We start from the raw sequence: 72,089 nt of genomic DNA, 5'->3' as shown, positions 1-72,089 counted from the left end.
TGAAGAGTATCAGTGAAGTGGCAAAGAGTATCAGATTGGCAATATCAAAGCAGGTGAACATTAAAGGCCCCCAAGCAAAGTCAAAGAAAGCGGTGAAGCCATTTAAGGCTCTCAGATCACAGTTAATGCACATCAAAGCCACTCAAGAGCAGGGGATCAATGCCCAAAGCACAGTTATTGCTAAATGAACAGCATAGAGCCAGAAGGATAGATATTAAGTCATTTTTATACAGCTGCCTCCAGCGCAACTCAAGAAGATATTTTCTTGCATTAATTTCAGGACAAGATTAGGTTAAAGAACTCATTTCCCTCAGACCTGTTTAAGGTATGTTGTAGTAGATATTTTTGGATATTTTCTCTATATAAACCACCCTAATTCATGGTTTAAAGGGTTGGTTGGTTGATAATCCTCATTCGAGACTTGCGCTGTATATTTTGAGAGCTCTATAATCAAGGACTGTTGGAATGCTTTGGATGAAGAACTGACTGTTGTGTTATTTAATGGCCAAAGAGTGACTGTGGAATTCTTATGATATTACATGGCTCAATAAGTGTTTTCCTAACTCTGTTTACTGTTTACATATGTTTATACACCATTGTGTTACCATCTAAATAGAAAGAAAAAAAATAGCTTAGGTTTTGCTTGAATACACCCTATGCTCAGTTCTTGCTATTTCCATATGTTTTCTTCAGAAATGGTTATGAATATGCATACTTAAATGATCATGTTTACCCTATTTCTTTCACACATGACTGTTTTTTTTTTAGGAATTATTGACTTCTCCTAGACAAAACTTTCATCCACCTTCCCTCTCTGTTAGCTAATGAAAGATTATTAGTTGCCTTTCGTCTCTGACCTTCATTCCATCTTTATTCCAGCCTGATATTGTTCTATGTGTAGCTATCCTGCTCTATATTCCTCTTGTGACCAAGAAAACGCAACAACATGCCCTAATCCATGACTCCATGCCCAATGGTTTGAAATTCTCACACTATGCATCCCAACTCTGCTTGAAAAACATCATCCTTCCCACCAAAATAAAAAAAAAACCCATGTACACCATAACTAGCCTAAAATCAACCCAAAACAAAGTTAAATTTTAAAGAGAGAGCCCTCTCTGACTGCAGGTAGGCTAGGACCTACAACCCAAAGATTGCTTTGCGGTTATCTCGGTTGTATCCCTTAAGGAGCCAAGGGACAACCTGAGTGATAACATCATTAGTGACTCCACTGGGGAACTTATTCAAAAAATTCCAAAAACAAAGTTAGAAGCTAGCTCCAAAGAGGAAAACTCGTTATACCAGGTCGAACCCAGACCCAAATCCACCAGCTGTTTTTGAAAATCCCAATTTAATCTCTAGAAACCTTAGCAAACAAAAACAAGAAGAGGTTGTTGATTCTAGTCCTGAAACAGTTCAGCCAAGCTGTTTTCCAACCCTGTTAAAGTTTTGTTTTGTTCAACCCCTTCTTCCCCTTGTTCATCATCCATTTCACCAAGCTCCTCTTCCACACCTCCATTCATTGTGCATAATACCACTACCACCATTGTTATTACAACTCTTCCAGCTGTTCCAGTCGTTCCACTTATCCCTGTAAATATGGCTAACAGATATGCACCCTTATAGTTACCTGCAAATCCAGGGGCTATGCCTCAGGACTATCAAACCAAAATCACATACTTTGATGCTACTGGTTCTGGCACATCCCTACAACATACCAAGAAAATGCAGGACTTTTTTGAGAGTTATGAAATAGATGATGATAGTGTAAGAATGAAGATTTTTGTCCAAAGTTTAACAGTAGATGTAAGGCCTTGGTTTAGAGCACTTGCTGCAAATTCGATAGCTGACTTAAAGGCCCTTTACCAAACATTTCTTAACGGATGGGAGAAGAAGAAGGACCGTCTGCATATATTATCCGAGTATGAGACTATCAAAAGAGGCCCTCAAGAAGTTGTCTTAGACTATTGTGCCAGGTTTAACAATGTTTATAACACTATTCCACAAAACCTTAGACCTCCACCTGATCTTGCTTTATACAAATTCCTTGATGGATTTGATTCAGACATGGCTTATCAGTTAAGGGAAAGAGCCCCTCAAACCTTAGCAGACATGCAGAATGTAGATGTTAGTGTGGAGGCAAATCTGATTGCCAAGCGAAATAGAGAAAGAGCTGAGAGGAGAACCACTTTCAAAGATGAACCTTCAGCCTTTGAGCAAAAATTGGACACAATCGTCAAAGGTATGGACACCTTTGAAAATAGAATGGGAACTATTGAAAGAAAAGCCTCATGGGAAGGACAGCAAAACAATCCTATCAGAAATCCAAACTTTAGAAAAAATCAGAACCCAAACGTTGGAAGGGAAAGTCCTGACCATGATATAAGACCTCCTTTTCATGAAAACTATGCTGAAGCATCCACATCTAGTGAGGAGATAGAGGACACTCACATTAACTTGATGGGTTTGAAAAGTGAACAACAAGTATTTCTAACCCAAGAAGACCAAGATCACCATGATATAAATCAATTTTAGACCAAATCTGGAGAGTCCTTTGACTTCAAACAAGGCTATGATTCAGCTGTCTATGAAGTCCATAAACAATACAAATTGAAAACAAGAACCATTGATGTGTCTGATCCCATCAAGACAAAGGATGCTAAGCAGCCTAAGAAATTAAAAGACAAGGCCGCTATCATAGAACCTACTGATAAAACAAACCCAAAATTAAAAGAAGTGACCATAGAGGATGTATCTGACATGAAGACCTCTAATAAATAGCCTTTTGTATCCTTTCCCTCAAAAGACAATGTAAATAGCACTCCTCAAAGCCTTCCCAAAATAGAGCAATCTCAAGAAATCACTGATAACCAAGAGAAGATCACTGAAGATACAATTGAAAAGGGAAAATCTACCAGTCACAATACTAAAACACAGTCACAAAAACCGTTCGATTTAGAAGTAGAAATTGGTAAATTAAAGATATCTATTCCTCTGTCTGAGCTTGCCAAACATGATGTGTACAGACAGCAAATGAAACGATCACTGCAAATGCCAGAGAACAGGGATGATGTTAATGTCTTAGATAATCAACCTGAATTACTTTTTGCTCCTGAAGTCAATGGTAAATCAGGACATGGAGCTGTTCTACCCTTTTATGTCAGTTTGCACATTCATGATAAAGTTTTGCACAATGCTATGTTTGATTCATGTGCTTCACACAATCTAATGCCCAAAGCTGTAATGGAGAAGCTAAAACTTGATATCACTAGACCCTACAAAGACTTATTCTCATTTGATTCTAGCCAGGTCAAGTGTTTGGGCTTAATCAAAGACCTTTGTGTGTCTTTAGTCCAATTTCCCAACAAAACGATCCTAATGGATGTGGTGGTTGCTGACATTCCACCAAAATATGGCATTCTTTTATCAAGATCTTGGGGAGAAAAACTCCAAGGATCTCTCCAGCTAGACCTCTCCTATGCCACTATTTCGGTCTTTGGGCAACCAAAGAGACTGTACAGAGAAACACTGATGAAGTATGTGGTAAGTAGTGAGGAAAAACCCCAAAATTTTCCCATTTACTCAATCCATTCTGATATGGATTCCTTTATATTGTTCAATAATGATAGCTACCCTCCCACTGATGAGAAGCCTTTGCCTTTAGAACAAGAAACATGCATAAATCAAGAGTCGGTTGCCCATACCCATGAAACTGTTAAAACAATTAGTGCAACCAGCATACAAGAAGTAACACATGAAGCACAAAACCAAGGTCCACCCAATCCTAAAATGACTGGAACTCTTAATACTAACCACAAGCAAGAAATCACATGGTATTTAGAGTTTGATGGTTCTATTAATAAGCTAGAAGTAGGGGCATGAATATGGATTCACAATACACATAAAAGCCATGCAGAGGGTGATGCTTACAGACTAAACTTCAAATGCACCAACAACATGGCAGAGTATGAGGCTCTCTTTTTAGGCCTTAAACTGCTCAAAGCTCTAAGAGCTGCAAAAGTGTCCATTCTAGGTGACTCCGATTTGATCATTCAACAGATGAAAGGTAACTTTGTTACTAATGACAATAGGCTAAGAGCTTATAGGTCTGCTACCACAAAAATACTCAATTCCTTAACCGAATCCAAGCTTGCTAAAATTTCTAGAGGCCATAACATGCGTGCTCATAGTCTAGCTACTTTTTCCAGCACTTGCAAGCTGCCCTTTGAACCCAATTACCACTTCACTGCTGAGATAATGCATAGGCTTGTTGTCCTTAACAATATCAAAGATTGGCAAGTGTTTGAGGATGATGCTCAAATCAACAATTTTCTTACCTTACAGCAAGAATTATCAAGCTTAAACATTGATGAAGATGCCATGAATGACCCACAACAAAAAATGAGCCAAAATGAGCAAACTATAACAGCTGAAGCAGCAAAGCAAATGCTGCACCCAACCATTTTTTATGAGAAAAACATGCAAGAGCTGAAGAAAATGCATTTAGAAGAACTAGCTGAAGCAGAGGCCGAAGTGATTGATTTAAAAGACAATTTTCTACCTGCTGGCCTCACTCCATTAGAAGACATATTTGATTCAAACTATGTCCCCAAAAATCCAAAGATGCAGCCCTTAAACGCTGTTGTGGAAGACTGTAATATTGGGACAGCAGAGAAGCCCAAAATGATTAAACTGTCCAAGTCTTTGCCTTCCGATCAAACACCAAAATATGTTGATTTATTTAAAGAGTTTCAAGATGTATTTGCCTGGAGTTACGAGGACCTTAAGTCCTATCACACCTCTGTTATTCAACATACCATTCGCTTAAAGCCAAATCAAAAGCCCTTCAAACAGAAACTAAGGAGAATCAATCCTGTGCTTCTCCCTTTGATTGAGAGAGAAGTGAAAAGAATGTTTCAGGCCGGTATTATAGCACCCATTAGATTTTCAAAATGGGTATCCAATCTTGTTCCCACAAGGAAGAAAACTGGGGAGATTAGACTATGTGTGGACTTAAGAAATCTGAACCAAGTCTCCTTTAAAGATCACTACCCACTGCCAAAAATGGACCACATTCAACAAAGAGTAGTGGGGTCTTCAAGAATTTCTTTGCTAGATGGCTTTTCAGGTTTTAATCAAATACTTGTTCACCCGGATGACCAATACAAGACAACCTTTACAACACCGTGGGGAACATTTAAGTATGTGAAGATGCCTTTCAGACTAAAGAATGCAGGTGATACCTTTCAAAGGGCCATGGACATTGCATTTGCCAAAGAAATCCATGATTTCCTAGTGGTTTACCTTGATGACCTTACTCCTTTCTCAAAATCTGATCAAGAGCACCTAAAACATTTGAGGCAAGAATTCCTAACCTGTAGGAAATATGGCATTTCCTTAAAGCCTAAGAAATCTCTCTTTGGCCTAGAAGAAGGCAAATTGCTAGGCCACATCATTTCAAAAGATGGGATTAGAATTGATCCGGAAAGAATTCAAGCCATCCTTCAAATCCCTTATCCAAGAAACATCAAAGAGTTGCAAGCATTCCTAGGAAAGATCAATTTCCTAAGGAGATTTATCCCAAATTTGGCCGAGCTGATAAGAATGCTAAATAAAATGTTAAATAAGGATTCCAAGGTAAAATGGACTTTAGAGGCCAAGCAAGAATTTGAGGGCATAAAATCTGCCTTAACACAAGCCCCAGTCCTCACAAGTCCTCAATTTGATAAGGATTTCATCACTTTTTCATTTGCATCTGAACACACCATTGCTGTTGTCCTTTTGCAGAAAGATGATCAGGGAAATGAAAAGCCAATTGCATTTTTCAGCCGAGCCCTTAGAGATGCACCCTTGAAGTACCAAATCATGGAGAAGCAAGCATATGCCCTTGTTAAAGCAATCAAAGATTTTAGAATTTACATTTTATATTCACATGTGATTTCTTATGTACCAAATGTTGTTGTAAAAGACATATTAACTCAAGAGGGCATAGAAGGAAAAAGAGGCAAATGGATTGCCAATATCCTTGAGTATGACATTGAGATAAAACCCACCAAGCTGATAAAGGGACAAGTTTTAGCCAAACTGATGTCCGAAACCAATTTTCAAGCCTTAGACATTAATCAACTGGACAATGAACAGGAGCTGGCGACTCCACAGATCAGTCAAGATTTTTTGCAATCCCCATGGTATGATGATATATGTTTTATATTGTTAAACCTTTGTGCTCCTCTAGGGTTGTCCAGAACCAAAAAGAGATTTTTAAAGATGAAAGAATCAAAATTCTGTGTCTTAGATAGCGCCCTGTTTTGGAAAAATCATGAAGGAATATTGCTGAATTGTCTAATTATGAATGAAACTGACAGTGTCATGAAAGAATTCCATGCAAGGGACTATGGAGGGCACTTATATTGGAATTTCATTGCTGATAAGATACTAAGGGCTGGTTTCTATTGGCCCTCTTTGTTTGCTGATGTGAGAAAGTTTGTTGTTTCATGCCACAAACGCAAAATATTTGAAGGCAAAAGAAAGCTTCTGCCCTTGCCCCTTAAACCCATTTCAACCAAGAAGCCTTTTCAACAATGGGGTTTGGACTTCATTGGAGAAATTCATCCATCCTCTTCTGGCCAACATAATTGGATTCTAACAGCCACAGATTACTTTACCAAGTGGATTGAAGCCATCCCATGTAGGCAAGCCAATGACTCCACCATCATCCAATTCCTTGAAACCAACATTTTGTCCAGATTTGGTTGTCCCGAGAAGATCATTACAGATAACGTTGTTGCCTTCAAATCCAAGAAAATGATCAGTTTTTTCCACAAATTCCACATTACCTTAGGTCACTCCACAACCTATTACCCTCAAGGTAATGGCTTGGTCGAATCATCCAACAAGAGTCTGATTAACATAATTAAGAAGGTCTTGGAGGAGAACAAGAAGAACTGGCACAAAAAGCTTGTAAATGCCCTATGGGCAGACAGATTGTCAACCAAGAGGTACATTGGGATGAGCCCATATGAGTTAGTCTACGGCATTGAGGCCAAGTTCCCCTCTTCTTTGGTAATCCCTGTTATCAAATTGCTGCAAGAGATCCAGGTAGAGCCAAATGATATCCAAAGAAGAATAAACCAAACCATCCATTTGCAGCAAACAAGAGAGCAAGTGTACGACCGAGCTCAGATTTTACAAAAGAAGCTCAACAAAATGTTTGACAAAATAACCAAGGCTAAAGATTTCTACCTAGGCAAAAAAGTCTTAAGATGGGATTCAAGAAGAGAGGACAAAGGAAAGCATGGCAAGTTTGATTTCCTGTGGAAAGTCCCCTTTATTATTTCTATTGTTCAAGGCAATAACACATATTTTCTAAAGAGTTTGGATGGTAGCACAGCTGAAGAAGGCCCTGTCAATGGCTGAATGCTAAAGCACTATCATGATCCCTTTTGTTGAATGCAACATAGCTCTGCATACTATCTGTACATTAATATTAGTATTTTTATCACTTTTTCTTATAGCAGGCCAATAAGAGGGAACAACGCAACGAATTTTGAAGGAAAGATCAAAGAAAGCTCTATTTCAAATATATGTTTTTGAAATAATTCCAAAGAAGTGCTCAGGCAGATTTCAATATGTTTACAAGCACCCAAAAGGCAAGAAGAAGAGTCATAATTTTTGTGCAATTCAGCTCAAAAGGATACTGCATATCAGCTTACAAGTATTCATTCAAAGGCATTAAGAAGAAGGAGAATTTCAGTTTACAACAACAATTGAAGATCAAGGCATTCTAACCTGTTGTTCTTGGCTTTTCATCTTGAAAAACCATCCCCAAGTGGAGCCACTGTTAGCCTCCTATTGCAATAGGTTTCATATTTCATGATTGACTGTTTTACATGCCAAATATGTCATCTTTTCATGCTGCAAGGTTCCATATTTCCAAGAAGTTCCATTTTGAAGAATCATACCATTTTTGAAGAGTTTTAGAGTTAAGGGAAAGCCAAACAGCTTAATCTTGGCTCCCCTAGGTTTAAATTACTTGTTTTAGAAGATAGAGAATGAATATCTGCCCAAACAGCTTAAGCTTGCCAGATGAGTAGCTACGTAGAGAAATGAAGGAGCCCAACTGCTTAATCTGGACCCTTGGAAGGGATAAGGGTACATTTAGATAGGAGGGTAGTCAAAAGAAAAGAAGATAATTAGGGTCTGCAAGTCTAAGTGCACCCAAACCAAAAAGAAGAAAAAATGTTAGGTAAGTAGGCTGGGTAAGTAGTTTTGAGGTTGCAGAATGAATAAGTGTGATCAATTTTATATTTCAAAGTGTTATTTTACTTCAGATCACAAGCGCAAGTCAATTTTCCCTTGGAGCAGCTCAAGCGAGGCATGATTAACTTCCCTTTCTTCCTTTCCCCCAAATCATTCACTAACTTCCCCTAAAGATGTTAAGATCTGCTTAATATCTTTAAAAATTCATCATATTCCATAGCATTTGCCTAAGTAAAGATCTGCTTTGCTTAAAGGATGCTTATATTCCTTATACAGGTCATGTTTCCCCTTTAAAGCCTAGGATTTCTATCCTTAGCGCTTTCTTAAAAAAAATCATATTAACTCCTAACTCTATTATGTAAATCCCTCCTTATTTCCCCTTCCCATAACTAAAAATATAGTAAAAATCCCCATTACTTACATATCCCCTCCTCTGGTTGAAATATAACCATAAATATTACTTGGGAATTACTAAGTTTACTTGAAACTTAGTAAGAACCCTCATTTTGCTCAAAAACCATCTTCCTAAGGTGTTTGGACTCCTTCCAAACACAAAACACCCTTTCCGATGCATTAAGTACCCTTCCTAAAGCTTAAAAAATCTTCATCCGATGCACTAAAACCCATTTCCATTGCATTAAGCCTTCTTCCGATCACATTAGGCCTTCACCGATTAACAAAACATTTCTCTGATCCATATTCCCCTCCCTCCGACGCGATATCGCTGTCGGAGATGGCAATGACTTTGTTGGCCCATATATATTCACGCTCTGATGGAAAACCGCCGATCGCGACTTCGCGATCGGCAGTCACAAGGTTTCTGTACCTATATATATATGCCCCCCTCTCATCCACCGATGCGATATTGCTATCGCACCCGAAAGCATATCGCATCGCGATCCACTCATTATCGCAATCGCATTATTTATCCATATATACCTCCGCTTCCCCGTAAAACTTGGTTATATTGCAAAAATTAAGTTTTACCACTAAACTCATTTTACCCCAATATATGACATTTCCGCATTATTTCCATTTTCACGCAGCCGCATGCCTTATCACTTTTTCGATATCGGCGATCGCTCCCATCACATCGCATATATAAAAGCCATCGGCCCCTCTCCCCACCGATTGTCGATCGCCGACTTAATCGCTGCCATCCGATCAAGCCCCCGAGTCGCAATGAGCCCGCCACTGCTACGTGTCATTGCCACCACATCTGCCTCTGCCCCTACCGTACTGCCACGTCACCCTGCCGTACCCGGGACCCCCTGATGACATCATGCTGACTTCATCACAAAAAAGGCACGAAGGGAAAAAATCGCAGCAAAGGATGCCCGGAATGAAAAACTGAGGCAGTTCACTAAGAAAAATTGACCAAAATGGAAGGCTTCATATTGCTCGGCTACCAGCCGGCCCAAAATTCACCATTTAACAGGATTTCTTCATATATGTTCATATTCAATCGGCCAGTGCCAATAGCATTCTAGAGGCCACGAAAAGCATTTGCAGTAGTTATTTCTGCCTTGAAAGGGAAGAAAAGGGGCGATTGGATAGTTTCAAGAGTATCAGAGGAAAGATGAAGCCCAGATTAAATTGAAGAGTATCAGTGAAGTGGCAAAGAGTATCAGATCGGCAATATCAAAGCAGGTGAACATTAAAGGCCCCTAAGCAAAGTCAAAGAAAGCGGTGAAGCCAAATCAAAGTTATCGCTAAATGAATAGCACAGGGCCATAAGGAAAGATATTAACTCATTTTGATACAGCTGCCTCCAGCGCAGCTCAAAAAGATATTTTCTTGCATTAATTTCAAGATAGGCTTAGGTTAAAGAACTCATTTCCCTCAGACCTGTTTAAGGTCTGCTGTAATAGATATTTTTGGATATTTTCTCCATATAAACCACCCTAATTCATGGTTTAAAGGGTTGGTTGGTTGATAATCCTCATTCGAGACTTGCGCTGTATATTTTGAGAGCTCTATAATCAAAGACTGGAGGAATGCTTTGGATGAAAAACTGACTGTTGTGTTATTTAATGGCCAAAGAGTGACTGTGGAATTCCTGTGCTACTACATGGCTCAATAAGTGTTTTCTAACTCTGTTTACTATTTACATATGTTTTTGCACCATTGTGTTACCATCTAAATAGCAAGAAAAAAGAATAGCTTAGGTTTTGCTTGAATACACCCTATGCTCAGTTCTTGTTATTTCTATATGTTTTCTTCAGAAATGGTTATGAATATGCATACTTAAATGATCATGTTTACTCTGTTTCTTTCACATATGACTATTTGTTTTAGGAATTCTTGACTGCTCCTAGACAAAACTTTCATCCACCTTCCCTCTCTGTTAGCTAATGAAAGATTCTTAGCTGCCTTTCATCTCTGACCTTCATTCCATCTTTATTCCAGCCTGATATTGTTCTATGTGTAGCTATCCTGCTCTATATTCCTCTTGTGACCAAGAAAACACAATAGAAAGCCCTAATCCATGACTCCATGCCCAATGGTGTGAACTTCTCACACTATGCATCCCTACTCTGCTTGAAAAACATCATTCTTCCCACCAAAATCAAAACAAAACCCATTTACACCATAACTAGCCTAAAATAAACCCAAAACAAAGTTAAATTTTAAATAGAGAGCCCTCTCTGACTACAGGTAGGCTAGGACCTGCAGCCCAAATATTGGTTTGTGGTTACCTCGGCCGTATCCCTTAAGGAGCCAAGGGACAACCTGAGTGATAACAGGTTCCACATGGGAGGATGAGAATTTTATGCAAAAGCATCTAGAGCTACTCAAGAATTGAGGACAACACTTTTTGAAGGAAAGGGGCATGTTACATCCCTATACTACTAGTGTAACCCCTTATTGGTATTAGTGAAACCCCCTTGTTGTATTATTGTTCCCATATATTCTCCATGTTCTTATTATTATGCCCCATAGAAGCCCACTATTGTTATTGTTACATGGCCCTACAATATTATTGTTGTGTAGGATTTGATTATATTGGGACCCCTTAGACTCCTATATATAAAAAGGAGGTCTTGTCATTTGTATCACCCAAGAATTGTTCATTTGTGTAATGTAAATGAGCTTTCCCACTCGAAGAGGCTGATTTTGAAGTCATTAATCTATCTTTCCTATCTTTTTGTGAGTTGGTTTCATAACATCATCACTAATAAAATTGAAACAATCCTTATATAACTCAATGAAGAAGTCATCTAGACCCGATATGTTATCCTTTCAGAAGCTATGTAATATATCTTTGAGATTTTTTCTCGTGATTTCTTTTACAATCCTTTCATTGTCATCCTCATTTATAGAGTGAGTGAAAATGGTATCCATTTAAAGGATCATTTTCTTGTTTTCTCTTTTTGGCTTTTTGTAAATGTCCTTAAAGTAAAATGTATCTTCCTCTACAATTTAATTAAAAGAAGAGGCTTTTGAGCCATTAAAATTATTTATTTCCCAAATGGTGTTTATGTCTTTTTGATGGTTTGCTATGTTGTAAAAATATTTCATTTTCTCATCCCCTTCTTGAAACCAAAGAGCTCTTCCCCCTAAATGTCATTCCTTCTCCTTCTCTAAATGAAGAGCCTTTTTTTTCCTCCTAGGGATTTTTGGATAGCTATTTTTTCACCATAGAGAGAGGAGTGGTCACCATTTTCTAGGAGACACCATAATTTATCCTTTATTTCAAAAATAAGTGTTAGAAAATTATGTATTACAGAGCAATGGAACGCATAAAATATTGCAGAAATATAAACATAGAAATTGCATAAAACAAGTGAGACACATATATACACAGTTCATCCGATTTGGGCTACATCCATAGAGAAATAGATATCAATTCCTTTTATATTATCCAACAGAATGAAGAGATACAACTTACAATAGATCCTCTATAATTCCCTCTTCGCTCTCACACAATCTCCTCTCTCTTTCTCGATCAGAATACACACATACATAGCCATAATACAATTCCCTCATATATAGCAAGTGGTTTCCTTCTAGGGAAAAAACCCTAAATTAAGCAGAAATTTTACCATCATATTTCCACCTAATGAATGGCCTAGATTGACTATGAAATTACAACATTTTACAAGGCAATTTTACATCTATTTTAGCTTTTGGAGTGTTGCCCCTAAACTCCCGCCAAAGGAGGGGATCTAAAGAATCACCGTCAACCCCCCTGGACCACCCTAGCAGCAAAAAAAGGGAAATGTTTCCACCCCATTACCAATTGTGGTACAATGTGGCGATACCTTTGAATAAAAAGAATAATCATGGTGTACAACCAACAACCTCCCACTTGGAGATTGATTATAAAAACTTCACCTCTGCTTCATTTACTGGACAATGACTCCACTTTGGACCTAGTTGTTTCTCATCTTTATCATCATACTTGAAGACCAATTGAAACTGAAAAGAATATTAGCTTCTCCCTTGTTGCAAAATTTGTTAACATATCTGTAGGATTCTAGCTGGTGTGTATCTTTTCCAGCTTCAACTATCAATCTTCCAACACTAACCATATGAAATGGTACTTGAGATGTATATGTTTATTCTTGGAATGAAATGCAGAGTTATTTGCAAGATGAATGGAACTCTATATATCACTGTATAACCTTCCTAACTCCTGCTTCTTACCCAATTTCTCCAGAAACCTTTGTAAGCAAATCGTTTCTTTATTAGCCTCAGTAGCAACAACAGACTCTGCTTCCACTGTTGAGAGTGCAACAACACTTTGCAATTCCGAAACCCAACTGACAGTTGTTCCACCTATAGTAAACACATACCTTGTGGTGCTTCTCCTGTTATCTTTATCACCTACCATATCTACATCAACATATCCCTGTAGAGCAATGTTTAAACTACCAAAGCATAATGCTTGATTTTTGGTGGCTCTCAAATACCCAAGAATCCACTTCACTACCATCCAATGTTCTTTTCTTCGATTTTTCATGTACCTTCTTACAACTCCCATTGCATGTGCAATATCAGGCCTTGTGTAGACCATTGCATACATTAAACTTCCAACTATTGATGCATGGAAATTTAGACATATAAGCCATATCTTCTAGAGTCTTGGGACACATCTCCTTAGTTTGAAATGGCTAGCCAAAGGTATACTAACTAGTTTTTCATTCTGCTTATTAAATATTTTCAACAACTTTTGTATGTACTCTGGAGACAATGTTAATTTATGACTCTTCCTGTCTCTAATTATTCTCATACCAAGGATCTGTTTTGCAGCACTCAAATTCTTCATTGCAAATGAGTTTTCTAATTTTCTTTTCAACACACTTATTTCCTACATGTTAGAACCTGCAACAAGCATGTCATGTACATACAATAACAATATACTATAGACCTTATTCAGACATAAAGCTCTCAAATTTTAGATACTGCTACCTTGGAGCCTATTTTAATCCATACAAAATCTTCTTCAACTTGCACACTAGTTTCTCCTTCCCTTTGACCTCATATCCTTATGGCTGCTACATATATATCTCTTCCTCCAAATCCTCATGGAGAAAGGATCCCTTTACATCTAAATTCTCAATATGAAATTCTTCAACTGCTACTAGACTTGAAGTAGTTCTGATTGAAGTCATTTTAACAACATGAGAAAATATGTCATCAAAGTCTATACCTTTTTACTGTGCAAACCCCTTCACCACAAGTCTAGCTTTATACCATTTTCTACTTCCATATTCTTCCTTCAACCTGTAAACCCATTTGTTCTGCCATTTTGTTTTACCTGTAGGAAACCTAACTAAGTCCCAAGTCTGGTTATGTACAAAAGAGTCCATATTTTCTTTCATGGATAACTCCCACTTCTTCCAAGTTTCTACTTGCACTGCTTCTTCATAACATTCTGGTTCACCAGAATCACTCAACAATACATAATATCAAGAAGAAGAGTATCGTTTAGGGGGTCTACTTATGCTGGCAGATCTTCTAAAACCACTTTCAGGTGTTTGAGGTGCTTGTTGCTATTGTGGTTGTTGTTCTGGATGTTGATCGTTATGATTTTCAGGCACCATCACTTTTTCTAGTTGTTTATCATTATGATTTTTAGGCACATTTACTTTTTCTGTGATCTCATCAAATACTGTGTATTCTCTATTTTCTTTTTCCTGTTTCTTTTCCTACATTTGATCCTTATACAAAACCTTTTCATTGAATATGACATCTCTACTCCTATTTATTTTGTTTTTTTCATAATCATAAAAGCGATAACGAAAATCATTAACACCATATCTAATAAAGGTACATTTCTTTTATTTTTCCTCAATATTTGTTCTATTTTCTTTATTAATGTGGAGAAAGGCTTCACAACCAATTTTTTTTTAAAATGAGTAGTTTAGGTTTTTACCTGTCCATGCCTCCTCTGGAATACCACCATCCAATGAACTTGAAGTCATTGTGTTTATTAGATAAACAATAGTATCTACAACATCTACCCAAAATTGTAAAGGGAATCCTGCATGCAATCTCATGCACCTTGCACACTCCATGATTATCTTGTTCATCCTTTCTGACGCATCATTTTCTTGTGGTGTTCCTTGAATTGTCTTCTCTTTGTGAATTCCATTCTCTAAAAAATACCTATCAAAGTCTTTTTTGCAATATTCACCTCCATTTCCTGATCTGAGACACTTCAACCTTTTTCCTGTCTCATTTTCAACCAAATCATTCCATTTCTTGAAAGTATCAAATACATTAGATTTATTTCGAATACAAAAAATCCAAGTTTTACTAGGTTCATCATCAACAAAAGTAACAGAATAATGAAAGCCACCGAGAGAGAAGCTTCCCATACATTTCTATGCACAAGATCTAAATTTTCGCTCTTCTTTTATTTCCTAACTATGAGGAATCTGACTCTCTTTTGTTTTCCATGAACATAATTCTCACAGAATTCCTAATCAGCATGCTTCAAACCTAGTAACAAATTTCTTGAGTGAAGAATTTTCATCCCCTTATCATTCATGTGTCCAAGCCTATGATTCCACAACGTTGTATCTTCTCCTATAGAAGTTAATTCATTAACATAATTATAAAGACCATTGCATAAATACAATGTACTAACATTTTCTCCTTTTTCTATTACTAGGGCTCCTTTAGTGACCTTCCAGATTTTATCTATAAAAGTAGTTACACAACCTTCACCTCCCAACTTCCATGTTGAAATTAGAATTTTTTTTTTTTTTTATATCTGGAACATGCCTTACCTCCTTCAATAGCCATTGGTTTCCATTCTGTTGTTTTATGAAAACTTTACCCATTCCAATGATTTTACAGGGTGTATCATCACCCAAATGAACCTATCCAAAATCTCCTTGAACATAATCATGAAAATGTTTCCTATCAGGTGTGGCATGGAATGAAGCCCCCAAATCTACCACCCAGACATCAATAATATTTTCTAATGAAAGAATCAAAGCATATTGCAACACATCACCTTTCACATTCACTTCATGGTTGTTTTCTTGTTATGCACCTCCTTCTTTTCCCTTTCGAGACTTGCAGTCTTTCTTTAGGTGTCCTTTCCTCCCTCATTTCCACGACAATATCCCCGATATGGACTTGGATCTGTCTTTCCTTGACTTAATACGATATCCTGGGCTCTTTCCTCTTGCCTTTTTTTTCCCCTAGTCTATGGATTCAAAGCATTACCTGATTTCTCACTAGAGCTTTTCTGTCGCATTTCCTCGCTAAGAATTGCACCAAAAACATCATCAAACTTTAAAGTACTAGATCTAGAGACATCGTTACTAATGGCCATAACTAAACCATTGCAACTTTCTAGCAATGAGCACAGAAATAACAAACCCCTAACTTCATCATCAAAAGTTACCCTTACAGAACTTAACTGACTGGTAACTGTATTAAATTCATTTAAATGATCAACAATAGATCCACCTTTTGACATCTTCATATTAAATAAACACTTCATAAGAAATTCCTTATTTGAGGTCGAGGGTTTCTCATATGGGTTTCCCAATGCCGAAAGTAAACCCTATGTTGTCGTTTCCTTTGAAATATTAAAGGCTACCGATGTCGCTAGGCACAACCGTATTGTTCCAAGTGTCTTTCTATAAAAAATATCCCATTCTATGTTTGTCATACTCGTCGAATTCTTTGTCTTTCTGCCTAATGTTAGGTACAAATATTTCTGATAATGATAATCTTCCATCTACATCTTCCATGGATGGTAGTTTTGGTTGTTAATTTTTTTGGCCCTAAACCTACCATCTTCCACTATTGCTCCCACTCGAGCTAGGAACCCTTCTCTCCTGTGAGTTTATCAGTCAAATATACCTTTAGCTCTGATACCAGTTGTTAGAAAATTATATATTACAGAGCAATGGAACACACAAAATATTGCAGAAATATAAACACAGAAAATGGATAAAATAAGAGAGACACAGATATGTATGGTTCACCCAATTTGGGCTACTTCCATGGAGAAACAATCAGACCTTCCTTTTATATTATCAAGCAAAATGAAGAGATACAACCTACAATAAATCTGTTGTAGTTCTCTCTTCGCTCTCACACAATCTCCTCTCTCTCTCTCACTCAGAATACACACATACATAGCTGCAATACAATTCTCTTAAATATAGCAAGGGGTTACTCCCCCATGGAAAAAAAAAAAAACCAAAATTAAACATAACTTCTACCGTCAAATTTTCACCTAATTAACAATGCAGATTGACTATGAAATTACAACATTTTTACAAGGCAATTTTACATCTATTTGTAGCTTTGGGGTATCATCATGGCCCCCCTGGACCCCCATAGTGGTGCAAAAATGGGCGGTGTTGCAGCCCCATTACCAACTAGGGTCCAATGAGGAAATACCTTTGAATAAAGAAGATAATCAGGCTCCACACCCAACAACAAGTTTCTCAACATGGTGCTTTTTCTCTTTGTCCATTGAGATTTATTTTTTTATCCTTTTTAAATTCTCCTAGAATTTTATTAGAGGATATGATCCAAGAGAAGGATTATAAATAGACTGATTCACCTTGATATTTTCAATGAAGGATAGGCAATCATGTAATCTAGGATTAAATTTGAAAGGCCTGATAGGATTTTGAGATCCAAGATTCATGGCCAAAATGATTGGATTGTGATCGAATAAACCCCTGATGCTATCATTGGTGACTTTAAATATTTTGATCCAATAAATTTTCCAAAATGATGAAGTGGTCATAATTCATAGCTATGTATGCAGGTCCTATCATGTTATTTTTCCAAGTAGAGATCATGTTTATAGGGAGAACATCCACTAAAATATCACTCTCATTATTGTCCACAAAATAATTTGCAAGGGGGTAAAATTTGGTCGAGGATCCTCAAACTTCAAACTATTCCATTGTGAAATTCAAGTCCTGAGACAAATAAACTCATATTGAAAATAGGGAAATCTAATTACGTTTTCCTATAATAGCTTCCTCACCAAGAATGGACTGCAAATATTTAGGTCAGTAAAGGAGAACACATCATCCTGACAAATAAAATTTGTTGATTAAAAACGCCTAGAGGCCCATGATAGTGAACAATGAAGAAGAGTGGTATTCTATTCAGTAATGGTATCTCTTGATCTCCTTGCAACATCAATATAGTGAAAAGACTAAGTAGGTAGCATACGAGATAGAATGGAATCCACCCTAGGTAATGTTAGCACCTAAATCTACCTTAGGCTGAAGGAAGGCAAAATTCAGGGTAACCACAAACCACGCTCAGTCTGGTAGGTAGCCCTACCAGAACAGGACAGGGCTCTCTCTGAGTCATGCTCAGTGAATAGATAAACGAAATGGTCTGAGATGACTTATAGTGAAATATTGATCTTAGGCTAGTAAGTGAATATGGATACAAGAAACAATTTTTTATGAATGACTGAGTTTTTGGGATGGTATGGGACCAACAAACAACAATGAATAGAGAATTTAATACAAAGGCACAGATTACATCATGAGGCAAGATAGGCGGAAAGTATAGCAATTTAGTTTGAAATAATGTGGAATGGAGGAATTGCTTAGGAGGGTGAAAAGGGCATAAGTACATGAATCCTTTTCAACAGAAGAAGAACACTGAACATGAAATTTTCCCACAGGCAGAGCAATAAAAATGAATTCTACCTTATCTAACTTAGAAAATTTCACTGGAAATGAATATGAAATGAACTGTGAAACATTATGAAATACATATGAAACATAAGAGAAACATTTGCTACACTCACAACCACATGAATCTCATGAAACAAAGCCGCTTCCTTTCATTAATCCTCTGTCAAAATATACAATGAAGAGCTGGGTTTCTCTGCCACAGTCTCCCAAAAATTACAAGCCAACCAACCATTTGCAAATAGTTTGCATACAATATATAGAATATGCCATGAAGAGATAGAACGCCCAAGGGTTGGGGAGTTACTCGAATCATTACAAAATGGAGGTGGAAAGCCAACCATTAGCTACAGGTGCAGCGTTACAAACATGGCAAATGGCTTGGGTGACTATTTGCCTTCCTTTGCCACTTGGATAGAAGCCAATCTGGAGTGAAAATACTTTAATGCCGCCTTAGGTGCCAATAAAGTGAAATGTAGATGAGCGGGCCCACTTGGAGAAGTTGCGAATCGAAATTTCGTGAAACGGGCGCGATTTTGGCCTTTTTCTCTATATGCGCTGCGCCCAAATCTATACGCACCACACCAATTTTGAGGCGATTTTGAGGTTCCTTCCGGAGTCCAAATTGTGGCCAAGTGTGCTTGTTGGAAAGCTTGGCCTGTCTAATTTCCAACCCAAGTGGAATTTTTAAATTTGGTGCTCATTTGTGCCTCCAAATATTCATTCTCCCAAGACTGCTTCTTGTGTGTCAAAATAGGGGCAGAGAGGTCATTTTTTGAGTGTTTTTGACCTCCGGGGGACTCAAATCATGCCCAAACTTCTTATCCATGCACCAGCAGGCATGATTTTTCATGCTAAATCCTAAAATGCAAACCATTTATGATTTGGAGCTCCCAATCCTAAGCGCCGCGCTAGTGGCGCGACGCACAGGGAGAAAAAACCTGTGTTGTGACCAAAAATTTGCCATGTGACCAAAATTGCCTCAAATTTCTTGAAATTTGCGCTGGAGATCCTCTATGAGGTGCTATGCTGGGCCAAAGAGGCTTTGGCCAATATTTGAAGTCGATCGAGCTCCCTTTGCCTCTTGATTGCCTTCCTCAATTTCACCTTCAAATTCCTGATTCGGGCCTTGCATACTTTGTTTCGCGCCATGTAGTGGAAAGCCATGTGTCTCAGCAATGCATGGTCCTTGTCGGCCTTGTCCAACAACCTCTCCAAGTGAACGTTCACTTTCTCTAAAACATACTCCCGGTCCTCATCTCTTTGCTCCATAGGTCTACCTTCTACTGCCATGATGTGTTGCCGGTTTTCTTTGATTAGTTGCAACTCTATCTCAGCTTTCCGGTCCTGAAGTTGTTTGTTCCTCTGCTCCAGGTATGTCATATTCCATTTGGCTCTCCAATATTAGGCATGCCGGTAACTAATGAAATAGCGTCCGGTGTAAGTGTGAAAGTAACACCAGCCAAAGTAACTTGAGCACCATACAAATGTAGAACAAATAGGCGAGCCAACTCATGGTGAAATTGAACATTTGCAAGCTTTTCAGAAAACGCATAGCATGACTGAAACTGAAAACAGGACATAGCAAGAGGGAAAGCCTGCAATTCTGTAAGGGTGGTCGGTTCTTGTCTAACATGTTTGCCACTCTTATAAGGCCTCCGGGGCGCCTATTCTTCCAAGGGAGAGTCACTTTGGGTTTCTACCTCATAGTACGATAAATGCTCAGATGCCATGACTGCTATGCCAAAATACCTTGAAGACAAGATGATTGTTGTGTATGAACTATGCTTGAACTGCCCTTTTTGATGTGTTGAAATATGCCACCAAAGGCAAAATGCAACAAGGGACTGTTAGGAAGGGGAATAATATGAAGGGATTAGGGACTATGAGGAGGGATTTTATTTAGGGAGTAGGGAGTTTAGGAGTTTTCATATAGGGTAGGGTTTGGGGTGTTAGGAAAATTTATATGGGGTAGGGTTTGGGGTTTTACCTTTGACAAATGTGAGGAGGGGATAGGGAATAGGATTTTAGTAGCATTTTAGGATATGGAGAAATGGAAAAAGTAGAATAGGGAAGAAGGGAATGAGGGAAAGAAGGAAAAATGAAAATGGAGGAAGAACCTTGGCACCAACACAATGAGTTTGTAACCCTGACAGCATTTGCTTTGATGATTTTAGGTGGTACGGTCTAAGAGTTTTTGTGCAACCATAAGCCACCATGAACTATCATCATACTAACATAAAAATGGATGAAACACTGAGAGATTGACCCCACCTGAAAAATTCAAGTGATTGAAGGCAATTGGTTGCAAGTTCTGAGCAAAATCAACCTTGGCAGCTCTATGCGCCGCACTCTCTCTGTGCGTCTCGCCCTTTTCCAGGTGACATTTGGAGGTCTTCCCCATCTCCAAATTTGGCATAGGATAGTGCGTTGGAAAGGTATTTGAGTATACTTTCTAATCCAACTAGAATTTTTCAATTTGGAGTTCATTTGCCCTATTAAAAATCAAATCTCCCAAGACTGGTCAAAATGTGCCAAATGAGGCTTCCTAAAGGCAGAGTGCTGTTACAGTCAAATTTGGAATGCCTTCCTCAACTCCAAATTGAGCTCATGATAGCTCATTGGAAAGAGATTTGTGTCTAGTTATCATTTGATGCATCAAGCAAGTCATTTGGGGAAACAAGCTAGGAGACAATTTGATTTTCCCAAGGTCACTTCAGAGGTGCATCAATTCTCTTGAGGCGATTGTATTTTTGACATTTCTCTAGAGCCATGACAACTGTGTAAAAAGTGACGGATTTTTTTCTTCCTTCACTTGGTTTGGACAAAAACCTCTCTCAGGTTTCCTAAATTCATCTTTTATTGCTCAAAAACATCATTCGAGTAAAACCTATCCCGATGTGTGGCACAAGAGATTTGTCGAAATGAAGCGAAATGCAGGGGATAAGTGGCTTCTAAATTCTTGGGAAAATTGTTGGAAGTAGGGAGGGATGTTAAGAAGTAGGGGAAAGTGGAATTTCAAATATTGAGTGAGTGGAAGGGGTGCAAAAAGGAAAAACACAGGTCCAACCTAGAAAATTGCTAGGTTGTAGCAAGAAACTAGGGTTTGTGCGAAAATGAGGAATTTGGGGATCTCAATGATGGGAAGTGTTTGATAAGGTACTTTAAGTATAGGGGAAGGTGTATGAACATCAGGATACAATTTTTTCCAATGATTTGACCGTCCAAGAGAAATTGCCTTCAAAACCCTAGGAGAGGGAAATGACCTTACTTAGGCGCAACTAAAGCATGAACAAGGTGTAAAATGACCCAGTGGAACTTGACATGATAATGAAAACCCTCTCAATGATGGTACACTCAGCTAAACGGTGACATGGACGGACATTTGGACAACTTTGACAGGAATAGAAGCAAACCCTAGATCTAATGCCTAGTGACCAAATTTTGCTTGAAGACTTTCTGAAATGACAAAATTTGACCTTGACACCTTAAAATCACTTTGTAAGAGCAAGTTTGATCACTGGCGAAAGGCTGCAAAGACTGACACTAACATTGGCTCCAATGGGGAATGGTAGCTGCTTGGAGGTGCCAAGAACGGCAGATCTCTGGAAGAGCTAGACAGTGCCTTCGTCCATTGGGCTATGGAGTCATTATTTCGACAAAAAACACAAGACTTCGACTCATTTATTAACTAAAACTTGACTTAAACCGACTTAATTATGTAACCAACATGACTGAAAAAACCAACTGAATGCAAAAGTAAATGACTCGTGACTGACTTAACTAAAACAAGAACTGACAAAACTTATTCAATGGCAGTAGTCCATCAAGATTCGAGGGTTTCAAATCATGATGAAAACCACCTGTGTACTAATGCAATATGTACAATCATGTGTAATGTGTCTTCCAATGTAACCAATCAAGTAGATGCCTCCTTGATTGATTCTCCTGATCAGATCTTCTGGTCAACAACAGATACTGGGCACGAGGCATCCAAAAACATAATTGACCATGATCTCCTTCATCATTGAATACTGCAATAATCACCTTCACTGCTGACTGCAACAAATCTGCCATTGGATCCTGAAAAACATGAAGATTGCCCTCCTGCTGGAAAAACAAGGTATCATTCTCTCTTGCTTCTGATCTTTCTTCATAATGTACTTCAGTAAAAGTATGTTCCTGGTCTTCAAAAACTTCTAAAAAAGTAGATGAGCATATTTCCTCTTCAAAGAACACTTCAAAACATGAGACATATGAGGAAGAATCTAAAAGAGAATCCCGAATGATCTGATCTTCTGAAGTCTAAATATATGGTAGGTCATCTTCATACGATATGACAGCCAGATTCTCATTACATTCATCAATCATGAGAAAAGAAACTTCATATATTTCGTGAAACTCAAGCATGAAATTTCTATCATCTATCAATGATTCATCCAGAGAAACTTTTTCAATTACTTGAAGAAATCTCTCACCTTGTTGTTCATGAGCTGACTAGATTACCTCTTCATGAAGACAGTGTTCTGTTGACATGAGAACGTTTGGATTCATAACTCTGTCTTCTTTAATCCAGATGTTTTCAGAAGCAGGGTTCTCCTTCATGGGATTCAGTACAAGGTATTCTTGGTCTTCACAATCTGAATCTAGGTCTGAAATGGCCGTCTTAACATTATCACATTCTAAATTTGAAACTTGACTTCTCTGCATGCTGTCTTCTTCTGTGGACAGATCTGAACCGACACTTTTTCTTTCATCACTTTCAGCCATATGGAACTCTTCAACATGTTGATCTATGAATCTTCTTACAGGACTGTCATCCTTTCTAGAAGAGGAATAATTTCCACCATCACCTTCTTGAGCATGTACACACTGCAGATCTGCATTGACTTGAGCTGGAACATGATCGTGCAAGAGTTGATCAATCTCATCTTTAGTTAGAGGAGATAATACTTTTTGTTTTCTCTTGCTCAAACAGTGATTTTCTTCATTGATTTCAAGTGAAGGTGTATACAAAGTTTCCTCATACATCTAATCCATTTCATGTAATTCCTGTTGACTGTCCAGATGGAAAATTCCTTCATCTTCCACCGTACTAAAATCTTGATCATGCTACAAATTTTCATGATCGTCTTTATGCTGCTGAAATGGATTTTCATACAGGGCTTCCATGATCTCATCATCCATGAAATTATCATCTTCATAATATTTCTTAAGGCTTTCAATAAAAGTAGAAGCAAGTTTGCAACAGTCATGAACTAAATTTAGTGATGGATAAGAGTCTTTATATCTTTCAATGAACAGGGCATGAAAATCCTTTAAACAGTAAATACAGGCAGGTGGAAAACTTTCATACCAAGATTGGGCTTCACCTTATAGAGTGGCCAGGAATATCTTCATCAAACTATCTTCAAGAAAATCCATCTTCAACTTGCAGATATGCATGTGAAATCTAACCAGATGTAAAGCCGCATCTTTCCTACCATCATCTTTAAACGTAGGAAAATTCCCTGACCAATCTACCTTCGAAATTTTATTTGGAAAGCCTGGAATGTGATCTCGGTTCATAGGAGAATACCTTCTTAAAACGCGTTCCATCTTGAAAATCTCGAAGCTACTGATCTCTTTGCAGTGGAGTCACCATGAAGCATTGACTGTTGGATTCTTGAGTGAATGGAGTCGCCAGGTGAATGATTTCAGCCTTCTTATGTCTAATCACTAGTTCACCATCAACAATCAGCTTTGAACTTTAGATATGTACTGGGGCAAAACAATCTTCAAGCAAAACATTTTCTTCCCTAGTATGGTCGCCACTATGTTAGCACCTAAATCTGCCTTAGGCTGAAGGAAGGAAAAATTCAGGGTAACCACAAACCACGCTCAGTTTGGTAGCTAGCCCTACTAGAATAGGAGAGGGCTCTCTCCGAGTCACTCTCAGTGAATATATAAACGAAACGGTATGAGATGACTTACAGTGAAATATTGATCTTAGGCTAGTAAGTGGATATGGATACAAGAAACAATTTTTTATGAATGACTGAGTTTCTGGGAGGGTATGGGACCAATGAACATCAATGAACAGAGAATTTAATACAAAGGCACAGATTACTTCGTGAGGCAAGACAGGTGGAAAGTCTAGCAATTTAGCTTGAAATAACGCGAAATGGAGGAATTGCTTAGGAGGGTGAAAAGGGCATAAGTACATGAATCCTTTTCAACAGAAGAAGAACACTGAACATGAAAGTTTCCCACAGGCAGAGAAATAAAAATGAATTCTACCTTATCTAACTTAGAAAATTTCACTGGAAATGAATATGAAATGAACTGTGAAAAATTACGAAATACATATGAAACATAAGAGACACATTTGCTACACTCACATCCACATGAATCTCATGAAACAGAGCTGCTTCCTTTCACTAATCCTCTGTCAAAATATACAATGAAGAACTGAGTTTCTCTCCCACAGTCTCCCAGAAATTACAATCCAACCAACCATTTGCAAATAGTTTGCACACAATATATAGAATGTTCCATGAAGAGATAGAATGCCCAAGGGTTGGGGAGTTACTCGAATCATTACAAAATGGAGGTGGAAATCCAACCATTAGCTACAGGTGCAGCGTTACAAACATGACAAATGGCATGGGTGACTATTTGCCTTCCTTTGCCACTTCAATAGAAGCCAATCTGGAGTGAAAATACTTTAAATTCCACCTTAGGTGCTGAAAAAGTGAAATGTAGATGAGTGGGCCCACTTGGAGAAGTCGCGAATCGAAATTTCGCGAAATGGGCACGATTTTGGCCTTTTTCTCAATATGCGCCGCGCCCAAATCTATATGCACCGCGCCACTTTGGAGGCAATTTTTAGGTACCTGCAGGAGTCCAAATTGTGCCCAAGTGTGCTTGTTGGAAATCCTAGCCTGTCGACTTTCCAACCAAAGTCGAATTTCTGAATTTGGTGCTCATTTTCCCCTCCAAATCATCACTCTCCCAAGACGGCTTCCTGTGTGTCAAAATAGGGGCAGAGAGGTCATTTTTTGAGTGTTTTTGACTTCCTGGGGACTCAAATCATGCCCAAATTTATTGTCCATGCACCAACAGGCATTATTTTTCATGCTGAATCCAAAATTCAAACCATTTGTGATTTGGAGCTCCCAATCCTAAGCATCGTGCCACTGGGGAGGAAAAACCTATGTTGTGACCAAAAATTTCCCATGTGACCAAAATTGCCCCAAATTTCTTGAAATTTGGGCTGGAGATCCTCTATGAGGTGCTATGCTAGGCCAAAGAGGCTTCGGCCAATATCTAAAGTCAATCAAGCTCCCTTTGCCTCTTTTGCTTCTTGATTGCCTTCCTCAATTTCACCTTCAAATTCCTGATTCGGGCCTTGCATCCTTTGTTTCGCGCCATGTAGTGGACAGCCATGTGTCTCAGCAATGCATGGTCCTTGTTGGCCTTTTCCAGCAGCCTCTCCAAGTGAACGTTCACTTTCTCTAAAACATTCTCCCGGTCCTCATCTCTTTGCTCCATAGGTCTACCTTGTGCTGCCATGATGTGTTGTCGGTTTTCCTTGATCAGTTGCAACTCTATCTCAGCTTGCTGGTCCTCAAGTTGTTTGTTCCTCTACTCTAGGTATGTCATATTCCATTTGTCTCTCCAATATTAGGCATGTTGGTAGCTAATGAAATAGTGTCCGGTGTAAGTGTGAAAGTAACACCAGCCAAAGTAACTTGAGCACCATACAAATGTAGAACAAATAGGCAAGCCAACTCATGGTGAAATTGAACATTTGCAACCTTTTCACAAAAATCATAGCATGACTAAAATTGAAAATAGGATATAGCAAGAGGGCAAACCTGCAATTTTGTAAGGGTGGTCGGTTCTTCTCTAACATGTCTGCCACTCTTATGAGGCCTCTGGGGTGCCTATTCTTCCAAGGGAGAGTCACTTTGGGTTTCTACCTCTTAGTACAATGAATGCTCAGATTCCATGACTGCTATGCCAAAATACCCTAAAGACAAGATCACTGTTGTGTATGAACTGTGCTTGAATTACCCTTTTTGATGTGTCGAAATTTGCCACCAAGGGGAAAATGCAACAAGGGACTGTTAGGAAGGGGAATAATATGAAGGGATTAGTGACTATGAGGAGGGATTTTATTTAGGGAGTAGGGAGTTTAGGAGTTCTTATATAGGGTAGGGTTTGGGGTTTTACCTTTGACAAATGTGACGAGGGGATAGGGAATAGGATTTTAGTAGCATTTTAGGATATGGAGAAATGGAAAAAGTAGAATAGGGAAGAAGGGAATGAGGGCAAGAAGGAAAAATGAAAATTGAGGAAGAACCTTGGCACCAACACAATGAGTTTGTAACCCTAACAACATTTTCTTTGATGATTTTAGGTGGTATGGTCTAAGAGTTTTTGTGCAACCATAAGCCGCCATGAACTATCATCATACTAACATAAAAATGGATGAAACACTGAGAGATTGACCCCACCTATCAAATTCAAAGGATTGAAGGAAATTGGTTGCAAATTCTGAGCAAAATCAGCCTTGGCATCTCTATGCGATGCACCTCCCATGTGCACCGCGCCAGTGTAAATTTACACTGGAAATTTTCTCCTAGTGCGCCGCACTCTCTATGTGCGTCATGCCATTTTCCAGGTGACTTTTGGAGGCCTTCCTAGTGTCAAAATTTTGCGTAGGATAGCTCGTTGGAAAGGTCTTTGAGTCTACCTTCCAACCCAACTGGATTTTTTCAATTTGGAGTTTAGTTTCCCTGCCAAAAATCTAATCTGCCAAGACCGGTCAAAATGTGCCAAATGAGGCTGCCTAAAGCAGAGTGCTGTTATAGTCAACTTTTGAATGCCTTCCTCAACTCCGAATTGAGCTCATGATAGCTCATTGGAAAGAGATTTCTGCCTAGTTATCATATGATGTGTCCAGTAAGTCATTTGTCCAACCAAACTAGGCAAAAGGTTGATTTTCCCAAGGTCACTTCAGAGGTGTATCAATTCTCCAGAGGCGATTGTATTTTTGACATTTCTCTGGAGCCATTACACCTGTGTAAAAAGTGAAGGAGGTTTTTCTTCCTTGGCATGTTCTAGAAAAAAACTTCTTTCATTTTTCCCAAATTCATCTTTTATGTCTCAGAAAATCATTGGAGTAAAACCTATCTCGATGTGTGGCACAAGAGATTTGTCGAAATGAAGCGAAATAAAGGGGATAAGTGGATTCTAAATTCTTGGGGAAATTCTTGCAAGTAGGTAGGGATGTTAAGAAGTAGGGGAAAGTGGAATTTCAAAGATTGAGTGAGGGGAAGGGGTGCAAAAAGTCAAAACACAGGTCCAACCTAGAAAATTGCTAGGTTGTAGCAAGAAACTAGGGTTTGTGCGAAAATGAGGAATTTGGGGGATCGCAGTGATGGGAAGTGTTTGATAAGGTACTTTAAGGATAGGGGAAGGTGTATGAACATCAGGATACAATTTTTTCTGATGATTTGACCGTCCAAGAGAAATTGCCTTCAAAACCCTAGGAGAGGGAAATGACCTTACCTAGGCACAACTGAAGCATGAACAAGGTGTAAAATGACCCAGTGGAACTTGACATGATAATGACAACCCTTTGAATGATGGTACACGCAGTTGAATGGTGACATGGACCGACATTTGTACAACTTTGACAGGAATAGAAGCAAACCCTAGATCTAATGCCTAGTGACCAAATTTTTCTTGAATATTTTCTCAAATGACAAAATTTGACCTTGACACCTTAAAATCACTTTGTAAGAGCAAGTTTGGTCACTGGAGGAAGGCTGCAAAGACTGACACTAACATTGGCTCGAATGGGGGATGGTAGCTCCTTGGAGGTGCCAAGAACGACAGATCTCTAGAAGAGCTAGGCAGTGCCTTCGTCCATTGGGCTATGGAGTCATTATTTCGACAAACAACACAAGACTTTGACTCATTTATTAACTGAAACTTGACTTAAACCGACTTAATTATGGAAGCAACATGACAGAAAAAACCGACTCAATGCAAAAGGAAATGACTCATGACTGACTTAACTAAAACAAGAACTAACAAAACTTATTCAATGGCAGCAATCCATCAAGATTTGAGGATTTCAAGTCATGATGAAAACCACCTGTGTACTAATGCAATATGTACAATCATGTGTAATGTGTCTTCCAATGTAACCAATCAAGTAGATGCCTCCTTGATCGGTTCTCCTTATCGGATCTTCTAGTCAACAACAAATATTGGTCACCGGGCATCCAAAAACATAATTGACCATGATCTCCTTCATCAATTTATACTGCAATAATCACCTTCACTGCTAACTGAAACAAATCTACCATTGGATACTGAAAAACATAAAGATTGACCTCCTGCTGGAAAAACAAGGTATCATTCTCTCTTGCTTCTGATCTTTCCTCATAATGTACTTCAGTAAAAGTATGTTCCTGGTCTTCAAAAACTTTTGAACAAGTAGATGAGCAGATTTTCTCTTCGAAGAACCCTTCAAAACATGAGACATATGAGGAAGAATCTGAAAGAGAATCCTGAATGATCTGATCTTCTAAAGTTTGAATATATGGTAGGTCATCTTCATACGATATGACAGCCAGATTCTCATTACATTCATCAAACATGAGAAAAGAAACTTCAGATGTTTCGTGAAACTCAAACATGACATTTCTATCATCTACCAACGATTCATCCAGAGAAACTTTTTCAATTACCTGAACAAAGCTCTCACCTTGTTGTTCATACACTGACTGGATTAGCTCTTCATGAAGACAGTGTTATGTTGACATGAGAATGTTTGGATTCATAACTTTGTCTTCTTTATTCTAGATGTTTTCAGCCGCAGGGGTCTCCTTCATGGGATTCAGTACAAGGTATTCTTGGTCTTCATAATCTGAATCTAGGTCTGAAATGGCTGTGTTAACATTATCACATTTTGAATTTGAAACTTAACTTCTCTACATGTTGTCTTCTTCTGTGAACAGATCTGAACTGAGACTTTTTCTTTCATCACTTTTAGCCATATGGAACTCTTCAACATGTTGATCTATGAAGCTGCTTACAGGACTGTCATCCTTTTCAGAAGAGGAAGAAGTTCCACCATCACCTTCTTGAGCATGTACACATTGCAGATCTGCGTTGACTTGAGCTGGAACATGACCGAGCAAGAGTTGATCAATCTCATCTTCAGACAGAGGAGATAATACTTTTTGTTTTCTCTTACTCAAACAATGATTTTCTTCATTGATTTCAAGTGAAGGTGTATACAAAGTTTCCTCATACAGCTGATCCATTTCATGTAATTCCTGATGATTGTCCAGATGCAAAATTCCTTCATCTTCCACCGTACTAAAATCTTGATCATGCTGCAAATTTTCATGATCGTCTTTATGCTGTTGAAATGGATTTTCATACAGGGCTTCCATGATCTCATCATCCATGAAATTATCATCTTCATAATATTTGTCAAGGCTTTCAATAAAAGTAGAAACAAGTTTGCAGCAGTCATGAACTAAATTTAATGATGGATACGAGTCTTTATATCTTTCAATGAACAGGGCATGAAAATCCTTTAAACAGTAAATACAGGCAGGCAGCAAACTTTCATACCAAGATTGGGCTTCACCTTCTAGAGTGGCCAGGAATATCTTCATCAATCAATCTTCAGGAAAATCCATCTTCAACTTGCAGATATGCATGTGAAATCTAACCAGATGTAAAGTTGCATCGTTCCTACCATCATCTTTAAACGTAGGCAAATTCCTTGACAAATCTACCTTCGTAATTTTATTTGGAAAGCCTAGAATGTGATCTTTGCTCATAGGAGCATACCTTCTTGCAACACGTTCCATCTTGAAAATCTCGAAGCTACTGATCTCTCTGTAGTGGAGTCACCATGAAGCATTGATTGTTGGATTCTTCAGTGAATGGAGTCGCCATGTGAATGATTTCAGCCTTCTCATGTCTGATCGTTGTTCACCATCAACAATCGGCTCTGAACTTGAGATATGTACTGGGGAAAAACAATCTTCAAGTAAACCATTTTCTTCCCCAGTATGATCGCCACTATGTTAGCACCTAAATCTGCCTTAGGCTAAAGGAAGGAAAAATTCAGGGTAACCACAAACCACGCTCAGTCTGGTAGCTAGCCCTACCAGAACAGGAGAGGGCTCTCTCCAAGTCACACTCAGTGAATAGATAAACGAAACAGTCTGAGATGACTTACAGTGAAATATTGATCTTAGGCTAGTAAGTGAATATGGATACAAGAAACATTTTTTTATGAATGACTGAGTTTCTGGGATGGTATGGGACCAACGGACAACAATGAACAGAGAATTTAATACAAAGGCACAAATTACTTCGTGTGGCAAGACAGGTGGAAAGTCTAGAAATTTAGTTTGAAATAACACGGAATGGTGGAATTTATTAGGAGGGTGAAAAGGGCATAAGCACATGAATCCTATTCAACAGAAGAAGAACACTGAACATGAAATTTTCTCACAGGCAGAGAAGTAAAAATGAATTCTACCTTATCTAACTTAGAAAATTTCACTGGAAATGAATATGAAATGAACTGTGAAAAATTACGAAATACATATGAAACATAAGAGACACATTTGCTACACTCACAACCACATGAATCTCATGAAACAGAGCCACTGCCTTTCACTAATCCTCTGTCAAAATATACAATGAAGAACTGAGTTTCTCTCCCACAGTCTCCCAGAAATTACAAGCCAACCAACCATTTGCAAATCGTTTGCATACAATATATAGAATGTGCCATGAAGAGATAGAATGCCCAAGGGTTGGGGAGTTACACGAATCATTACCAAATGGAGGTGGAAAGCCAACCATTAGCTACAGGTGCAACGTTACAAACATGACAAATGGCTTGGGTGACTATTTGCCTTCCTTTGCCACTTGGATAGAAGCCAATCTGGAGTGAAGATACTTTAAATGCCACCTTAGGTGTCTAAAAAGTGAAATGTAGATGAGCGGACCCACTTGGAGAAATTGCGAATCGAAATTTCGTGAAACGGGCGCGATTTTGGCCTTTTTCTCAATATGCGCCGCACCCAAATCTATACGCACCGCGCCACTTTGGAGGTGATTTTGAGGTACCTACAGGAGTCCAAATTGTGGCCAAGTGTGCTTGTTGGAAATCTTGGCCTGTCTAATCTCCAACCCAAGTGGAATTTCTGAATTTGGTGCTCATTTTCCACTCCAAATCTTCATTCTCCCAAGACTACTTCCTCTGTGTCAAAATAGGGGCAGAGACGTCATTTTTTGAGTGTTTTTGACCTCCTGGGGACTCAAATCATGCCCAAATTTCTTGTCCAGGCATCAGCAGGCATGATTTTTCATATTGAATTCAAAAATTCAAACCATTTGTGATTTGGAGCTCCCAATCCTAAGTGTTGTGCCAGTGGCGCAACGCACAGGGAGAAAAAACCTTTGTTGTGACCAAAATTTTTCCATGTGACCAAAATTTCCCCAAATTTCTTGAAATTTGGGCTGGAGATCCTCTATGAGGTGCGATGCTCGGCCAAAGAGGCTTCGACCAGTATCTGAAGTTGAACGAGCTCCCTTTGCCTCTTTTTCTTCTTGATTGCCTTCCTCAATTTTGCCTTCAAATTCCTGATTCAGGCCTTGCATACTTTGTTTCGCGCCATGTAGTGGAAAGCCATGTGTCTCAGCAATGCATGGTCCTTATTGGCCTTGTCCAGTAGCCTCTCCAAGTGAACGTTCACTTTCTCTAAAACATACTCCCGGTCCTCATCTCTTTGCTCCATAGGTCTACATTGTGCTGCCGTGATGTGTTTCCGGTTTTCCTTGATCAACTGCAACTCTATCTCAGCTTGTCAGTCCTCAAGTTGTTTGTTCCTCTGCTCCAGGTATGTCATATTCCATTTGGCTCTCCAATATTAGGCATGTTGGTAGCTAAGTAAATAGCGTCCGGTGTAAGTGTGAAAGTAACACTAGCCAAAGTAACTTGAGCACCATACAAATGTAGAACAAATAGGCGAGCCAACTCATGGTGAAATTGAACATTTACAACCTTTTCACAAAACTCATAGCATGAATGAAACTAAAAATAAGACATAGCAAGAGGGCAGGCCTACAATTTTGTAAGGGTGGTCGGTTCTTCTCTAACGTTTCTGCCACTCTTACGAGGCCTCCGGGGTGCCTGTTCTTCCAAGGGAGAGTCACTTTGGGTTTATACCTCATAGTACGAAAAATGCTCAGATGCCATGACTGCTATGCCAAAATACTTTGAAGACAAGATGACTATTGTGTATGAATTGTGCTTGAACTGCCCTTTTTGATGTGTTGAAATATGCCACCAAGGAGAAAATGCAACAAGGGACTGCTAGGAAGGGGAATAATATGAAGGGATTAGGGACTATGAGGAGGGATTTTATTTAGGGAGTAGGGAGTTTAGGAGTTTTTATATAGGGTAGGGCTTTTTGTCTTAGGAAAATTTATATGGAGTAGGGTTTGGGGTTTTACCTTTGACAAATGTAAGGAGGGGATAGGGAATAGGATTTTAGTAGAATTTTAGGATAGGGAGAAATGGAAAAAGTAGAATAGGGAAGAAGGGAATGAGGGCAAGAAGGAAAAATGAAAATGGAGGAAGAAACTTGGAACCAACACAATGCGTTTGTAGCCCTAACAACATTTGCTTTGATGATTTTAGGTGGTAGGGTCTAAGAGTTTTTCTACAACCATAAGCCGCCATGAACTATCATCATACTAACATAAAAATGGATGAAACACTGAGAGATTGACCCCACCTGGAAAATTCAAGGGATTGAAGGCAATTGGTTTCAAATTCTGAGCAAAATCAGCGTTGGAAGCTCTATCCGCCGTGCCTCCCATGTGTTTCGCGCCAGTGTAAATTTACACTGGCAATTTTCTCCCAGTGCGCCGCGCTCTCTGTGTGCATCACACCCTTTTCCAGGTGACTTTTGGAGGCCTTCTTGGTGTCCAAATTGGGTGTAGGATAGCTCATAAGAAATTTCTTTGAGTCTAGCTTCCAACCCAACTGGAATTTTTCAATTTGGAGTTCATTTGCCCTGTCAAAAATCAAATCTCCCAAGACTGGTCAAAATGTGCCAAATGAGGCTGCCTAAAGGCAGAGTGCTGTTACAGTCAGCTTTTGAATGCCTTCCTCAGATCCAGATTGATCTCATGATAGCTCATTGGAAAGAGCATTGTGTCTAGTTATCATTTGACTCATCAATCAAGTCATTTGGCCAACCAAGCTAGGAGAAAAATTGATTTTCCCAAGGTCACTTCAGAGGTGCATCAATTCTCCTGAGGTGATTGTATTTTTGACATTTCTCTAGAACCATGACACCTGTGTAAAACGTGAAGGATATTTCTCTTCCTTGTCATGTTTTAGACAAACACCTCTCTCATTTTTCCCAAATGCATCTTTTACTGCTTAGTAACATCATTGGAGTAAAACCTATCCTGATGTGTGGCACAAGAGATTTGTCGAAATGAAGGGGATAAGTGACTTCTAAATTCTTGGGAAAATTGTTGGAAGTAGGGAGGGATGTTAAGAAGTAGGGGAAAGTGGAATTTCAAATATTGAGTGAGGGGAAGGGTTGCAAAAAGGCAAAACACAGGTCCAATCTAGAAAATTTCCAGGTTGTAGCAAGAAACTAGGGTTTGTGCGAAAATGAGGAATTTGGGGGATCTCAGTGATGGGAAGTGTTTGATAAGGTGCTTTAAGGATAGGGGAATGTGTATGAACATCAGGATACAATTTTTGTTGTTGATTTGACCATCCAAGAGAAATTGCCTTCAAAACCCTAGGAGAGGGAAATGACCTTACCTAGGCACAACTGAAGCATGAACAAGGTGTAAAATGACCCAGTGGAACTTGACATGATAATGACAACCCTTTGAATGATGGTACACTAGGCTAAACGGTGACATGGACCGACATTTGGACAACTTTGACAGGAATAGAAGAAAACCCTAGATCTAATGCCCAGTGACCAAATTTTTCTTGAAGACTTTCTGAAATGACAAAATTTGACCTTGACACCCTAAAATCACTTTGTAAGAGCAAGTTTGATCACTGTAGGAAGGCTGAAAAGACTGACACTAATAGTTCCATTCCTCGTCATTTCCCAAATAAAAATAATCTAACGGGATAGAGATGATATTCGTCACCTAATGGGTAGTTTTTTTGTAGGGTTGGTGATACACGTACTTTTAATGAAAGTACCCTCATTCTACACCCTTCTTAGGGCCTGTTTCCCTAATTTCCCGATGATGGAATTTTGTTTCCCCTATTTTACCCGAAAGAAAGATTGCTTCATATCTAGTGAGATAAATATCTTTCTTCCACAACCAAGTCCCTGAGTGAATTGATCATCTCTAATTCCTAGTCTTCCATGAGGTTCAATTTTGAAAATTCCCTTTGATAGACTATTCTGAGTTAGAATAGAGGAAAGTAGGATAAGATAATATGAATGCTTATGAGAAGTGGTAAGGATTGGGGAGAGGTGGAGGGAAATAATTGGTCCTCCAGAAAGAGAAAAGGGTTCAAAATGGTGGACAAGAGATTGGAGGACAGTGAAGAAGAAATGAAAGTAATGGAAAGAGAAGGAGGGGGAAAGGAAATTTTGGGGAGTTTCGATAGGGAGCAAGAGAATTGAGACAAATATGAGAATACATATTTTTAATAGAAATGAAAAAGAAAAATTGGGGAAATGGTGTAAACATACCCAAAGAAGAATAAATGATGACAACTTAGGGACGAACTACATCTCTTTGAGTATATGTTGAGGCTTTAGTAGGTGTTCCTTAGAGTGTCTCCATAAGAGTTGATCCTTGACCATCCAAACCAAAAGTACGGGTAGAGGTGTTTCCTTTTGTATTGTTATCACTAGTGGCCAAGCTATGAGAGGGGACACTTCATGAGTCAAAAAACTTTGATGATTTATGGATCCATTTCTTTTCAAATTTTCCACTAGTTCGATATTCCTATAGAGGATCATAGGAATGGTAGAAAGAAAAACTATATGGAATTCCTCCATAGTCTAGGGCCTTCTTATCGGTCTTTGTCCCAAATTGGATGGTAATAAAATCCAAGATTCATGATGCAAAGTTTAACCCCACATGTATTCTAGCCATATCCGTGTAACTAGTCCTCTTGTAGGAGGAACACGTTTCATAGAAAAAACGTAATATATTTCCAATTTCTCTCAAATCTTCTTCCAACTAGAATTGTAGACGAAGGTTCAAGATCATAACCCAAATTGGAACCACTGAAAGGTGTTAGTTCAGGTGTTGAACTCTACAATCCAATTCTTAAGATACAATGCCTATGAACCCCATTTCTATCAGTGCTAAAGCAACCTTTCTGTATCCACTTGAGAGGACATGAGCCATCCCATATAGGTCTTTCATAGGATAATATAGCGAGGTGAGTATCCAAACATAGGGGAAAAGTTTTTTTTCCATCCAACTCGTCATTACCCCCATATCCATTCTTTTTCTAGTGAAACAAATACCACTGTAGTTTCTTCCATCTTGATGATATCGTTAAGCTTCATATCTATAACTAGAATGCAGTTTGTTTCTTCATCCTTCTATTTCATGCAGTTTTTACTTGTTTCTTAGGTAGACTTCGATGCATGTTGGAGGGAGGGCGATCGATTGTTCAAGGAAGCACCCTTTCCAACCATATCCAGGATAAGGAGGTTATAAGGAAATTGGGAAAGTAGGTAGGGGATGGTTATCAAGACTAGGGCTCTTAGATCAACAAAACAACTAGGTAAAGTTTAAGGTGAAAGCACAAAACAAGAAGCCGTATCTGAAGAGGTTACAACACAAGCATTATATGAAGTGGGAGGTGTTTAGTGGGGATGTTCTAATAGAGAAAAATGACCTACGAGATGTGTGCATGTCAAGGGATTAGGAAGGTGCAGTCAGAAATGGAGCCAATGACATGGAGGGAGGAGGAGACTTAGTACAAAGAAAGAAGATCAAGAAAGATAGGGGATTCGAGTCAGAGGCATCAAAGTGGCAAGGCCTCCAAGGGTTAGACCATATTTGCAGTCCCTTAGAAAGGGCATATGAATAATCTATTAACTCCATATCCATATCTAAAACTAGATTATTTAAGGCCCTCCATAACCTCTCTTAGGTAGAGACTAAAATTTCCTTTACTTATTTTCAGAGCCGCAACCTCCCATATTTTTTAATTTTCTTTGTTTATATTCTTTAATAATTTCTTTTAATTAAAAGAATAATTTACAATATGCCTACGAAGGCTTGAACCCATAAGGATGGAGAAACAAATTGTTCACCAAACCACTCTAGTGAAGATTCAAAATGGATTCAAAATCTTGAAAATTTCCTTGAGCAACTAGATTGTGTAGATTACACAATTTAAGCTTACAATTCCAACAATTATTTTGTTTTATTTTAGGCAAAATTGACCAAATACATATTTGAGAAGGGAAAAATGTAAAATATTGAGACTAACTAAAATGTGTTAATCATAGGAATTTAGCTTTTTCAATTGCTTTATATAATAGGCAATCAATCTTTTATAGGTATATATAATACATACATAATTGACATTGAAATATTTTATTTATGAATAGATTCTAGACATTAGAATGTTTTTTTCATTAGCACATTTTTAAATACATATTGCTAAACTCTATATATTGAATATTTTAGTTATGACCAACATTATTTTTTTATTATTAATAGTTTTAAATACCTCAAATTAATTTTATATTAAGAATTGAATGAATTATTACATGAAAGTAACTGAACATTTATTTACAATTACTTCTTTATTTTGGGCATTGAAATATTTCATTATGCAAAATATTAATTTATTTTTCTTTTAACAAACTTCTATTTCTATATATACATATATAAAAAACTTATCAAAATAAATGAGCTACTATGATATTTAAATCGTTTTTTAAGAATTCTATGATTAAAAAGTAGCAATAATTATACAATTCCTCATTTCCAAAAGTGAAAATATAAGGTTGTTTTTATTTTTTATTATTTAAAGTTGAGATAAAATCATGTTATTTTATATGGACATTGGAATATTTTATTTATGGCTCACATTGAGAGTGAAATATATGTACAAGTGGTTGTATTATCAATGAGCCTAAATCCATGTTAAGAGGGATAAAATATCTTTTCACTTTAAAATAGGTTAAAGCTAACAAATATGTATATTTTTATTTTTATTTTTTAGTTTAAAAACATTTTTTCAGTTAAATAATATTTTATTTTGGACATGTGTTGTCGCGTCCCTCTCTAACATCATTAGCACTTTAATTTATTTTTTTATAGTATCTTTTCGTTCGTTGTTCTAACAGCTTGAGTGGGCCTAATGGTTAAGAGCATGTGTTTCCTCCTAAGAGGTCACAGATTCAAAACCAAAGGGCAGCAGAGTATGTATGCCATCGTAGACTTTAGCAGTCAAATCACTACGCGGAGGTGGGTCCCTTGTCCCACAAGCAAGGGGGTCTCATACACCAATTTGGTGTCTCGCGTGGCTGTGACCTTAAAAATGGACATTATTATTACTAGCAATTGTCCCAAAAGGTACAAAGAGAGGCCGATAGGATTTTTAAATTGGAATTGTTGAATTTTTCTAGAAGAGTTAATTGGTTTGTGGAAAACCTTGTTTTCTTGGACTAGATCATTGTGCAATTACCCTTCTAAACGCTCTTTGTCGTTTGTTAAAATAATCAGAATAATGTTTTCAAATTTCCATAGATTTCATCTTGCAATAAATTTCAAATACAAAATCAAATTACAGAGTATATTTCTTTGCCCGAGGAAATGATAGGAATAGAATACAACAGACTCAATGCTATTTGTGCTGAATTTATAAGTTTACAACAAAGAAAATTTGGCTTCCCTTGTCAGAGCTGAGTTGATTTGTGGCCTCACGATATCCAGCGGTCTATTTAAGGGTATTCAAGCTAAGTGCAACTTTGGGGATTGGAGTTATTTTTCTCTAATATCAAAAAAGCAAAAGGTGAGTCATTATCTGAACCACGAAAGCTTCCATTACGAGTTAATAAGTAAAAAATTACACCCAAAGAAATTGAAACAGGGAGAGCAGGCAAAGCCTTTTGACATAAGGCCAACAGAATCAATGTTACACCGAGGCCTGCTATTATGGCAAGGTAGTATGTGTAAACTGTCATGTAATCATACATAGCTGCCCTTCCAATCAATAAAGTGTAGAATATGAAGTCACCCAATCCAAGTTTAATTGCACCAGATGCAGAAAGCCCAATTCCATCCTGTTGGTATGTATCTGTGTGTGTAGAATCTTCAATCCCATTTGGGTGCGGCCTCCCCTCACTATCACTCTCAGTTTGGGTCAATAATCCTTATAGTGTAGAAGGCAATGGCAGAGAATGCACTTGTTGATTCACATATATGGAAGAAGAAGTCCTCACCTGGTGATTTACGAGAGGAACTGATTCCTCTTTTGCTGGTGTCTCTGTGTCTCCGTGAACACGACTCTCCTCCACCTCCTCCTCTGCGACAGCTATTCTGAAACCCTAAATAGAATCCTCATGAGGTAGCAATGCAGAAGCAGAGGTAGTGCTCTCATCACATCCTGAATTCAAGGATTTCAATAATGCAGATCTCGAACCTGAACTTGCTAGTTTCTTCCAAATGTTTCCCATCTGTTGTTACGGGATGGCTTTTCTAATCTTTGCACAGATGAAGGAAGGGAAGGGTTTATCAAAGCTTCTTCTTCTTCTTCTTCTTCTTCACTTTCAGTAGCTAGAGGGCAATTGCGAGGAAGAAGCACATTTTTATTTTCACACTCGGGGACTGCAATGTGGGGTTTTCTCATAACAGGGCAAGCCTCGTAAATCAAAGTAGGGATTTCCTCATCTCTTGAAATAGTGAGCTCTACCAAAATTTTGAGAGGGTCATCGGGGATGAGAACGACAATAACATCATATACTGCCATTGCAACAAGCAGCACCCACGACGTCCATTCGGGGAGCATAGTAAACCGAATGCAACAAGCATGCCTATGAGTACCAAGTAACCCTGGGTGAAAATTATGGGCACTTTGCACAGGAAAACAGAAAACACCCCCACAACAGCAAAATTAAAATGCACAACCCCAAAAGTAAAGCAGTCAATGGGTATAGAGAGAGCTTGCACCAAAAGCACGGCCATGCCCCCACCCATATAACCCAACACAACGAATGCTGCAAAACCCATGTAAAAACGAAGAAACTTCGTGCATCTGTAATAGAAAAGGCATACCAACAGGAACGTGACCACTGTGACAACAACTACAAATACAAGGGCATTTAGAAGAGCGCCCCCAAATTTTTTCCAGTTTGAATTAGAGGATTGTTCATCATATATGAGAGTGGCAAAGAAAATAAAGACGATGACCAGTTAAGGAGATGATAGTGACCCTTTTTTCTCGCCTTCTTCGGCCGCCTTTCACCCGGGAGGTTTTTCTGCAGTAGAGGTCAATCCTGATGGTAAACAATTTGTGACCCAGAGGCAACCATTTGACCCATTCTGTTTGTTTATCAGATACAAAGCAACGAAGATATCCTTCCAAACATTTGTTTACTATCTCAGTTTGCCCATCAGATTGAGGATGATAAGATGAGCTATGAGCTAACTGAGTACCAAGACAAGAAAATAATTCTGTCCAAAAATTTCCAGTGAAAATGGGATCTCTGTCACTTACAATAATCTTTGGGTTTCCATGTAGCTTTTGAACTGTTTCCATAAATGCAGTAGAAACTGTACTGGCTTTAAATGGATGTGATAATGCACAAAAGTGTGCATACTTGGTAAGTCTGTCAACTACCACCATGATGACACTCTTTCCCTCAGACTTGGGTAAACCTGTGATAAAATCCATTGAAACCTCCTCCCAACGTTGGCTTGGAATGGATAAAGGTTGTAATAGACCCGGTGTCTTAATTGTTTCAACTTTATTTTGTTGGCAAACCAAACATTCCACCACAAACTTTTGAATATCTGATTTAAGGCCATCCCAAAAAAATTCCTTCTTAACCCTGTGGTAAGTTTTTAAAAATCCTGAGTGCCCTCCTAAGGGAGAAGTGTGCAATTCCATAAGAATCTTTTGTTTTAGCTGGGAATTCTTACAGAGGTATAAGCGATCTTTGTACCATAACGAATCATTTTTCCAGCTAAATGTATCAGAAGTACTGGAATCTTGTTGTAGCTTTCGAATAAGTGCCCACACTTCTTCGTCATTCTTCCATTCCTCCTTTGCTTCGTTCATCCAATCTGGTTGGATAATAGAAATGTCACACAACAATGCTTCCATATCCTCATCCTTTCTTGAGAGCACTCTGGTGCTGGATATAGGAAGCAATTCAATTCTTTTGCTACCCTACAATGAATAAAATTGTGGGTGCTTCCTGAATCAATCAACACTATTACCTTTTTCTTCTTGATTTGTCCTCCTATCTTGATGGTTTCAGGAGTGGTAATTCCCGCCAATGCATTACAAGATATGGTTGGATTTTTTTTTTTTTCATCTAGGCTTTGTTCCTGGAATATATCCTCTTCTTTTGACCTTTCTTGCTCCTTTTCTTCTTCCTCTTCACAATCTATGTATAATAATTTCTTCTCACCACACTTATGACCCTTTGTGTATTTGCTATCACAATTGTAACAAAGCCCTTTTGCTATTTTTTCTTCCAATTGTTGTGGTGTCAACCTTGTAGGTTGTGGAAGACTATGGGCAACAACACTTCCGTCTTTATAGTTGTGAATGGTATGCTTCCTAGTTTCCATAATTTTGCTCTCCATTTTTCTTGCTAACCTGAATGCCTTCTCTAATGAATCAAGTTCCCAAAGGCGCACATCATGTTGGATATTATCCTTTAAAGACCCTATGAACACATCAATCCTATGCTCCTCTGGAATATCTTTTACCCTTATGTTCAATTTTTGGAACTCCTCAATGTGCTCCATTATTGAACCCTTTTGTTTGAGACTTATCAATTGGCTAAAAAAGTGTTGCTTTTTGTATCCTCATAATGTGCTATCAATTCTTCCGTAAAAATTGCCCAAGTGATAAATTGTTTATGAGAACAAAGCCATTGATACCATACAAATTGATTTGGTTCCAAATATAAAGTTGCCATACGTACCTTTTGTGTGTTTTTCACATTATTGAGATCGAAGAATTGCTCCATCTGTAATATCCATGTGGCGGGATCCTTGCCATCAAACTTCCTCATATCGATTTTTGGAACATGGTGAGTCTTCGATCCAACATTAGAGTCTATGGAATCATGATTAACATTTCTTTTGTTCTCATCATGAGTTTCCTTTAGTACTCTTTCACCCATAGTGACCGTTTCTTGTAGCAACTTATTCATATTTATCTTCAATTCTTCCATCTTATCATCCATGCCATCAATTTTAGCGTCCATGCCATTCACCTGAGCTTCCATGCCCTTTATCTTAGATTCCACGCCATTTATCTTAGCATCTGTTAGCTTTTGTGAGCGTGACATTTGTTGCACTTGTTCTTGTAATTCTGATATATCATGTAGCATTTCTTCCTCTTCTTCATGAGTCATGCTAGAGTTTTCAGGTTCCTTACTAGGTGTTTGCATTTTCTTTCCTCGGGGCATCAGTTACCGATAATAATGCTTTACTATGCCCTTTGAATTACTTCAAACCAAGCTTATGCAAAAATTAAAAAAAAACTACACACCTTTTTTTTACTTTGTAGAAGCCTGATATTGAATCTGAAGTATCTCTGTAATTTCGCATCACCTAGTTCTAAAATTGTGACCTGTAGTAGCCTTCTATGTCCTCTTTCCAATGCCACTAGTCTGATCCAAATTGGATTCTCCAAGAAAGAGTTATGCACAATCTCCCGTAGTGACCTGATTATATACTAGTTCAGTAGAGCGAACTTGTACGAAGTGCCACATGTCACTGTTTCAACCTTTGACTCTGAAAAATATATAAAAGCAAACTACAGTCCATCCTCTTTCTGTACCTTCTTACGAAATTGCAATCCGATGCTCAGAACGAAAGTTATGACGATTTTCCCCAGGTCACCTGTTTTGAGTGTAATTCCGGAGTCTGCAAAAAGACCAACTTCCTCAAATCATATCTCCGAAAATATAGTGCGAAACGCTCTGAAATTCGGACCCAAGGTTTCGCACGATTTATTATCAAATGGGTTTTTTTTGTAACTTCTGAAACGTCACAGGCAAAAAGTTATAGCGAAAATGCCACGATGACCTGTTTGGAGCAGCGAAACCCTAGAATCCAAAGCTCTAATACCAAATGTTATGAAACCAACTCAAGAAAAGATAGAAAAGAGAGATCAACACCTTAGAATTCAGCCTCTTCGAGGGGGCAACCTCCTTTACATTACATAAATGAACAATTCTTGGATGATACAAATGACAAAACCTCCTTTCTATATATAGGAGTCTAAGGAGTCACAATATAATCCAGCCGACCTAACAATAATAATATAAAGCCACAAAAATAATAATTGAGGGATTCTATGGGGCACAGAAATAACAATATGGGGGTAATAGGGGCACAACAATATAAATAAGGGGTATAACTACAATAGTAATGGGGTAATTACTAGTATTATAGGGACCCAACAGAATGCAATTGGTTGGCTCTCTTGGCTCATTAATGTAACAAGGTGCTTAAAGTTGCTCCGCCTTGTGAGGTTAGAGGAAATGGAGTAGAGGATATTAACACAGTCCCATTAGTTGTTCTGACATATGAAATGGAACTCATGAAAAAGGATGGAGATCCTAGACCAGTATTTGATATGATGGCTACAATATTGAAGAAGGTTTCAGTTGTGCCAGTTACAGCAAGGGCCATAAATGGAGCCATGTTGATTCTTTCTCAGATAATAACTTTTGTAATTGATTAGTCATATATACAGTTGGGCTTTCCAGCTGCTCTATTTCACCAACTTTTACTGACCATGTTGCACACTATCATTCAAACACATGTAGCAGCTCATCAATTTTTTGTTGTTATCCTTGTTTCTCCAATACCTGAATGTGAACCATTCCAACCAATCTCTCCAATCCCACATCAGAACTTTCTTCTGCAGTTGCACTTTTTGAAAAGCTAAGGAAGGAAAAGGTAGGATTACAAGAAGAGAAAATTGGGAGTGAGGCATCCGATGAAATAAAGGAAAGGGATGTCCTTGAGAAAGAACGAAGTGCAGGAAAATGATACTTAAGTTATTTCCTCTTCAAGTTCATTATTTTTCATGGTTGACAGTGGAAATGAAAGATCTGCTAAGAAAGTAGTTCAACTGCTTGGCTCCTTGGGGCTTCAAATTTTTCAAGGGAGGAAGACAATTCATTATGATAGGATAGTAAGGAATGCTTGTGGATAGTTTCTTGCTCGGTTTGAATATGGGAAAAGGGAGTTTTCAGGCAATGGGAGTGTCAATTCCCAATGTGGCTTTAGGATCGAGGAATTGGACTAGGCATACAAATTCTAGAATGTATGCAGTAGTGATTCTCCAGGTTCGTTTGGGACCCAGGAATACAGGATTGGATTGCTTGGGACAAGATATCTCAGGAAGGGAGGACTGTAATGTCCCTTTTCGAGAACAGAAAAGAGGAGTCAATTAAGTGAATTACTTAGAATTAATTGAATTAATTGAACTGTAATGTTATGAAACCAACTCAAGAAAAGATAGAAAAGAGAGATCAACGCCTTAGAATTCAGCCTCTTCGAGGGGGCAACCTCCTTTACATTACATAAATGAACAATTATTGGATGTTAGAAATGAAAAAACCTCCTTTCTATATATAGGAGTCTAAGGAGTAACAATATAATCCAGCCGACCTAACAATAATAATATAAAGCCATAAAAATAATAATTGAGGGATTCTATGGGGCACAGAAATAACAATATGGGGGTAATAGGGGCACAACAATACAAATAAGGTGTATAACTACAATAGTAATGGGGTAATTACTAGTATTATAGGGACCCAACATGCCCCTCTCCTTCAAAAAAGTGTTGTCCTCAATGCTTGAGCAGTTCTGGGTACTTCTGCATAAAATTCTCATCCTCCCATGTGGAATCTTCAGCGGATAAGTTCTTCCACCTGATAAGATACTCTGAAATGGATCGATTTCGTAGCTGTCGAGTTCTTGTTTCAGTGACTGCTTCCGGTTCCAATGTAATTTTTCCTTCCTCGCCAAGTTCTGGCAATATTGTTTGAACTGGGAGCTTGTCGCCTATGACCTTCTTTAAACATGAAACATGGAAAACTGGGTACAATCGAGAAGCTGCAGGAAGCTCCAATTTGTATGCCATAGTACCAATCTTTTCCAACACCTTGTATGGACCATAATACTTTGGTGATAATTTATTATCCTTCTTAGCTTGCTTTAGGGACATTTGCTTATATGGTTGTAGCCGTAGGAATACCCAATCACCTACATCAAAACTTCTTTCACTGCGATGTTGATATGCCTGTTGTTTCATTCTATTTTGTGCCAACAGGAGGTTATCCTTTAAGAGTTGGAGGACTTGTTGTTGATGTTCGATGTGATGTTCCACTGCCTGAACCTTAGAATTTTCTCTTAAATATGATGTGATTGATGGTGGTTGGTACCCATAAATAGCCATAAATGGGATCATTTTTGTTGCTATATGGAAGGAAGTGTTATACCACCATTCAACCAGAGGCAACCATTTGACCCATTGTGTCTGTTTATCAGATACAAAGCAACGCAGATATCCTTCCAAACATTTGTTTACTATCTCAGTTTGCCCATCAGATTGAGGATGATAAGATGAGCTATGAGCTAACTGAGTACCAAGACAAGAAAATAATTCTGTCCAAAAATTTCCAGTGAAAATGGGATCTCTGTCACTTACAATAATCTTTAGGTTTCCATGTAGCTTTTGAACTGTTTCCATAAATGTAGTAGAAACTGTACTGGCTTTAAATGGATGTGATAATGCACAAAAGTGTGCATACTTGGTAAGTCTGTCAACTACCACCATGATGACACTCTTTCCCTCAGACTTGGGTAAACCTGTGATAAAATCCATTGAAACCTCCTCCCAACGTTGGCATGGAATGGATAAAGGTTGTAATAGACCCGGTGTCTTAATTGTTTCAACTTTATTTTGTTGGCATACCAAACATTCCACCACAAACTTTTGAATATCTGATTTAAGGCCATCCCAAAAAAATTCCTTCTTAACCCTGTGGTAAGTTTTTAAAAATCCTGAGTTCCCTCCTAAGGGAGAAGTGTACAATTCCATAAGAATCTTTTGTTTTAGCTGGGAATTCTTACAGAGGTATAAGCGATCTTTGTACCATAACGAATCATTTTTCCAGCTAAATGTATCAGAAGTACTGGAATCTTGTTGTAGCTTTCGAATAAGTGCCCACACTTCTTCGTCATTCTTCCATTCCTCCTTTGCTTCGTTCATCCAATCTGGTTGGATAATAGAAATGTCACACAACAATGCTTCCATATCCTCATCCTTTCTTGAGAGCACTCTGGTGCTGGATATAGGAAGCAATTCAATTCTTTTGCTACCCTACAATGAATAAAATTGTGGGTGCTTCCTGAACCAATCAACACTATTACCTTTTTCTTCTTGATTTGTTCTTCTATCTTGATGGTTTGAGGAGTGGTAATTCCCGCCAATGCATTACAAGATATGGTTGGATTTATTTGTTCTTCATCTAGGCTTTGTTCCTGGAATATATCCTCTTCTTTTGACCTTTCTTGCTCCTTTTCTTCTTCCTCTTCACAATTTATGTAGAATAATTTCTTCTCACCACACTTATGACCCTTTTTGTATTTGCTATCACAATTGTAACAAAGCCCTTTTGCTATTTTTTCTTCCAATTTTTGTGGTATCAACCTTGTAGGTTGTGGAAGACTATGGGCAACAACACTTCCGTCTTTATAGTTGTGAATGGTAAGCTTCCTAGTTGCCATAATTTTGCTTTCCATTTTTCTTGCTAACCTGAATGCCTTCTCTAATGAATCAGGTTCCCAAAGGCGCACATCATGTTGGATATTATCCTTTAAAGACCCTATGAACACATCAATCCTATGCTCCTCTGGAATATCTTTTACCCTTATGTTCAATTTTTGGAACTCCTCAATGTGCTCCATTATTGAACCCTTTTGTTTGAGACTTATCAATTGGCTAAAAAAAGTGTTGCTTTTTGTATCCTCATAATGTGCTATCAATTCTTCCGTAAAAATTGCCCAAGTGATAAATTGTTTACGAGAACAAAGCCATTGATACCATACAAACTGATTTGTTTCCAAATATAAAGTTGCCATACGTACCTTTTGTGTGTTTTGCACATTATTGAGATCGAAGAATTGCTCCATCTGTAATATCCATGTGGCGGGATCCTTGCCATCAAACTTCCTCATATCGATTTTTGGAACATGGTGAGTCTTCGATCCAACATTAGAGTCTATGGAATCATGATTAACATTTCTTTTGTTCTCACCATGAGTTTCCTTTAGTACTCTTTCACCCTTAGTGACCGTTTCTTGTAGCAACTTATTCATATTTATCTTCAATTCTTCCATCTTATCATCCATGCCATCAATTTTAGCGTCCATGCCATTCACCTGAGCTTCCATGCCCTTTATCTTAGATTCCATGCCATTTATCTTAGCATCTGTTAGCTTTTGTGAGCGTGACATTTTTTGCACTTGTTCTTATAATTTTGATATATCATATAGCATTTCTTCCTCTTCTTCATGAGTCATGCTAGATTTTTTAGGTTCCTTACTAGGTGTTTGCATTTTCTTTCCTCGGGGCATCAGTTACCGATAATAATGCTTTACTATGCCCTTTGAATTCCTTCAAACCAAGCTTATGCAAAAATTAAAAAAAAACTACACACCTTTTTTTTACTTTGTAGAAGCCTGATATTGAATCTGAAGTATCTCTATAATTTCGAATCAACCAGTTCTGAAATTGTGACCTGTAGTAGCCTTCTATGTCCTCTTTCCAATGCCACTAGTCTGATCCAAATTGGATTCTCCAAGAAAGCGTTATGCACAATCTCTCGTAGTGACCTGATTATATACTAGTTCATTAGAGAGAACTTGTACGAAGTGCCACGTGTCACTGTTTCAACCTTTGAATCTGAAAAATATATAAAAGAAAACTACAGTCCATCCTCTTTCTGTACCTTCTTACGAAATTTCAATCCGATGCTCAGAAAGAAAGTTATGACGATTTTCCCCAGGTCACCTGTTTTGAGTGTAATTCAGGAGTCTGCAAAAAGACCAACTTCCTCAAATAATATCTTCGAAAATATTGCACGAAAAGCTCTGAAATTAGGACCCAGGTTTCAGCAAGGTTTCTTCTCAAATGGGTTTTTTTTGCGACTTCTGAAACGTCACAGAAAAAAAGTTATAGCGAAAATGCCACGATGACCTGTTTGGAGCAGCGAAACCCTAGAATCCAAAGCTCTGATACCAAATGTTATGAAACCAACTCAAGAAAAGATAGAAAAGAGAGATCAACGCCTTAGAATTCAGCTTCTTCGAGTGGGCAACCTCCTTCACATAACATAAATGAACAATTCTTGGATGATACAAATGACAAAACCTCCTTTCTATATATAGGAGTCTAAGGAGTCACAATATAATCCAGCCGACCTAACAATAATAATATAAAGCCAAAAAAATAATAATTGAGGGATTCTATGGGGCACAGAAATAACAATATGGGGGTAATAGGGGCACAACAATATAAATAAGGGGTATAACTACAATAGTAATGGGGTAATTACTAGTATTATAGGGACCCAACAGAATGCAATTGGTTGGCTCTCTTGGCTCATTATTGTAACAAGGTGCTTAAAGTTGCTCCGCCTTGTGAGGTTAGAGGAAATGGAGTAGAGGATATTAACACAGTCCCATTAGTTGTTCTGACATATGCAATGGAACTCATGAAAAAGGATGGAGATCCTGGACCAGTATTTGATATGATGGCTACAATATTGAAGAAGGTTTCAGTTGTGCCAGTTACAGCAAGGGCCATAAATGGAGCCATGTTGATTCTTTCTCAGATAATAACTTTTGTAATTGATTAGTCATATATACAGTTGGGCTTTCCAGCTGCTCTATTTCACCAACTTTTACTGACCATGTTGCACCCTGTCATTCAAACACATGTAGCAGCTCATCAATTTTTTGTTGTTATCCTTGTTTCTCCAAGACCTGAATGTGAACCATTCCAACCAATCTCTCCAAGCCCACATCAGCACTTTCTTCTGCAGTTGCACTTTTTGAAAAGCTAAGGAAGGAAAAGGTAGGATTACAAGAAGAGAAAATTGGCAGTGAGGCATCCGATGAAATAAAGGAAAGGGATGTCCTTGAGAAAGAACGGAGTGCAGGAAAATGATACTTAAGCTATTTCCTCTTCAAGTTCATTATTTTTTTATGGTTGACAGTGGAAATGCAAGATCTGCTAAGAAAGTAGTTCAACTGCTTGGCTCCTTGGGGCTTCAAATTTTTCAAGGGAGGAAGACAATTCATTATGATAGGATAGTAAGGAATGCTTGTGGATAGTTTCTTGCTCGGTTTGAATATGGGAACAGGGAGTTTTCAGGCAATGGGAGTGTCAATTCCCAATGTGGCTTTAGGATCGAGGAATTGGACTAGGCATACAGATTCTAGAATGTATGTAGTAGCGATTCTCCAGGTTCGTTTGGGACCCAGGAATACAGAATTGGATTGCTTGGGACAAGATATCTCAGGAAGGGAGGACTGTAATGTCCCTTTTCGAGAACAGAAAAGAGGAGTCAATTAATTGAATTACTTAATGTCATCCTAAAGGTGATAGTGAGTAATTAAATTAAAAAGGGATTATTAAGTGACTTTTGATTTAATTAAGAATCAAGACATACAAAGTCACTTTATTATTAAAAGATGACCCATGGTATTTGGATGGAGAAAACTATTAAAAAAAAGAAGGGAGTTGATTGGTAGATGACTGGATATTTGATGAATTGATATTGGAGCTCTAGTAGCTTATTGTGTGAGGTGAAATCCTTGTGGAGATATTAGTTTTGGTGTTGGAACCATACACACTAGCTGGTGGTAATTAGTTTCAGTGGTGAAACATCCACCTAGCTAGTCAAGAGGGAGAACCACTTCAAGTTCTTCATTGGCACTTAGTGAGAAAGGATGAGATTTTGGAGTGTTAAGGCTAAAACAACACACATTGCAGTCCAAGGAATCCAGCCAAAGGAGGTTTCTGAAGAGGACCTAATAACACCAACTTATTTATTTGTCAAGTTTCCTTTCAAAATAAAATTTGATATAATTTCCCTCTCAAAATTATAAATAAGTAGCTGGGGTTTGCAATGGAATTTGTCTACAAGCTTTGTGATTATTGGCTCTATAATTTATTTAAATTTGTTAAATTCTTGGGAAAAAATTATTGTGTGCTTTTTCTAAATGAAATTCATAAAAAAAAAAATTCTAGGAATTTAAATAAATAAAAATAGGGAATATTACAGCCTAAGGGCCTAGTATATTAGTGCTAACATTTCATTGCGATTGCATATTGGGCAAAAGAAAAGGAGGGATTGTTTGAATGAATAACCATCTCTCAAGCATTTTTCTTGAAATTACCTTTTCATGAAGGTAGTATAGTTAGAGTGGGCCTAAAAGGTAAGAATATGTTTTCTTTTTCTCTGTGGAAATCAAAATTTCAAATTTAAATGCTTTTTTCCCTTTTGGAAATCACAATTTCAAATTCAAATGTTTTTTTCCTCTTTGGAAATCACAATTTCAAATTTAAAAGGATAAAGTATTTATGTCTTCATAAAATTGTAATAATCAAATCACTATACAAATAGAAACAATCAAATAACAAACATGAACCAGTTTGTCCTAAAATGATATGCTTTCTTCTCCAACAACAAAAAGAAAACGCTATTGGGTGACCTTTACATTAACAGAAAGAACAACTTGTCTTCATAAATGGATAACTGAAACTAAAGCAAAAAGAAAACGCTATTGGGTGACCTTTACATTAACAGATAGAACAAGGTGCCTTCATAGATGGATAATTGAAACTGCATCAAAAAGAAAACGTTATTGAGTGATATTTAGGTTAACAGATAGAACAAGGTGTCTTCATAGATGGATAACTGAAACTGCAGCCCTCCGGAGTTTTCTTGGTTAAAAATGCATTTATTGTAAAAGGGATATTAAAGAAATAAATGTAATAACAGAACATTGATACATTTGTCCATTGTTTTCATTATCCCCCTAAATGCTTAATATCTTTATCCTTCTAAATTCTTAATAGGACAAAAACCCTTGTTGCCGCATACACTTTATCTATGCAATCCTTCTCATATAATATAAGAAAATACTAAAGATCTGCATCTTGTTTAGAGAACTGCAACAGGCAAATAAAGTAAATTCTAAAGATCTACATCTTTTTTAGAGAACTGCAACAGGAAAATAAAGTAAATTCTAAAGATCCACATCCAGAGATATCATTTTCATGTTTAGAGTACTCTAACTGCAATAGACAAATAACGACGGTACAAATAAGAGAAATATTCAAAAATAGCCATATTAAGATGTACCCAAGACAAAGTGGAGTGATTAAATAATTCTACGGGTATTAACGTAAAAGCTTCAAGGTAAAATCACCTCTCACAGTGGACTATGAGAATTCAGTTTTGAAAAAAATGTAGCTTTAGGTTCTCCTGGTGCTCGAAAACTAATCTGTATCTCGGAGAGTAAACATCCATGCAATGCCATAACCATGTATGCACAATGTCTCAATGCTCCTCCAACTTTAACATACTGCTTCCAGGGATACTTCATCATTTTATAATGGCCATGAGGTGGCTCCCAACTGGAAAAACCTTCTTGAAAGTTTTAGAATGCTTTAACCACGTACACTGACATGAGAAAGTTAAAACTTAAAACGGTGAGCACTAGGGTGTCTATGATTCAAATCATGTAGCATACTAGAGTTTCCTCTTCAGTGGCAGAGACCACAGCCAATCTATAGCCATTGTACACTGGATCATTAATAGCCTGACATGGAAGAATTTTTGAGGGAACTCTTTCAAGCTCAAATCTTGAAAGGTACCCATCAATGCATCCTGTAAAAGTATTTTCAGAAACAAGTGGGATGATACAACAAACTTTTCTAAAAAATGGTTAGCTACTAAAATTGCAAGCCGTGTTTAAAACCCTGACCTTCAAGGGACTTTTTGACGCCCACGAAATTTTTCACTATCAGCTTGTGTAGATCCTCGCCTGCCCAAATTGGGTAAATACTTGTGTTAACTACTAAAGAAATAGCAGCACCAAGAAGGATGAGGATAAATCGGTTTATTGCTGTGTGAATGAACTCCCCAGTTTTATAGCCGGACACCATTACGAAACAGAATGTTATCAAGAATACTCTAAAACCATATTCGTAAGGTTTCATCTTTGGATATAGTTTAGCAAACGTGGCCACTGACCCTAAAACAATTTGAGCAGTAACATGGTTGGTTAGACAGATTTTTCAGCATGAAGATTTCATAGACAAAAACACCTAAATCAAAAACGGATCCATGAATAATACCTGCAATAAATATGCTAATGGTAATCATCACAGGCTCCAATTTTCCAGAACACAAGGATAATTCTACAACTCCAAAAGCTAAACCACCGGCTGAAAAGGTTCCTAATCCTCGATTGAAGCCCTTGCTAAATGTTGCACCTCCAACCCTCTTGAAAGATTGATATTGGGTGACAACCCAGTTTCGGAAATAGGATCTGCTAAAATTTCCCCCAGTGGCAATCTGATCAGAGTTTTAGCATAACAGGGCCAGGTTCAATGGACATCAGAAATCGGAGGTGTTCCCCTAGTGGCAATCTGAAACAGGGCCAGGTTCAATGGACATCAGAACTCAGAGGTGAAAAGAAGGCAACTCAACCTATATTTGGAAAAAGTAGTCAAAGTGCAGTGCATGCTTGCCAGATGCTATGCGCGGGACTTCAAATCAATGGTTGAAAGTGTCTCCCCTGATCCAATGGAGCAGGCTAAAAGTTTTGACTATTGTTGATGCATAGGAAGGCCTATCGGCCTAATTATTATTATTATTATTATTATCTTTGGAATTATGAATAGCACTCATTTTCTATATTTTCAAAATTTAAATGTTAATAATTACATTTCGGATTGAGTAAACGATTGTTAATCTCCGAGAGATGCAAACATTACGTGAGATTTTTGTTGATTGGACTTTTAAATCTAATGATATTCGCTCATGAACCCAATCGAGTGATAACATTCTGGAAATTCATGGTAGCCCTACACCTAATCCTCTCGGGAGTGGGAACTCACATCAAGTGTTCAGGATGGAGGTACCCATCTGACGGTGGAGATTGTTCGGGTTTAGGGTTATGCAACTATCCTTGTGAAGCTCATTGTAGGTTGCTCATTTGCGCTAGCTACTGTAGAGATTGGAAACCCTCTCTGCAATGATACGAGACCTCGTTCAATTCCTCTAGCCTCTTCATGGTCACCCTCACCAGATTTAAGCCCTACCTCTAGGTCCTATCAGTTCAATATGTCATCATTATTTTTAAGATTTATGTTATTTTGTTCATCGTTATTTACTATTCTCAAATGTTGGCTCATGAAATAGCATGAAAGGGGATTAAGTGCAATTCCACAGGAGATATTTTCAACATTAAAGATGGGATCTTATATTCTGCCACCTCTGCAATGGTAATCCTTTGAGACATACAACTTTCTTAGTAAGTCTTTAATTTTTTATTTTTCTGAGAAATAATTTGTTTTATGAGTTCCTTTACTAATGCTGGTGAATCCTTCTTGTTGTCCAAACCCAAATCTGGTACATATGTATGAGGAGACCTTATCTCTTGTGCTCGATCTTTGGCCTTTTTGTAAACAACTAGGTACTCGGTTGTTTGGCAATCAGAGTCTAGAAGATTTTCATGATTATCTTAGTGTCTAGGGGTTTAGGCTTAGTGGCTCCTAGATGGTTGTTGAATTATATACATTCGTAGCATGTCTTTCACTATCTGATTTTACGTTAGACTGAGTCATGCTAAAGTATAACTGTGTGCCCAAACCTTCAAACAAGGATTTCTAGAATGAATATGTGAATTTCACATCTCAATCTGAAATTATAGCCTTTGGTATTCTGTGTAGTCTAAAAATTTCTTTCATAAATATATTGGCAATTTGTATGGCCTTGAAGGTAGACTGTAAATGTATGAAACGAGTAGACTTGCTCAACTTGTCAACTACGACCATTATTGAGTCATTATGACTTTTAGACTTAGGTAATCCTGTAATAAAATCGATGGAAAAGGTTTCCCACTTCCATTCCAGAATAGGTAGTGGGTGGAGTAGTTTAAATAGGTGTTGGTGCTCTGATTTTACTTGCCAACATTCCAAACAGTGAGATAGGTACTCAGTAACTTCTTTCTTCATACTGGGCCAAAAATATTCCTTTCGAAGTGCAATGATTAATTTTTTATACTGAGGATGGGCTACATAGGGATTTTTAGGGTACTCGTCCAGAATTAGTTGTTTAATATTTTTCTGAATAGGTACATACATTCTTCCATGATAAATCAACATTTATTTTTTATTTATCTCATATTCTCATTGATGTTTGCTATTGTTCAAATTTTGATCTTGCCACCTTAAAAAATTGTATTTAGGATCTTGCTCTGGTCCTGTTTAATCTTCTCCTTAAAAGTGGTATAAAATTCACTAAAAGAGACTTCATAAATACAATTCACTTTCTGACTCAAGGCATTTGTAACTCAGTTCTCCTTTCCTTTCAAGTGTTCGATTTGAAAATCAAATTCACTCATAAAAGCAATCCAACGACTTTGTCTCTCATTTAAGGTAGGTTCCTGAAATAATTAATTAAACTATGATGATGACAAATCAAAATTCACTCGTAAAATCAATCCAACGACTTTGTTTCACATTTAAGGTAGGTTGCCTGAAATAATTAGTTAACCTATGATGATATGTTATCAACCAGAATTTCTCACCAAATAAATAATGTTGCCAAATTTTGAATGCATGGATAATTGTTACCAGCTCAATGTCATAAGAAAAATCCTTCTTCTCTGCCTTCTTGAATTAGCACGCCCCCTACTCCTTCCTTGCTAGCATTTGTACAAATGAAACACTCTTTATTTGGGTCTGCAATGCTTAAAATAGGTGTGGTGGCAAGCAACTACTTTAATCGATCAAAACTTTCTTGATAGTCTATTGTCCATGTAAAAGTTTTCCCTTTCTTTTGCAAGGAGCTAATGGGATATGCCACTCTAGAAAATCCTTTAACAAACCTCCTATAACATTCAGCTAGACCCATGAATGATCTTATATTAGCTACATTCTTTGGTATCGGCCATTCCATTATGGTCTTTACTTTTTCTGGTTCCACAACAATTACATCCTTGGTAACGATATGTCCTAAATAACGAATCTGCTCTTTAAAGAAATCACATTTTCTATATTTAGCGTACAACTGATGCTTCCTTAAGGTTTGTAGGACAATTCGTAAGTTCTCCTTATGTTTTTCTACATTTCAAGAGTATATTATTAAATTCCATGAAAATCAGCAAAAATGTATCCAAATATTCATGAAAAACATTGTTCATCAAACACATAAAAATCGCGGGTGCATTAGTCAATCCAAATGACAATACAACGAACTCGTAATGCCCATAGCGAGTCAGAAAGGTTGTTTTGGATACATCCTCTTCTTTTATTCTAATTTTATGGTACCCCGAACAAAGATCATTCTTTGAAAATGCAGTAGCTCCCTTCAGATGGTCGAATAATTCATCAATGCGGGGTAAGGGGTATTTATTCTTGACTGTCAATTTGTTCAGCTGCCTATAATCTATGCATAAACGTAAAATTCCATCTTTCTTCTTAATGAAGAGTACAGGAGCTCCCTAAGGTGATACAGTTGGGTGAATATACTTCTTATCAAGTAGTTCATGTAGTTGCATCTTTAGTTCCATTAGTTCTAGTATGCCCATGTGATATGGAGCTCGAGATACTGGTGCAACTCTGAGAATCAGCTCGATGGTAAAATCTATATATCTCTTTTGGAGGTATTCCAAGAATCTCCTCAAGAAATACATCTGGAAATTTTTTTACTACATGTATATTTTCTAAGGTAACAGATTTTTACTTTGATTTTTAGCATCCTACTTATATGGCATAAATTTGGCATCCTTTTCGTATACATCTTCCTAACTGAGAAGCTCTTACAAGTCTTATTTTTAGTGGTCTTCGAATGCCCTAAATTCCATGCCTTTTTCTCTCTTCGTTAACATAATTGATATTTTTGTCTTTTCCAGTCCATACCTATTAGGACATCATAAGATCCTAAAGGTAAGACATTCAAATATTCCATGATGGATTGACCTGCTAGCTTTAGAGGGAAACAACTGACTTTAGCCAATACCGTCCTCTTTTCTCATGTGGCGAGTTATACTAGCAAAGGGTTCTTAAATTTAAAAGCTTGTAAGAAACATTGTTCAACCACTTTGGGACTTAAGTAACTCAAAATAGTTCCTGGATCAATCAAAATAGCTACAGTTCAGTCAAAGTTCTTACCTTTGAACTATATCATTGTAGGCTCGTACTCCGCTTGATGATCCTCGAGAGCAGCATTGATTTTTGGAACACTCCTTGCCGTGTCTCCTACTATTGATGTTTCTTAGATCTGCGCAACTGGATCACCTCCTTTGTGGTATGGATAATTTTTACCATAGTGTGATCCCCCACATCTTGAACACTACACTAGGGTCTTACAACTATCTCCACTTTACTCTTATTTGATTGCTCATTTGGCTTAGATTCATTTGGGATTTTAAACCTTGACTGATTTTTGTTGACATTTCTGGTTTGTTGTCCTTTGTAAGGTCCTTTGTTAATGATGGTATTGTTTCCTTTACTACCTGGTGGAAGATTAACTCCCTTTTATCACTCTATATATTTCCTCCATCTCCTTTCTTCCTGGTTTGATGATAACATATACGAGCTTTCCTTATGACTTCATCTGTGGTTTTTGGATTGTCAAATTCTAGATGCTCTTTCATAAATAAAGGAAAATTGTTTATAAATATTTGTACCTTTTCTTCTTCTTGTAGTATTTAGGGTACATATGGCAGCAAGGATGTGAATTTCGTTATAAATTCATCCATGGTCAATTGTCCTAGTCGAAGGTCCTAAAACTCTTTTGCATTCTCGTCATAAAATATTTTAGTTAAGTACTTTTCCTTAAAATATGTTTGGAATTTTTCCCAAGTTACATTTTGTTCATTCACTTCACATACATTTTTCACCTCTTCCCACCACAAGGTGGCTTTTCCTTGTAACTGATAAATCGGTAATCGAGCTTATAAATTGTGATCATATTCATACAATTGAAAATAATTATTCATATTAATAAGGCAGGCTTCAACAGCCTCCTCTTGTTCATCATCAAAGAGGGGGGCATTTTATTTTTCAAAATTCTCCTTGTAACTTGATTTTTTGTCATTCATTTTTTATGATCCGATACAATTTCTGACTCTTCTTCTTGGTTTTCTTCACCTCCTTTAGTTTTCGAACGTTCACTCTTGAATTCTTGATCACCAGTCATGTTCTCATGTTTAGGGTTGGGAATCGTGGTCAATGGTTTTGTCTGTTAGACAAACTTTTCATAATCTTCTCCTATTCTTGCATCAGCCTTTCATTGCAATGTGGCCATCTCATTCTTCAACCCTTGCATAATCTCCAGAATGGCAGTGTTGGTTTTACGCAACTCCTCCCCAACTATACCCACATCTCTTGATTAGTTTCCAAGTGGGGTATTGAGCTTGCTCCAGTCGCACATCTTACTGGAGTAAGTCTTGTCCTTCACATTCTGTCCCTTTTTCCCTCATCACACTTTCAGTGTGAATCAACAAAACTATTGTTATTTCCTAGATAACCGAGAGGCCACAATTTTGAAACCATGGATCTAATACCACTTGTCACGCCCCTCTCTAAAATCATTAGCACTTTTTTTTATAATATGTTTTCATTGTTCTATAATATCTTTGGAATTATGAATAGCACTCATTTTCTGTCTTTTCGCAATTTAAATGTTAATAATTATATTTGGGATTGAGTACCATTCTTAATATCCGGGAGATGCAAACATTATAGGATATTTAAGTTAATTGGACTTTTAAATTTAATGATATCCATCGATGAACCCAATCTAGCTATAACGTTCTCAAAATTCATGGTAGCCCTACACTTATTCGTTTAAGGAGTGGGAACTCACATTAAGCGTTTAGCATTGATGTTAGCCCTACACTTGTTCGTTTCGGGAGTAGGAACTCACATTAATGGTTCAACATGGAGGTGCACATCTGATAGTGGAGATTGTTTGGGTTAAGGGTTATGTAACTACCCTTGTGAAACTCACATTAAGTGTTTAGCTTGGAGGTGCCCATCTCACGGTGGAGATTGTTTAGGTTTAGGGTTATCCAACTACCCTTGCAAAGCTCATTGTTTGTTGCTCATTTTTCCCGGCTACTATAGAGATTGGAAACCCTCTCCGAAACAATATATGACCTCGTTCAATGCCTCAAGCCTCTTCATGGTTACGCTCACCAACTTGAAGCCCTAGTGCCAGGTCTTATCAATTCAGTATGTCATCATATTTTTTAAGCATTATGCTATTCTATTCATTGTTCTTTACTATTCACTAATGTTGGCTCATGAAATAGTAGGAAAGGGGATTAAGTCCAGTTCCAGAGGAGATATTTTCAACATGCAAGACAAGCTCTTCTGTTTCGCCACCTCTGAAATGGTAATCCTATGAGACATACGACTTTCTTAGTAAGTTGTTTTTTTTCTCTATTTGAGAAATAATTTGTTTTATGAGTTCTATTACTAATGCTAGTGAATCCTTCTTGTATTCCAAACCCACCTTTGGTATATATTTATGAGGGGACCTTATCACTTGTGCTTGAGATTTGGCCTCTCTGCAAACTGCTAGGTACTCGACTATTTGTCCATTAAAGTCTAGAAGCTTTTCATGATTATTATGGGGTCGAGGGGTTTAGTGTTAAGTTATGGTATGTTCTATGCTTATAACAGTTTACTTCCTTTTCTTATTATATTCCACAGATTAGCAATCACATGTACATAAAGTAAAGTGCAGATAGAACATTAAACAATCGACAGAAAACAAGCCAAGACAAGAGACACAAGATGTGGCGGCTAGCCAGGGACAAACCCCACAGTGTGTGGGGAAACCCTTTGATCAAATCTTCTTTTATCTTCATTAATTCAGCAGAGAGAAATAGTACAATAAATCTTATTCATATCAGCAGTAGCAAACCCTATATCAGTAGCATCAGCATTAGCGGCTTCATTATCAAACTAGGGCAGACGATATCTCACAAACCGACCGTCGGATTGACTTCATTCCGCCACAAAAAGTTGCGGCTTCCAGAGGAGGTTTAGATGAACCTACAATGTAGTTCAGATGAAGAGATATTCTAGGCCACGCAGGTCAATCTTTACTTCTGTAGTTGCAGCTTCAGTTTCAACAGTTTCCGGCTTCAAACTAGGGCAGTCGATATCTTGCAAACCGTTCGTCGGATTGACTTCATTCCACCACCAAAAGTTACGGCTTTCAGAGGAGGTTCAGATGAACCTATAGCACAATTCCAATGAGGAGATCTTCTAGGCCACGTAGGTCAATCTTTACTTCTGCAGTTGCAGCTTTAGTTTCAGCAGTTTACGGCTTCACATGTGTGAGAGAGAGACCCATTTCTGTGCAGTAGAGAAGAGACTCATTTCTATGCAGTAGAGAGAGAGAGAGATGTGATGAGAAGTGTGTGTGCAAATGAGGAAAATTCCTCTTATATTTGTACACAATGTTGGTGTTTGAATAGATGTGACTGTTGGGCTTCTGAGCCTACATGTGTTGTAGGTCGGATTGATAATAATTACATAATCAAAATAAATTCATATCTCCATGAATACTTATCGGAATTGGATGATCTTTATATCAATCCTACACCTCTCGACGAGAGGAATCTAATAAAAATATTATCAGCCATGAATAAGATGACCCACATGAAGTTTTTCCATGGTTGCCAATTTTAACATTTAGGCTTAGTGGCTCCCATAATTTCTGAGAATAACTGTGTTGGTTACCTCGAGGTTTTATAAGATTTCAATTTTTTTATGACTGTAATGGATACTTTTAATTATGAAGGCTTTGTCTCCACAATTCTATTTTTTGGAATGACTAATGGATAGCTTAATCGTGGAGGCTTTTCCATCGCATGGTTCTATTTACATGCCCTTTTGTTCCACTGATAAATGTAAACTCAAGAAGAGTTTATGTAGCTTCGGGTTTTTTATTTTATGTACTCGGTTACTAGTTATGAATTGAAATTTTTTTGTTAAACAGTGTTGTAAGTTTTTCTTATTTTTACCGAGTTTTTACAACACCTTTATTGTGCTACATAGAGTTGGTTAATGAGACTATGTTTTTTTTGCTGGGCATTTTACAGTAACTTGTTATTATGATATTTATTACGAAATGATGGTTACAATTTCAACAATATTCTTTTAAAAAATGGGTTAATAGTTACATGTGGGTATAATAAAATATTCCCTTGTTTAGATCCATATTTAATCTCTTTCTTTTGTCTGTTTATTAGAGTAAAATGAAAGTATTTACAGTGTTCATTCACTACTTATTACCTGAGTTCTTGGGGTCATACAACTAACTTCTTTTGGAATTTACCGACCTTCAGAACTATTCCCCTTAGCTAGTCCAAATAACTAATCGAGTCTTACTAGTTTTATTTTTCGGTCATAACCGTGCCAAAATTATCTCAGTCTTGGTTGCTGGAGTTTTAATAACGTAATAGACCTTTTCTGATCTAATTCAAAAGCCAACCTTGCCTATGTAATTTCTTTCATATTTCTTTTGAATTTACAGCTTTCTCATTCAAACTTAATCCTGTTATAGATATTAGTTCATGCAAATACATAATACAGTACCTATTAAAAAAAAACAACTCAATATCGATTTGTACTTATGAGTTTCTTGAAGTACTTATCTGCAGTCTAATGTGTCCAAGCTCCACAACTTCACCCTCACAACCCTCACAACAACAGTAGAATGTAACAACATAGATAGTTTCTCTATGACTATTTGGTCCTAACCAGACTTAGTCCAGCTAGCCTTAGTGAAATATGCCTGACTCTTTAGCACACATCGATGATTACGCTTGTTACTTTTATTTTCTCTGTTCGATGATTACGTTGGTCAATTTTATTTTTCTCTATCTCCTCTCCTCACTCGTCACCTCAGGTACCTTTACCCTCTTCGTTTCCATATTTTAGAATCCATTCCCAAGGATAAGTCTTCTAACCCGTCACCATCACCTCAAGTACCTTTACCCTCTCTGTTTCCATATTTGAGAATTTCCATATTTAAGAATTCATTCCCAAGGATAATTCTCCTCACTCGTCACCTCAGGTACCTTTACCCTCTCTGTTTCCATATTTGAGAATTCATTCTCAAGGAGAAGTTAGGGCGGCAACCGTTTGTCCATAATCATGTACCCAATTCAGTATGTGAGACACTTTAGGCATCCCTTAAGATATCATATCTGCTTCATAATAGAACAACATAATTTCTTAGTGAAATTAAAGTTTCGATTATCATAAAATTATCCTAATCCTAAGGATACAATTTTATTGTGGTAATTATAATGAGTTTATTTTCAATTCTTTTACCGGGGGTGTCACATGTGTCAAAGTAAGGTTGAGTAAAGAAAGAATTATACATGTCCCTCATAGTAAACTATAGAATGTGCTATTAAGTAATAAATAGTATAAAAGTTAAATGATATCATAAAATTATTAACCTAAAACTATCTTTTTTAAATGGTTAGTTCCAAGACAAAATTAATGTTGTTAAATTAAAAAGAAAACTTATTAATTGTTTATTGAAATTGGACAACTAAATTTAAAAAGAAATTATGATATTTTAGTAAGAAATTAGAAAATTAAATATTATAATAAAATCACTAACTCCAAAGTATGATATCAATATCTCTTCTTATATGATTAATTTAAAATAAAACTTTATATAATAATTTAAAAAAATGTTTTAAATTGTAATGTCCCGAGAAAACTGTAAATATTTTATTTTACTGCAGTAAAAACAAAACTAGATATTATGATTATTATTTGAATTAAGTATTTAATGTGTGTTAATTATTAAAGAGAGAAAAATGTTTGAGTATTAACAAATCTTGTAACTTTTCATAACAAGGAAGTTAGGGAAGGAAGTTGCCAAGAAAACCCTAACTACCTCCCTGATTATGAATGCTCCAAGGAAAGCCTTGAGGAGGGGGCATGGAGAGAGGGAGGAGGAACTGTGCTGAGAGGTCAGATGGTAAGAGAAGCTAAGTCTGGTGATGACCAAATAGCGAAAGCACTATGTGAAAAAACTTGCAGGAAGACATTGGTCTTGTGAGCAAGCTCAGGGGGAGACTTGGACCTGATGGCAAGTCTCATGGTTGGGAGGATTGAAATCTGTAAATAACAGAGGTGACTTCAATAGTTGAAATTTCTTCTTTATTATAGTAGTTCAGGTAGGTAAATAACCTGGTATAATCTATTTGATGTAAGTTGTTTTATCGAATGTTCAGATTTGGTAGAGGTTAATGTCTGAAATGAATGTTGTACAGGAATATCTGAAACTTAGAGGCAAAATATTCCTACATAAATAGAGTTTGGGCATTTAGGTACAGACTCAGGAAGATAGTCTTTATTTTGTTCTTCTGCTAGAGAGGAAAAATAGAACTAAACATGCATAGCATAAATGCAATTAGAATTAAACATGCACAACATAACGATAAATAGAACTAAACATGCATAGCATAAATGCAATTAGAATTGAACATGCACAACATAATGATAAATAGAGCAATGTCTAGCTAGTTATGAGAAGGAAGAGTGAATGAATAATTCCTTGCAAACAAAAAGAAAGAAAACAGAGAAAATTGAATGATGGTATATGTAGAAGCAATAGGAAAACTTTGTTTAACTTCCAAATTAAAAGAATCATTGTAAACCCTTCTCTTTTTTTTTACATTTCCTGAGATTGGCAAATAAAACCTAAGAAGAGGAATAATGTACATCGAATAGTGGAAACTTGAAATCCTTAGAAAGAAGCTATAGTGCAAGCATGTTACCAATGAGCATAATATATTCATATAACAAGTGTAGCCATGGAAACCATGCAAAAACATATATCGCAAGCAGATAAACTTCTCGGTATGAGATTGGTGCATATATGAACTAAAATAAGGGTGAAATGAAGTATCTCCAACATTGTATATTTGGAAATGACATAAACTTAAAAATGAACCCAATACCTCTAATATTATACATTTGGAAATTAACAGAACTTAAACATGACCCAAAGTCCTAAATATTACATATTTGATATAACGGAACTTAAAAACAACCCAACTTCTCGTATGCATCACTTTTGAGAAGTGGAGAAGGTGCAGAACTGAGAATACCTAATTAAATTACAGTTAGAAAAAAAAACTGGGACATCTATAGCTACAAGCTTCACATGCTAGACAACAGAACACCTAGAAGTGCCACAGAGAAGGGACTTTGGCCTTCTATCGAGTTTCGAGGAATTGGCAGCATAAAACCCTGAAACAATTTAAAATGAGGTTCAACAAATAGAATACAAGAAGATACAAGGATTCCATCTAAAAAACTTAGAAAGGATAGAGTTTTGTGTAAACATCTCAAACAAAGGCATTTACCTTGTTATCATAGTGATTCTCTATGGTAGGCTCAATCTCAAAACAAACCCTTGGTCCAGAATTCAACAGGCCACTTACACCATTATGGATATGGAAACCCTCAACAGCATACTCCAATTGTTTGAGAACATTAAGCACCGAATCAATCATTCAATCCCCTACTCTGTTAATATTGTAAAACGTGGCTTGACATGACATACCTGTAATCCAATAGAGATTGGAGTAGGAGGTTGGAATTAGGTTCCATGAAACCCACTATGGTGAACTCTGAGCACCTCATGACTACTTTCGTGTGACCTACAACCAAAATCAACAATATGTCAATGAAAGCCAGCAGTCGATGAACTAAATGTAATGTCAAGGAAAATAAACCATATAACTTGCCTGGTTCTCACTGCACTTGGGAAGCGAATCCCTCTACTTTGGGAGTCTTTGCCAGAGCCATGATACCCTTGGTGCTATACAAACCCTCATGAATCGAAACCCTGGTAGCAAAGCTAAACTCACCTAAAGTAAAACCCTGGTAGTAGAGTCAAGAATCAAAAAGTGGAGATGAGCAATGAATCACTTCACCAACAGAAACAGTGTTGAAGATTTCAAGAATGAATCACATCCATTGGATTGGAGCCTAAGCTTCCACACCATCGATGAAGCGAGAGGAACGAGGAAAGGAGTATAGCTGGTGGGCAACTAGGTGAATAGATGAAGCCTGCTCTTGCCACATCTCCGTAGCAGAGCATAACCATTAATACATAATAAATTTGAAAACCAAATCTGTGTGTAGCTAAAGCCGAGAATGATTTGAATTTAAAAAGGAAATTGCTTGTGCATTATATCCCTATGAGGTCTCGATTATTCGAAGGAATTATTGCATACGAAAGTCAACCTAACTCTCATATCTATGTACATTACCTTATAGCCAATACATTGTAAATATATTACAATCATGTCGTGAACCTTCCATGCCTTAATCGAAATTACAATTAGTAAATTTTTTTTAATATATTTATGTGAATTTGGATGTGTGACAAGTGGTATCAGAGCCAAGGTTACCAAACTGAGGCCTCTAGAGCCGAACAGGTAAGTAAATACAATTATTGTTAACTGATAGTCTTGTGCATGTACAATAGTTCAACAAAAGAAGAACATGAGAAGGACAGACAATGCTCCTCACAGAAACATGATAATCCTAGGACCTGCAACTTTTCCTGAAACTAACCGTGAAGTATGGGTACAATTAGGAGAAGAACCTCGCAACACAAATCCTACAATATTGGAGACTGTGCATGAATTAAAGAACGAAATGGCCCGACTATAGGCTGACAATGAAAGGTTAATGATGGAATAGGAAAAGATTATGAAAAGTCTGTTAGATAAGAAAAATCAATGTTAGCTGATTCCTAGTCCAGAACATGGACATATGTCAGGAGAACAAGAGTATCGAACTGAGTATGTGGAAACAGAGGGAGGGAAAGAAAATCAAGAGGAAAAGTCAGATAATACCTTCCAGCATAAAATGTCGAAGAGGCAGAGGAAAGAACTACAAGGGGACTCCTAGAAAATAAAGTTGCCACTCTTTGATGGGGAAGTAGAGGAGGAAACTAAAGCTTGGCTTCTTACCATGAATAAATATTTTCAGTTATACGAATATGACCACAACTTAAAGGCTCATTTGGCCATTTTCCAGCTGCAAGGGAAGGCCACCTTATGGTGGGAAGAGGTAAAAACTATACGAGTGGTAAATGAACAAAATATAACATAGGATCCTGGTTGGGATTTGAAACGTTGATGGAAAATGGATTTTACTATGGATTCTCCGGTAACTAAGGTCCCGATGATGGATCCCGGTTGGGATTTTAAATGTTGGCATAAAATGGTTTTTACTGTGGATTCTTCAATAACTAAGGTCCTGATGATGGATCCGGATGGGATTTGAAACGTTGACAGAAAATGGTTTTTACTGTGAATTTTCCAGTAACTAAGGTCTTGATGATGAATCCTGGTTGGGATTTGAAACGTTGACAGAAAATGGTTTTTAATATGGATTCTCGGTAACTAAGTCAAAAGATATAAACCACAGATGTCTTAAATCCAAAACCTAGGAAAATTTTTAGAGATACTTTAAAGAAATATATTTAACTAAGTGATTCTACGATGAGAAGGCAAAAGAGTTCCATGACTTGTGGCTTGGACAACAAACAATCGATGAGTTTATTACTAGATTTACCTCCTTACTTCGGTATGTTCCTTACATACGGAATAGAACGAAAAAGTGTAGCGATTTGTTAGTAGTTTACCATTGTTCATGAAAGATAAAATTGAGTTCGATAACCTAAAAACTATGGATGAGGTCATACAGAAGGCCAGGATATGCTATCAACAAGGAAAATAGAAAGGAGAAGTGATGGGAAAGAAATGGACTGACAAGAAGGGAAATAAGTTTGTTGGAAATAAGGGAAACCAAGGCAATATCAGCAAAGGACCTCCCAGGGGTCAGATTAACAAAAATATGCATAGAAATCAGTCCAGATTTAGACCTCCCCATGAACCCAAACCCAGTGAGCAAACAGGCAGAATTGAAATCGAAGCAACAGCTAGACCCCCAGTATAATTTTGGGGATGTGGAGGGACACATTACATTAAGAACTGTCCTAACTGTAAAGGCACTGAATTGATTTCACACATTCATGAGGCATCTACGGTAGGAGACATAACCCGTAGTATTCCAAAAATCAATGCCACCCTTGAAGATCATCAGGCACAATACCAACTGACTATGGTGGAATTCGAACGTAAAATCTTAGATCATATTGTATCTATTTTAATTGATCTTGGAGCTATGTTAAGTTATGTTATTCCTAAGATAGTTGAGCAATGTAATTTACAAGCTATCAAGTTTAAAAACCCCTGGTTAGTACAGCTAGCAATAGGGGAAAAGAGACGTGTGTTGGCCAAGGCCAATAATTGTCCTTTGGAAATAGCAGGTCAACCTTTGGTGGCAGATCTAAACATACTTCCCCTAGGATCGTATGATGTCTTGATATGCATGGACTGGATGGGAAAGTGCTGGTCTCTTATAAACTATAAAACAAAAAAATATAGGTTACATGAATGAGCAATGAGACAAACAGGAGATACAAGGCATTTTGATACCACTAAAATTACGACCAATAACCACCTCTCAACTAGCAAAGTGCATCAAAAAAGGATGCCAGATTTATGTTATTCAGGTTGGTTATGCCAACTCAAAGGACAAGTCTGTTTCCCTGGAAAGTATCCCTCTAATAGAGAATTTTAAAGATGTATTTCTTGAAGAGATACCAGGGCTTCCTTCAAAGAGAGACATAGACTTCACCATTGAACTAGTGCAAGGAGTAGCCCTGGTGTCCCGAGCTCCTTATCATATGAGTACATCAAAACTGACGGAACTAAAAATGCAATTACATGAGTTGTTGGATAAAAATTACATCTTCCCCAGTGTGTCGCCTTGGGGAGCCCCCATACTATTCGTCAAAAAGAAGGATGGGACCCTACGTATGTGTATGGACTATCGTCAGCTGAATAAGTTGACTATTAAGAACAAGTACCCTTTGCCTTGCATAGATGAACTATTTGATCAAGTGAAAGGGGTGACAATATTTTCAAAAATTGATCTACGATCAGGATACCACCAGATTAGAATCAGGGAGGAAGACATAGCTAAAACCGCTTTTAGGACCCGCTATGGACACTACGAGTTTGTAGTGTTACCCTTCGGGCTAACCAATGCCCTCGTAACCTTTATGTGTCTAATGAACAATATATTTCATTAGTATTTAGATAAATTTGTATTAATCTTTATTGATGACATACTGATTTATTCTTGGAATATTGAAGAACATAAGGAGCACCTCAGGATAGTGTTGCAGACTCTTTGAGAACATCAACTGTATGCTAAATTCAACAAGTGTGATTTTTTTAAAGAACAGATTGAGTACTTAGGCCACATTATTACCAAGGATGGAATCATTGTAGACCCCAAAAAGATAAAGACCATAATGGAATGGCCAGTACCAAAAGATGTAGCAGATATAAGATCTTTCATGGGACTGGCAGGATACTATAGACGATTTGTTGAAGGATTCTCTAGGGTGGCCTATCCTATTACCTCCCTACAGAAAAAGGGAAAAACTTTTAAATGGACAGCAGAATGTCAAAAGAGCTTTAAGCAGCTTAAGCATCTGCTCACCACTATGCCAATTTTAAGCGTAGCAGATCTAAGCAAGGACTACCTAGTGTGTATAGATGCCAGCAAGGAAGGGGTACATGGATTTTTAATGCAAAATGGGAGGGTAATCACCTATGAGTCCAGGAAATTGAAGGAACACAAGAAGAAATATTCCGCCTACGACTTAGAATTGACAACCGTCATTCATGCATTAAAAATGTGGTGTCACTATTTGATGGGTAGGAAGTTTCTTTTAATGACTGATCATCACAGCTTGACTAATTACTTCAAGAAGCCCACTTTAAATGCTAGACAAGCCCGGTGGGTATATTTTCTAAGTGGATTTGATTTCGAGATCAAACATCTGAAGGGAAAGGAGAACTAGGTAGCTGACACTTTGAGTCAAAAGGTACATTATCTTTATGAAATTTCTTACAACAAAGTGTGAACTACCTTCGAAAAATTAATTAAAGAAGCACTGGAGTAGGAACTTTAATTAAGCAGTTTGAACAACAAGCTCAAAATACAAACAACCATGAATATCAGCTAGGATATGAAATTGATTCTGCAAGTATGCTGAATTATATGAAAAGATTATATGTGCCTAACCAAAATAACATTAAAAACTTGATTATGGATGAATATCATAAAAGTCCCTATGCACGACACCCAGGATACCAAAAGCTAATTGTGACACTCCAAAAGGATTACTATTGGCACTGTATGAAGAAAGATGTATCAAAATATTTCACACGCTGCTGGGAATGTCAGCAAGTTAAAATAGAACATGAGCATCCGGCTGGGTTACTGCACCCATTACCAATTCCGGAGTGGAAGTGGGAGACCATCTCCCTTGATTTTATCACAGGACTACCCAAATCCAAAAGGAAAAATGATTCAATAATGGTGGTAGTAGACAAATTAAGCAAATCAGCTCATTTTATACCAGTACAATCCACCTTGAGGGTGGTGCAAATTGCCAATATTTTCATGCAAAATATTTTTAGATTACATGGGCTGCAAAAAACTATAATTTCTAATCGTGAGGTAAAGTTTACATTAGCATTCTAGAAGACCCTTTTGAAGGGTCGGGTACTCAGTTAAACCTCATTACCGCCTATCATCCTCTAACGGACGGGTTGACAGAACGATTGAATCAGGTAGTGGAAGATATGTTAAGAACATATGTAATGCAAAAACCATCTAAATGGGAAGATTACTTAGATCTAGTCAATTTTTATTATAATAATGGCTACCATAACTCCTTACAAATGAGCCCATTTGAAGTTTTGTACGGACGTAAGTGTCGCACACCATCCAATTGGGGGGGACCAAAGGACAAGCTAATGTTGGGACCTGAGATGTTAAAAGAAATGGAAGAAATGGTTAAGAAGGTACATTCTAACTTAAAGGCTGCCCAAGATAGGAAAAAGAACTTTGCCGATCGAAAAAGGAATTTCAGAGAATTCTAAGTAGGAGATCATCTATATGTTACAATGGAGTGGGTGTGCTAAGTTAGCACCCCGGTTTTGTTGTCCATTTCAAATTTTGGCAAGGTTTGGGCCAATGGAATACCAACTCACCATACCCAGCCAGATTCGAGTACACAATGTTTTCCATGTGTCTGTATTGAAAAGATATGTTTATGATCCTAAACACATAATCAGTTGGCAAGATATACAGGTAAGAAAGGTTCTTAAGTAAGACAAATAAAACTTTAATGATAATGGAAAAATGATTCAAGTTACTGCTTTTTCAAGTTGAACTCGGAGGAGAATTTTTAGTCGAGCCTTTAGTTATACTCGATGAGAAAGAAGTAATGTTATGGAAACGAGCTATCACCCAGGGTTAAATTGAAATGGTAGCACTTTGGGCTGGACGAAGCCATGTGCGAGAATGAACAACTCATGAAAGAAGCATTTATAGGACTATTTACGAGTGGATCTTTGATTTCAGGGGAGAGATGTAATGTCCTCAGAAAACTGTAAATATTTTATTTTACCGTAGTAAAAAGAAAAATGGATTTTATGATTATTATTTGAATTAAGTATTTAATGTGTGTTAATTATTAAAGAGAAAAAATTGTTTGAGTGTTAACAATTCTTGTAACTTTTCACAAAAATGAAGTTAGTGAAGTCAGTTTCCAAGAAAACCCTAACTACCTCCTTCATTATGAATGCTCCAATGAAAGCCGTGAGGAGGGGGCATGGAAAGAGGGAGGAGGAACCATGTTGTGAGGTCAGATAGTAAGAGAAGTTAATTTTGGTGATGCGAAAACTTGCAAGAAGACATTGGTCTTGTGAGCAAGCTCGGGGGGAGACTTGGAGCTGACATCAAGTCTCATGGTTGGGAGGATTGAAATCTATAAATAGCAGAGGTGACTTCAATAGTTAAAATTTATTCTTTATTATAGTAGTTCAGGTAGGTAACCTGGTATAATATATTTGATGTAAGTTGTTTTATGGAATATTCAGATTTGGTAGCGGTTAATGTCTGAAATGAATGTTGTACAGGAATATCTTAAACTTAGAGCCAAAATATTCCTACATAAATAGAGTCTAGGCATTTAGGTACACATTGAGGAAGATAATCTTTATTGTGTTCTTTTGCTAGAGAGGAAAAAAGTAGAACTAAACATGCATAGCATAAATGCAATTAGAATTAAACATGCACATCATAATGATAAATAGAACTAAACATGCATAGCATAAACACAATTAGAATTGAACATGCACAACATAACGATAAATAGAACTATGTCTAACTAGTTATGAGAAGGAAGAGTGAATGAATAATTCCTTGCAAACAAAAAGAAAAAAAACTGAGTGATGGTATATGTAGAAGCAATAGGAAAAGTTTGTTTATATTCCAAATTAAAAGAATCACTGTAAACCCTTCTCTTTTTTTTACATTTCATAAGATTGGCAAATAAAACCCAAGAAGAGGAATAATGTACATCGAATAGTGGAAATTTGAAATCCTTAGAAAGAAGCTACTGTGCAAGCATGTTACCAATGAGCATAATATATTCATATAACAAGTGTAGCCGCGGAAACCATACAAAAACATATATCACAAGCAGATAAACTTCTCGGTACAAGATTGGTACATATAAGAACTAAAAGAAAGGTGAAATGAACTGTCTCCAACATTGTATATTTGGAAATGACAAACTTCTAGGTACAAGATTGGTACATATAAGAACTAAAAGAAAGGTGAAATGAAGTGCCTCCAACATTGTATATTTGGAAATGACAGAACTTAAACATGAACCCAATACCTCAAATATTATACATTTGGAAATTAACGGAACTTAAACATAACCCAGAGTCCCAAATATTACATATTTGATATAACAGAACTTAAAAATAACCCAGCTTCTTGTATGCATCACTTCCTAGAACTCGGGAAGGTGCAGAACAGAGAATACCCAATTAAATTGCAGTTTTAAAGAAAAAAGAACTCGGATAACCATAGCTACAAGCTTCACATGCCAAACAATAGAACACCAGAGAAGGGACTCTCACCTTCTATCGAGTTTCCAGAAATTGGGAGCATAAAACCCTGAAACAATTTAAAAGGAGACTGAATGAATAAACTACAAGACAATACATACCTTCCACCGAAAAAAACTTTGAAAGAACAGAGTTTTGTGTAAACATCTCAAACAAAGGCATTTATGCTGTTATCATAATGATTTTCTATGGTAGGCTCAATCTCAGACCAAAACCTTGGTCCAAAAATTGAACAGGCCACTTACACAATTATGGATATGGAAACCCCTAGCATCATACTCCAAATCTCCATAAACATTAAGCACCAAATCAATCATTGAATCCCTTGTTAATATTGTAGAACAAGGCTAGACATGACATACCTGTAATCCATTAGATCATTGGAGAAGTAGGTCGGAAGCAGGTTCCGCGAAACCTACCATGGTGAACTCTGAGCACCTCATGACTCCTTCCGCGTGACCTACAACCAGATTCGGAAATATGTCAATGAAAGAAAGCAGTCGATGAACTAAATATGTCAAAGGAAAACAAACCATATAACTTGCTTACCTGGGATGCGAATCCATCTACCTTGGGAGTCTTTGCCAAAGCCATGTTACCCTAGGCGCTATACAAACCCTCATGAAGCGAAACCTTGGTAGCAGAGCCGAACTCACCTGAAGCAAAACCCTCGTAGCAGAGCTGAGAACCAAAGAGCAAAGGTGAACAGTGAATCACTTTGCGAGCAGAAAGAGTGTTGAAGATTTCAAGATCAAAACACAGCCATCGAATCCGAGCTCGAGCTTCGACACGAGGAAAGGAGTAGAGAGGATGAAGCATGCTCTTGCCAGGTCTACCATTAATACATAATAAATTTGCAAACCAAATCCATGGTTAGCTAAAACCGAGAATAATTTGAATTTAAAAAGAAAATCACTTGTACATTCTCAATTATTCCAAAGAATTATTGCATATGAAAGTCAGCCTAAC

The 72,089-nt window shown here is 37.4% G+C and overlaps 1 long non-coding RNA gene and 1 pseudogene across 1 annotated transcript; both read right to left on the bottom strand.

The window, feature by feature from the left end:
• Window positions 1-38,472: 38,472 nt before the first annotated feature.
• On the bottom strand, window positions 38,473-63,548 carry LOC149204846 (presenilin-like protein At1g08700; annotated as a pseudogene).
• A 7,243-nt stretch (window positions 63,549-70,791) lies between these two features.
• LOC149204845 (uncharacterized) lies at window positions 70,792-71,944 on the bottom strand. Its single transcript, XR_016251809.1, has 3 exons — window positions 71,670-71,944; window positions 71,483-71,580; window positions 70,792-71,169 (listed from the first exon to the last, which is right to left on the bottom strand). It is a non-coding gene; the product is annotated as an uncharacterized LOC149204845 (long non-coding RNA).
• Between the last annotated feature and the right edge of the window lie 145 nt (window positions 71,945-72,089).

Source organism: Pinus tabuliformis, chromosome 1_2, assembly GCF_031772625.1.
Source record: "Pinus tabuliformis cultivar Carrire ecotype Pingquan chromosome 1_2, CPIR1, whole genome shotgun sequence".
Taxonomy (NCBI): domain Eukaryota; kingdom Viridiplantae; phylum Streptophyta; class Pinopsida; order Pinales; family Pinaceae; genus Pinus; species Pinus tabuliformis.
This window is presented reverse-complemented; position numbering and strand designations above follow the sequence as displayed.